At 37.5% G+C, this 72,089-nt stretch overlaps 2 gene segments (V, D, J or C); both read right to left on the bottom strand.

Annotated features, from left to right (window-relative positions):
• Positions 1 to 20,539: 20,539 nt before the first annotated feature.
• LOC132096991 (T cell receptor delta variable 3-like) lies at positions 20,540 to 36,011 on the bottom strand. The segment is given in 3 exon segments: positions 20,540 to 20,894; positions 23,578 to 23,653; positions 35,978 to 36,011. Coding segments are annotated over 3 exon segments (381 nt in total).
• Positions 36,012 to 48,447: 12,436 nt separating this feature from the next.
• LOC132096990 (T-cell receptor alpha chain V region RL-5-like) lies at positions 48,448 to 54,026 on the bottom strand. The segment is given in 4 exon segments: positions 48,448 to 48,463; positions 48,614 to 48,764; positions 52,750 to 53,097; positions 53,264 to 54,026. Coding segments are annotated over 4 exon segments (555 nt in total).
• Positions 54,027 to 72,089: the final 18,063 nt, after the last annotated feature.

Below are 72,089 nucleotides of genomic sequence, written 5' to 3'. Positions count from 1 at the left end.
TTGTTCTTTGAATGTTTTTATAATAATGTGGGTGTGGATTGTGATATTGTGAAGACCTGCCCCCTTTTTGGCAAACACATAGCAACATTTGTTTTTGATCTTGACTTTAACTGACCATTTATTCTATTTTAACATTAATTACACTGGTGAATTGAAAATATTAATACAGTTATGCAAATTAAGCTTTTGTACATATACATGTGTTACAATGAGTGAAGAAAAATGAATGAATGTATCACAAAATGGGGTTCAGCACTGATTTTAAGGTTTTCATGTAAGAGCTGAGTGTGTTTCAGTCACTGTGGACCTCAGAACACAGAAGTACACAGCAGAGTCAGACACAAGCACATCCTGGATTGGAGCTTGTTTCTTTGTTTGTGTTGTGACCATTTGCACTACCTGCTGTCAAACTCATGAAGATGTTTTCTTGATTTGCTGGTGCTTTTTCTATTTGCAAGTGTTTTCTGAAGTTGCAGCGCGTTGAGCTCTGTTGGCCACTGTATACTAATTTCATTGCCTTTGTTCAAAGAAATAAGAATTTTAATTTGAGTTTTTGTAAAGCTTCACAGGCATTTTATATCACTGGGTTATTATTACTCTTAGAGCACAACAATGTAATCTGACAAAGTTACACCATTAATAATGAGATCAGTGGGTAATTGAGATGCAGTCAGCATGGTCTGTTGTTTCCTCATTTGCACTGTGTGTTCGAGCAGCTTTGTATAGACGGTTTCAACGGCAACAACATAAACAAACGTTACTGCGCGTGCACGCTTTTGTGGACCTAACTTAACTTCCGGTAGACTTCCAAATAGAATCAATTACAACAGCCAAGTCCCTCTAGAGTAGATATATTTTGATAACAAACAAAATATGTTTGCTGCGTGGATCAGGCGGACTTAATGAAAATGCAAATTCATTCTTTGCCAGCAGGAGATGTTTTAAAGCATAAACATAAAGCGTGAGAAATAGAGGTTTCCCCAGTAACAGCTGTAAACAAAGCAGAGCTCGTACGCTCACACGCTGCTTTATCAGGCATATAACATGCAAGTCTTCCTTCAGAAATACAGCGATATAAAAACACCTGTGCCTCGTTTTGATATTTAAACATATAAATGTAAGGAATTATTATTATTAAACGTGCAGTACATAACGTTACACGTTTATTCAACGAAGCCTTTTTGAAAATCGATCAGTTTTAAAATTGTGATGAGCCTCCAAAAATAAATAAATGTATGGGAAACACATCCCGCAGCACAACCACCTGAGCCCAACTGCAGTCTACTCATCACCTTGACTTTAACTGCGTTTGTAGAAGGCACCGCAGCCAGACCGATATACACAACACAGACCGGAAGTTAACTTAGGTCCAGGCGCGTGCGCCCGATGAAACCGTCTATAGTAAATATTCTGGTTCTCTGTTTAGACTACCAGTAAAGAAAAACATAACTACTGCTTGTATCATAGGAAAAGCTCATTGTCACATACTCTTCTTCTCCACTGATCATATTGTATCTTTAACTGGACCAGTGCTGTCTGCTAATGCGCCTGCAATAAAATTTCATTATCATCATTTCTTTAGAATAGTAAATCTGAGGCGGTGCTGTGTAGATATCACCACCTTCAGACTAAAATATTTTAAAATCTGTGTCCCATCTGAGGCAGCTTCCAAAGTAATTGTAACATTTAAAAAAAGAGATATAGAATGAAATAAATTAAAATAGTGTTTAGAGAATTTTATAAAGATATAAGAAGAAATTATGTAAATAGCATTTGGCAAAGCAATTTTTAGCATTTGTGGCAATTTATTATAAATTTTTATTAAGTGAGATTTAGGCTGACATAGGCTTTATAACAGTGGAAGCAGTAGACACATCACATCAGAGGAAAAAAATTGTGCACACAGAGTTCTTGTCTGAGTGTTGAGTGTGTTTCAGTCACTGTGGGCCTCAGAGCACAGTAGTACACAGCAGAGTCAGACACACGCACATCCTGGATTGTCAGTGGAAATAATTTTGAAGTTGTGTCAAGACTGCTGCTAAATCTATCCTTGAACTGCTTGTCATCTGTACCGAATCTGTTCAGCATGTATTCAGGGAATCCGTTTACTTTTTGCTGGTACCAGAAGAGATATGGTGAGATATCAGTGGTTTCATATTGACAGCTGATTGTTACAGCTGCTCCTTCAACAGTTTGAACTGTTGTATTTTGTTCAACACTGTCCAGAGAATCACATCCTGTAATGTAATGCAAAACATCATTGATAAAAATCTCATTTTCTTTTAAAAGAATATTATGGAAATAATATATTTCTTACAGAATCTGACTTACCCCAGAAATAGTATGTGATGAAGACTATAACTCTTTGCCAGTTTGCCATCATAATGGTTGTTAAAATAATAATTAATATCCAGTGAACTGAAATCTACAGTAGACTGTTGTTTCAGATAAAGTTGCTGTAACACTGTCACATATTCAAAGACCTGCAGGAGGAGTCTGACTGCACAGTATCTGAACACACAGTGTGACTGTCTCCTCCTCCTGAAGAATTCTGGGTGTAATTTAATGACTTTTCAATGTTCTGATGTTTGTTTTATCAGTCTCTTCAAATACATTGATTCATGCATTCTTCTTTCTTCAGTTTGATGAACTAAACTAATTCTAGAAGACAGCAGAGCAATTGACATAATTAGAGGAAGCTGTAAAAAAATCAAGGACTGTCATTTTCAACTACTGTATTGCTTTTAATTACTATTTCACTGTGGGCTTTAGAGCACAGTAGAACACAGCAGAGTCAGACACATGCAGATTCTTGATCATCAGAGGAACTGTTCCTAATGTGGAGTCCAGTTTTACATTTACATTTAGCTGACGCTTTTATCCAAAGCGACTTACAATTGCTATATATGTCAGAGGTCTGGAGCAACTAGGGGTTAAGTGTCTTGCTCAGGGACACACTGGTGTCACACAGTGGATTCGAACCCGGGTCTCTCACGTCAGAGGCATGTGTCTTATCTACTGCGCCACCACCACCACCCAGTTTTACATTAAATCTCCTGAAATTCAGGCTCTGTAGTTTTCCTTCCCAATGGAAATGTCACCCAGGATGAATGTTGTTGAATGTTGGTGATCTGTTTTGCAGTTGTTTGCACCAGTAGAGATAAGCATTTGCAGAACTCATGAGGGTATATTTAAACAATAAAGTCACTTGATTTCCTTCAGCAGAAGTCTTTTCTCATTAAGGTTGCTCCTCACTGTCCTGTCCCCAGCATACTGGAAAGGATGGGACATAAATTATCAAACAAATATTACTTCATCAGACATTAAGTATATCAAGTGTAAAAGATAAAAGTCTCTTCTTATTAAAATCATGTGTTGTGAAAGTTAGACAGCTGATGTGAATCTCTCACAGCAGATCTCACTGTCCTTAGTAGCTTCTCATTTTCAGCAAATGAAGTCTCACACAAGAAATTAAGATATGCTTCCCCCTGGTGTTGATGTAACTGCATTAAACACCTCAGATTTTCAGAGTTTATTTGTAAACTTTGGAATCATTTGTGTTTATTTAATTATACAAACCATAAAGTGGCAGTGGAGAACTGGCCATAAGGAGAACAGGAGAACTCAAAGGAAGCCAATTTGGCTCGCTGCCCTACCATTTATTTATTTATAAAATTGTTTGTTATTGATTGTTGCCTGCCGAATGTACTAGTGATTATCTCTGAATTCGCCATTCAATAATAAAACAAAAAAAAATCATGAATCGGTTAGTGTTGACTGGTCTCACGATTCACCTCGCACACTCTCCACGCATCCACGTGTTCGTCAAAAAAAGATGAGAGGCTCGAGAATGGACTAGAAACGCACAGGTGCAGCAGTGAGGCAAAACTTCAAGTGCAGGTCAGTTACATCTGTAAATAGACTATTGTAGTTTTGTCTTTGCTTACTTAGATAAGAATCAAAACTACTAGCAAATGTTAGCAGTAGCAGTCAATTATTACAAAATTACCAAAAGGACATAATTACTATTGGAAATTTAGCAGATAAATATTCACATCGTTCTGGTTTAGAAGGCGCAGGCCATGGTTACTATACTTTTTACCATAGGTCTAATAAAATCATGGTTAATTTCCTTAGAACAAAACATGACCCATGATAATGCCAAAAAAAAAGGTTCAGTATTTCAGTATTAAGATTTTTCTATGAAGATTTGTTCAAGATGTACCTTTTATTGTGCTAATTTTGACATTTAGGCAAGATAAAACAGGAACACATGGTCCTAAAGTAATACTTAATTTTTTACTATGTTTAAACAAATTACAATAAGGTGGTTGTTTTGCAACGAGGTGAAGACATGTTGATGAAAAGATGACAGGTACAAGACAATTATTGAAAGAAGTAAAGACAGGGATAATTAAGAGGCAAAAATGGAAAATGGATAGTCTTTAATTATTTCGCGAGGCCCCAGCCTAGAGATTTAATTCATTTTATTTATTTATTTTTTTATGAATGATGTTGGCCATACAAAAAATATTGTTGTCTTTGGTTTCAAAATTTGTTGTGGGTGTATGGGATGGTCTGGATGAGAGTGAGATCCATCTTTATGTATCTGAATCGAGTGGGAGGTGACAGAATAATATGGTATTCAGTTAAACTTCTATTTTTTGTTGAAGTTTTAGAGAGTAAAACATCAGCTGAGCTTAAAGGGTTGGTTCACCCGAGAATGAAAATCCATCCGTCCATTTTCTACTCACCCTCGAAGCATCCTATAGGTGTATGTGACTTTCTTCCTTTAGAATATTCCAATTGGAGTTATATTAAAATTGTCCTTGCTCATCCAAGCCTTTCAATGAGGGTAAGCAGGTGTTTGTTGTCAACAGTTCAGAAGACGTGAAATAAAGTGCGCACATCTGTAATAAAACGTCTGAAAGAAGAAAGTCACATAAACCTAGAATGCTTCGAGCGGGAGTAGAAGATGGACGATTTTAATTCTCGGGTGAACAAACCCTTTAACAGTCTCTATACCTGTATGAGATTTATGACTTTAGTTTATCTTAAAATATTTTAGTCTTATTGTTTGTGATGCATGTCCACATCTATAAGGATTGGTGATATAATAACAGTCCAAAAATGCAACATGATATTGTGATATAACTTTTTAGTGTAATAGGGATGACAGTGGCTTCATAACAGTGGAAGCAGTAGTCACATCAAATCAGAGCTGCATCAGAGGTTGAACAACACAGGGTACACAGGGTTTTTGTGTGAATGTTGGGTTTGTTTCAGTCACTGGGCTGCAGAGCACAGTAGTACACAGCAGAGTCAGACACACGCACATCCAGGATAGTGAGTGGAAATGATTTTGAAGTTGTTTTGAGATCATGACGAATTTGCTTAGCATGTATCCTGGAACTCCATTTACTTTTTGCTGGTACCAACAGGGAACTGTCATTATATCAATGGTTTCATATTGACAGCTGATTGTTACAGCTGCTCCTACAACAGCAGTTTGAACTGTATTGAACAGTATTTTGTTCAACAGTGTCCAGAGAATCACATCCTGTAATGTAATGCAAATCAACACTTAACGAGGATCAGATTTGATCAGAGGATTTTTACAGAATTGTACTGACCCCAGAAATATGTGATGCAAAAGACTACAATTATTTGCCAGTTTGCCATTATAATAATTTCATACAGTATATAATCATTTAGATAAAATGAACTTGTTGAAATCTACAGTCGACTCTTATTTCAGATAAAGTTATTGTAATACTGTCACATATCCAAAGACCTGCAGGAGTCAGAAATAAAGTCAGTCTGGTTATTAATAAGTGCAGCTGGTGATGCTGTTTGTGGGGTTGTTTAATCAGATCTTGACAGATTTCATGTATTTTATTTCAGTTGATTTCATCTAAGGCTGTGTCTGAAGTCAGTTATAGTAGTTCTTGTGTTTCTCTTTTCTTCAGTGATTCTGTTTGTTAACAGCAGCTGTTCATCACTAATTCACAATCCAAGTAGACCCGGCTGCAGCCTGCAGATCAAGGCGGGGCTGCACTTGGGGCGGGGTTGCACGTGCAGCCCCGCCCCACACCTTCTCTGATTGGTTCAATCGTCTTTCATAGACTTACATGATAGGAAATGTGTGCGTAGTTAGTGTAGGATGGAGAATGCTGTTTAAAAAGCTAAAAACACTGTACAGTTTTACAAAGCCTTTACTATAATGCAGTTTTTTATTGTTAACTTGACTCACTATGTCTGATTTATTGAATCAAGAGATGTTAGCTGCTGCAAGTTTACTCTTCTTGACCAGATTAATTCACAAATGAATAATTTGGACATTCTAAATGCACGCTTAACGTGAAAGTACGTGGCTTTATTCATTAAAACAGTGTTTTAAAAAAGACCAAACTCAGTAAACAAATTATTAATAAAGCATTCTATTCACCGACAAGCAGATATGAGCACAGAACACGAACACAAAGCGTTTAATTTCCACCAATAACCTGCTTGTCTGTAAATAAAATGTGTTATTAAAAATGTTTACTGAGTTTGGTATTTTTAAAACACGTTTTAATGCATTACGCCACATTACGTGTTTTCCTTTTAGTCTAATGGTTTTCTATGGGAGGAAAACGCTTAACACGTAATTAAACACATTGTATTCTTATTCTGGACTCATCTGACTGTCAGTGAATAAGATGCTTTATTATTAATTTGTTTACTGAGTTTGGTCTTTTAAAAACACTGTTTTAATGCATTAAGCCACATTAAACGTAGAATGTCCCGAATCATTCTAGCTGATTGAAAAGAATCGGCTCAATGTTCACAAAATGGATATCGGAGAAGATACCAATTTAATATAAATAGATGATACTTTATAAAGTTTATCTCAATATTTGACAGTGGCTGTGAGACTGCACTAAAATAAGAGCACAATTATCATGAAATTGTGTTCGTTACTATAGCAACGGTTTACAGGTATGTCCTTTCAGAATCATCACTGGCCGATAGAAATAAAAGTTTATCGATTTCTTCACTTTCAAATAACGAGGAGCAGCATATTTTCCTGAAAGAAAGGGGAGAAAAAGTCTATGTTTTGCAATGTAGTAAAGAAAATTAAAAGTTTCATAAAAATTGAATTGACAGACACATAACTATTGCAGTGTCATTTATCAACTGCATGACGGATAATTATATGTAACAATAATAGTCTTGTCATGCTATATAAATTAAAACAGTAATGATACACCCCTTTTATTTCCCTTTCTCATACTCTAATGATATGAAATAATCATATTTTCTAAAATAATTTAATTCATAATTCATTCTTCTATCTGAAGACCTGGTCGTCTTACTGTGGATAATCAACCCAATTAATTTACTATATTCGTATGTTAGCCTAAAGATCAGCTAAATTTAACAAAACAATCATTTCAGGGACATGGCGAGTTACAGGCTAATGTTTTTTTTTTCTTCTTTTGTGCATTATGAAGGCTTTATAAAACTATACAGTGTTTTTAGCTTTTTAAACAGCATTCTCCATCCTACACCATCTACGCACACATTTCCTATCATGTAAGTCTATGAAAGACGATAGAACCAATCAGAGTAGGTGTGGGGCGGGGCTGCACGTGCAACCCTGCCCCAGGTGCAGCCCCGCCTCGATCTGCAGGCTGCAGCCGGGTGCTTCTCTCACAATCAGCACTTAGTTAATCACTTAATTACTTAATTGCAATGTACATATTCTTTCAGTGAACTCAACTGAATTAAGTTCAGAGTACTCATAACTGTAAGTTTTTTTCAACTTAAATGGTTTAAGGCAATCGGTTGCCTCAAATGGTTTGAGTTAACATAACTTGTCAGGTTTGAGTGAGGCTGTGTCTGAAGTCAGCTGTAGTTCCTTTCTCTCTTTTCTTCAGTAATTCTGTTTGTTAACAGCAGGTGTTCATCACTAAAGCTCAATTATCACTCAATTAATCACTTAATTACTTAATTGCAATGTACATCTTCTTTCAGTGAACTCAACTGAATTAAGTTCAGAGTACTTATAACCATAGACATGTATAGAAAGGCTAGATGGCTCAAGGCGGAGTCAGCTGTGTCGTCACTTGGCGGCCATCTTAGGTCAGGAGACTGCGCTGCTGCTCCCTGCTGCTGTGGACGGAAGGTGAGTGACATATGCCAACTAAAATGCTCGTAACTTGCTGAATTCTTGACGGATTTACAAACGGTTTGGTTTATTACAAACTTTATTAACGTGGCTATGATTTGTGTTGATGCCGATGTTTAAATTGTAGCTTCACGTTTTGAGAAACGCTTAACATTTTAGCGTAGCTGTGTGTTTCATGGCTGCCCTCTACTCTAAAGTGATACCACAGTCGACATTTTCAATTATTAACAGGTTTCCTGAGACCAACAACGTTTCTTGACAACCTAATCTTTTGTCTAAATGTCATTTTGTGGATGTGGTTGTATTTATTTGCTGGCTAGCAGTGAAGAGGTCGTAAGTGAGTCACCAAGCAATTGTAAATTGGTGGGAGAGGCAGGGTTAGTCTTTCGTTTCAACATAGCTTTGAGTTACACATGATTTCCAAGTGGTTTGGTTTCTTAAAAACATCTTTACATTTGGATTACTTTGTTGGTTTTTTGTTTACAGAACTTCTGATTACGCTTGTGGAAAATGCCTGATTTTTGTGCCGCCTACGGCTGCACCAACGCACGGAGCCTCCAAACCAGAACGCGTGGGATCACCTTTCACAAGTAAGAAAAGAAAATATTATGACTATTATTAGGATACTTAGTAATACAAGTTCTGCTAGGAATAGTGTAACTGAGACAACATTACAAGATTGGCTACATATATTTGCATACTTGCAGTACATAGAATCAAAATGATAATATATTTTATACTGTATTTTAGTCCATACCCTCAATGTTGTGTATGGGTATACCTAGTACTTTACCTGTCTAGTCTACTTAATATACTATTTTCTTAATAAACTCCGTGGCTATAATTTTTCACAAGTATGCAGTTAAATAGCCGCATCCCTGAAGTTTATGACACACCAAGCCGTTTGAAAATCGGTTGAAAATTGAGCAAAATATAGTTATTTCAGCACTACATGCACAATAGACTTTAATGTTATAACTGGACGAGCGGTCCTGTCCTAAGATGGCCGCCGTGTGACGTCGTCGGGTCCCATTGGCTCTCAGCGCCGGTAAGCTATCTAGCCTTTCTATACATGTCTATGCTTATAACTGTTAGTTTTTTCAACTTAAATGGTTTAAGGCAATCGGTTTCCTCAAACGGTTTGAGTTAACATAACTTAAAGATATCTGTTTACTCAAACCGTTTGAGTTAAGTTTAATTGTCGGGTTTTAAAGTCAAGGCAATCGGTTTACTCAAACGATTTAAGTTAACTTGTTGGCTTTTACAGTGCAGTGAGACTGTCTCCTCCTGAAGAATTCTGGGTGTAGCTTAACATCTGTTCAATGTTTGTTTAACCAGTGCCATACTGTACAATGGTTCAAGCACTGACCCTTTATTTCAGTTTGATAAATTAATGTAATTTTACATATAACTTTACATTATTTTTGAATTTGGGTATATTAAAAGAAAATGTTAAAAAAGAGAGAGAGAGACTTAATGTTAATGTTATTCGCAACTACTCTACCATATTATGTATAGTACATATTTTCATTCTGCCAGCAAAAGTCAGTTTTGTAAATTTATTTTTATTTAATATCTTATATATTTCGTATTTAATATATTATATATGATATATCCAGAACTATTACAATTGGTTTTGAATGTTTTGCACATTAATACTAATCCACAGAATCGTATTTTGATCTTTCAATTTTTTTTCTTTCTTTTCCCTTTATAATTTGAATAAATCTGCATCTAACCACACACAGGTGTTACCAAAATGTTCATTATATTGTAAGTATTATAGATTGTGGGTTTGATGTGGCTTGAGATCAAAGTGAAAAATAAATGTGAGTTTTTGTACAGCTTCACAAAGACTTTGTATCACTGGGCTCCAACTCTTAGAGCACAATAATAGAGAGCTGAATCTGACAGAGTTATGCGAGTAATAATGAGTTCAGTGGATGTTTCTGATGTAGTCGACTGAAAGCGAGGTTCAGCTGGGGTCCCAGTGCTTCTCCATTCCCGAGCCTCTTTCCACATTAAATACTGAGGTTCTCCATTAGGATACTGTCTGTACCAGTAAAGTCTAACATATCTGCTGCTTGTATCATATGTGCAGCTGAGGGTCACAGTCTCGCCTTCCTTCATGACACTAGTTTCTTTATTTGGCCTAATCTGGTCTGCAGTCATCACACCTAAAACAAGAAATAAGACAATTACTGAGTCAAGCTGCACAAAATAATATCTTACACTGTTTTTCTACTGTACATCAAAGGGAGGCATACTGCACCTGGAGTCAGAATTAAAATCAGAAACATGCATTTGACCATGTTTACTATGGTAAGATCAGTTTATTAATGTTCTCTGTGCTCCAGTTCTAATGAATGAGTTCAGTCCTCACAGAAGAGGTGTGTCTTCAGACTTCTTTCTTTTTAACCTTTGATGGTTTCAGTTGCAGGTGATTGGTTGGATGTGACTATATTTTAAACACAAGCACAAGAGAAAAAAGAAATCAGAAAGTATGTGATCAGACTCTTTTGGACTGGTTACACATTCTGGGTCATAGTACTGCCAAAAATAAAAAAATAAAACCTTGGAAATACTGTAGATCTATGCTCTGCTTGAGCTTCCCAGCTTCAGGACTTCAACTTCTAAATGGCTTGATTCTTTGGTTCCCTATAGAGCACTTTAGTGTTTATTACTTATATGATTCTAACTTAATAACTTATAAATTATTTTTATAATGTTATAGCTGGTTTATAGTGTTATGTTGGCAAAGTTGGAGTTTTTATTTATTTTGTATGCTTTTGTGTGAGTGTTGAGGGTGTTTCAGTCACTGTGGGCCTCAGAGCACAGTAGTACACAGCAGAGTCAGACACACGCACATCCTGGATCATCAGAGGAACTGTTCTTGATGTTGTATCCAGCGTCGCAGAAAATCTCTTCTTAAAATCAGACTCAGTTATTCCTTCACTGAATGAATATTTATTCAGAATGAATGCTGGTGATTTGTTTGATAGTTGTTTGTACCAGAATAGATAAAAATCTGCATTTGTAGCTTTGGTAGTGTAGTTACACATTAAAATAATTTGATCTGCTTCTTTTGCAGTCAGTTCTCTTGAAGGCTGTTCAACACTGTCCTGTGCCCAGCACACTGGAAAATAGATTTAACTTAATATTTTACATATATTAAGTAACTCACATAAAGAAATAAAAAAAATGTTAACTATGAACTTTCTTACCAAAGTCCTGTGCTGTGAAGAAAAGTGTAATTATTACCAATTTTTCCATTGTTGAGAGAAAGAGATTCATATTTTAATGTGTATTATTTTATGTCTCTCTGTCTGGTCTGATTGTAGCTCTTGGTTTCCTCCGTGTTGCTCATCTCTTGATATTTGAAGTCTTCAGGTCTGGAGGCATGTCTCCTTAAAGACACATTGAGGGATGCTGCCTCCCTGTGGTGAATTTATGTATTTCTAACCAACATTTTTGTTTATCAAAAGGAACTCATAAATGTGAAACACGATCAGACTTAATGCAATCAGACACCAAAGCAGTAACACAATCCATATAATGTTTCAGATTTCTGCAAATACCAGAGTAGTCTTGTAGACCTCCAAAGATTAGGACATTAGTAATGACACTTTTTGAATTTAACTGAATTCAAATCAGTTTTTTTTATTAATAATGTTTATAAATGCAAAATGATTGGTCTTGTTTTCCAGATTTGTAATGTAAATAACTTATAACAAATGTTTTTCAAGAGAAATAAAAAAGACATTTTAAGTTTAATTATTAAGTTCAGTCATATTAATATGATTTAGAAAAATAACACTAATTAAAATGTTACCATAAAAAAGACAAAATTATAAGCTAAATTTGTTAATATTTCCAGACTTGTGAATGCTCACACATAGTTCTTGTATGAGTGATGTGTGTTTCAGTCACTGTGGGCTTCAGAGCACAGTAGTACACAGCAGAGTCAGACACACGCACATCCTGGATTGTCAGAGGAGCTGATTTTGTTAATTTATTTAGATGTGCATTAAATCTCTTCTTGAACTCATCCTTGTCATTTCCATAATTCGACAGCATGTACTTTGGGAATCCATTTACTTTTTGCTGGTACCAGAAGAGAGTTGGCAATGGATCAGTGGTTGTATATGAACAATTGATTATTACAGCTGCACCTTCATCTGCTGTTTGAACTCTCATATTCTGGTGGACGGCATCCTCAGATTTACATCCTGGAATTTAGAAAAACATTTACCAGTTGAATCCATTTAATTAGTAATTCATTCTTAAATTAAAATGGAAGGAATCCACTTACCCAAGAAATATGAGATAAACAGATAAACATATTTTTTCCAGTGTGTCATCATCAGAATATTGTAAATGTTGAAGTTGAAGTTGAAATATCTTTAATGTCCCCAAGGGGCAATTTGGTTCACAACAAGTAGCCAACACAAGTGCTGCATGTGCTAAATTAGATAGAATCGAATGAACACATATAGAAGTGCAGTTCTAAACCACTTGTTGTTTCAGTCTCTTGAACACTCTTACAAACACCTGGAGGAGGAGCCTGACTATACCACAGTATATACCTGTAGATCGCTTGATCGAAGGGTTTTATTATTTATTTTGACACTTAAATAACATAGTATTACAGAATAATTTGCTTTAAGTTTGAAAGAATATGACATTTTAATATTCTCTCATTTTTGGCAATATGTAAAACTGCATATTAATAATATAAATAAATTAAAATAAGATAAAAAGTTATCATATTAGTTTTGTCATAACACTAGACAAACCACATGCAATATATTTAATGAAACATGAAGGTAGTTAATACTTTGCTTGTTATATTGTTTATTTCTATTAATAACTTTATTAATAAAAAATAAATGTATATTTTCTCTTCATCTAATCACCCTCACATCATTGTATGACCTTTGTGATTTTCTTTCTTCTGTAGAAAATCTCTTTTCTGTCCATACAGTGGAAGTCATCCCTTGGTTGGAAGTCAATCTTTGGTTACCAAGTATTTTATTTTGTGTTCAGTAGAAAAAAAAGTCATAAGGGTAAGATAACATGAGGATGAGTAAACAGTGGCAAAATAGTATTTTTGGCAAACTCTCACTTTAAGATCATGGTTATACAGTGTTTGTGAATATATTTGATGCCGGGGTGGTTTTTGGTAGATTTCAGAGTTTTTGTGTGAGTGTTGAGTGTGTTTCAGTCACTGTGGGCTGCAGAGCACAGTAGTACACAGCAGAGTCAGACACACACAGATTCTTGATTGTGAGTGGAACTGTTGTTGATTTGGAGTCCAGTGTTGCAGAAAATCTGTCTTTGTATTCATCCTCAATTTTTCCTTTACCAACTGTAAATTCACTCAGAATGAATGTTGGTGCTATGTTTGGTAGCTGTTTGTACCAGAAGAGATAAGCGTTAGGAAAACTGGTGGAGTAATTGCACAGCAGAGTAACTTGAGCTGCTTCATCTGCAGTCATTTGTCTTGAAGCTTGCTCGACTTTGTCTTGTCCCCAGCAAACTGGAAAAAAGATTTACCCATTCTTCATGTACTGACACTGAGTATCTTAAACAGATACCATGTAAATGATTAAATAATGTTCTTACCAAACTCATGAGCAGTGAAGAGAAATGTAATAATCACCCACATTGCCATTGTCACTTAAAGGTGAAAAGGGAGAATATCAGAACTTTCCAGAAGTGTTTTCTTCGTGCTGTATAGTCTCTGTTTGTCTTTATGTTTCAGATTCATGAGGTTCAGCTTTATATAAGAATTTAGGAATGGTGCCTCCTTGTGGTGAGTTTGAATAGATTTTGCTGATCTGGACTATGTATATTTAATTGTACTATATTCTGACATGATTCAGAGCAGTGTAACTGATGTCAGAAGCAATTTATTTAGAATAAATGTAAAGAAAATATTACATTTTTTGACATGATTGCACAATATGACAAATTTGACTTTTTTGTGAAAAAACCTTCCATTAAGGCAGACTTTACAAGACACCATGCAGAGGAAATATTAAAAGATGATGTGATATTTAGTCAAATCTACATGATTGTGATGTACTCTAATTCAGGATCTTTGTTCACTCTTCTTCCACTCTCTTCCAAAGTTTGGTAACTGTTCTTAGCCATAACTTTGTCGCCAAGGATTTTCCAGAGATTTCCACTCAGTTTAGATGAGGACTCTTTCTTTTTCTTTTTTTCTTAAAAAATTGCCATTCTACTCATGTTAGGATAACTTCAAATAGGACTAAGTAGGAACCTTGAAGTCTATAGGAAATTATACATTAGGTTGTTCTTTAGATTTGATCTCCACTTTAAATCCACAACTACTACAATTGCTTTACATGTTTTGTATATTAATAGCAATCCACAAATGTTATTGGTTTGCACAAGTATAATTATATTTTGTGAATTATAGATTGTGGGTTTCAATGAGTCCAGATGAAACCTGGGAGTTATATTAGACAACAACTGTCTTTTGAAAACCATATTTCCCATATTGCAAAAACAGCATTCTTCCATCTTAGAAACATTGCCAAGCTACGAAACATGTTACCTGTTCTGATGCAGAAAAGCTAGTTCATGGATTCATGACCTCTAGACTGGACTATTGTAATGCACTTCTAGGTGGTTTTCCTGCATCTTCAATAAACAAGCTACAGGTAGTCCAAAATGCAGCGGCTAGAGTCCTTACCAAGTCAAGAAAATATGATCATATTACCCCAATTTTACAGTCTCTGCACTGGCTACCTATAAACTCCCGTATCAGTTACAAAATATAATTATTTACATATAAGGCCCTAAATGGTTTAGCTCCTGCGTTACCTGCCTGCCCTGGATTCAAACCCATGATCTCTGAAACTCAGAACCAGCGGCTTAACAGACTGCACCACTGAGTCACTTCTACAACGCTACAATCCATCACGCTCACTAAGGTCACAAAATGCTGGACCTTTGGTAATACCTAGGATAGCAAAGTCCACTAAAGGAGGTAGAGCTATTTTGCATTTGGCTTCCAAACTCTGGAATAGCCTTCCTGATAATCTTTGATATTCAGACACACTCTCTTTAATTCTAGATTAAAAACAAATCTCTTTTGCCAAGCATTCAAATAATGCAACTCATAAATGAACATATATGGATTTTATATCTAAACAAATGTGCATTATTATTCTTTAGCTTGGGTAAAACTGATCAATTTTAATTAACAGCAGCTATAATTATCACTCTATACACAAGTTACACAAGACTTTGTTCAAGCTCCAGTCTGGATCCAGAACACCTGAGAAGAGATGATGCTGACCCCTCAGAGGACCTCTGATGATGCTAACCCTGAATCAACAAACAGAACTAACAAGTATTGCTACAAGTGTGATTGCATCATATAATAATTGCTGTTAATATTGTTCATTAGCTGTTTGACTACGTCTTTTATTAATTTTTCTGAAACGTTCTGCCATATGCACATAAACTGACAGTCACCACTGATAAGCTATAATTAAATATTGTAGAAACTTAATTTTCTGTAAAGTAGCTTTGCAATGATTTGAATCGTAAAAAGCGCTATACAAATAAACTTGAATTGAATTGAGATCAAAGTAAAAATTACATTTGAATTTTTGTATGACTTCATGTAGACTTTGTATCACTGGGCTGCTACTCTTAGAGCACAATAATAGAGAGCTGAATCTGACAGAAATAGATCAGTAATAATGAGTTCAGTGGATATTTCTGATGTAGTCGACTGAAACAACGATCAGCAGGCCTCACTTTTGCAGTAGCTGATTGGGCTGATCTAAATATAAAATACTGTGGTTCTCCATCAGGATACTGTCTGTACCAGTAAAGTCTAACATATCTGCTGCTTGTATCATATATGCAGCTGTCTTCCTTCATGACACTAGTTTCTTTATTTGGCCTAATCTGGTCTGCAGTATTCACACCTTAGACATGCATTTGACCTTGTTTACTATAGTAAGATCAGTTTATTAATGTTCTCTGTTCTCCAATTCTAATATATGCATTCAGTCTTTTTTTCTTTTTTTTTCTTTCTTTGTTTTAAACGTATGGTTTCACATGCAAGTGATTGGTTGGAAGTGACAGTTTTGAACACAAGCACAAGTGTCTTGAAAAAAGAAATCAGAAAGTGTGTGATCAGGTTCTGTTGGTCTGTTTACTCATTCTGGGTCACTGTACTGCAAACACTGTTTAAAAAAAGTGATAAAAATAATGAAACAATGGAAGTACTATAGATCCTCTCTCCTTTAGTTGAACTTCACAACTTCATGACTGTAGATTCTTCTGTAGGTTCATCTTGAACCTTTAAATGGCTTAATGCTTTGGTTACCCACAAAGGGCACTTTACTGTTTACTACTGATGATTCTGTCTTGATAGCTTATGAATTATGATACATTTTATAATGATTTTACTTGGTTTATAATGTTGCATTGGCAAAGTTGGATCTTTATTTTTATTTAAATTTTGTATGTTTTTGTATGAGTGTTGAGTGTGTTTCAGTCACTGTGGGCTGCAGAGCACAGTAGTACACAGCAGAGTCAGACACACGCACATCCTGGATTGTGAGTGGAACTGATTTTGATGTTGTATCCAGCGTCGCAGAAAATCTCTTCTTAAAATCAGACTCAGTTGTTCCTTCACTGAATGGAATTTTATTCAGAATGAATGCTGGTGATTTGTTTGATAGTTGTTTGTACCAGAAGAGATAAACATTTGTAGTTTTGGTTGTGTAATTGCATGTCAAAGTTATTTGATCGGCTTCATTTGCAGTCATTTCTCCTGGAGGCTGTTCAACTCTGTCTTGCCCCCAGCACACTGGGAAATAGATTTAACTATTAATCTTTCAAACATATGAAGTAACTCACATATAAAAAATAATAAAGTTAAAATAAGACCTTTCTTACCAAAGAAAGCTGTGCAGTGAAGAAAAACAATAATCACCCATTTGTCCATTGTTGAGAGAAAGAGATTCATATTTTAATGTGTATTCTTTAGAGTATGTCTCTCTCTGTCTGGTGTGATCGTAGCTTTTGTTTTCTTCTGTGTTGCTCATCTCTTGATATTTAAAGTCTTCATGTCTGGAGGCATGTCTCCTTAAAGAAACCTTAAGGGATGCTGCCTCCCAGTGGTGAATTTATGTATTTCTAACCAATACAATCAGATACCAAAGAAGCCAGTAACAACAATACACTTAATGCTATCAGATTTCTGCAAACACAGGAGTACTACCTTGTAGGCATGCTTCCAGAGAAGGTGTCTTGTTTTGGACATTGCAGTAATTTGAGATTGAAAGATTAGGATATTATTAACAAACCTACTTATAAATCCAAAATGTATTTGTCTCTGTCTTGTTTGCCAGCTTTGTAATTCAAATTCTGTATAAGAAATGCCAAGATAAAGACACTCTGTATACACAGATTTATGGTTTGTCAAAATAAATAGAAAGACATTTTAAGTTTAATTGTATTGATAATAACACTAATTAAAATATGTGACAATAAGAAGACAAAATGAAAAACTAAACATTGTAATATTTCCAAACTTGTGAATGGTCATACAGTTTTTGTCTGAGTGTTGGATGTGTTTCAGTCACTGTGGGCTGCAGAGCACAGTAGTACACAGCAGAGTCAGACACACGCAGATTCTTGATTGTCAGTGGAACTGATTTGGTTTTTGTGTTCAGGCTTGCATCAAATCTTTTCTTGAACTCTTCCTCAATATTTCCATAAGTAGCAACTCTGTTCAGATTGTACTTTGGGAATCCATTTACTTTTTGCTGATACCAGAAGAGAGTTGGGCTTGGATCAGTGGTTGTATATGAACAATCAATTATTACAGCTGCACCTTCATCTGCTGTTTGAACTCTCATATTCTGGTGGATAGCATCCTCAGATTTACATCCTGGAATTTAGAAAACCATTTGCCAGTTTAATTCATTCAATTATTAATTCATTTAATTCACAAGGAATTATGTTTAAGAAACAACTTACCCAAGAAATATGAAATAATCAACACTAAATATTTTTTCCAATGTGTCATCATCAGAATAAGTATGCTGTGGTAAATCAAATCAAACTGAATGAACACACAAGCAGTTCTGACTCCTTGTTAAATCAGTCTCTCTTTGCTAAAGTTACACTGAACACATTTACAAACACCTGGAGGAGGAGTCTGACTATACCAGTGTAGAGATAGCTTGACTGAAGGGTTTTATTCATTTGGAAACTTAGGGCTCATAGCATTGTAGAGTAATTTGCTTTAACTTTGAAAGAATATGATATTTTAGTATTCTCTCCTTTTTGTTGTAAGCAAAAATGCATAGTAATACAGGTATTAGAAAATCAGGTATAAAGTTAGTAAATTGGTTTTGTCATACATAACTCTTGACAAACCCTGTGCAGTTTCTTTAATGCAACATGAAATGCTTGTTATATTGCCAATTTCTGTTAATTACTTTATTAATAAAAATAATTTATTGTCTGTCATCATCTACTCACCCTTACATCATTGTTTCTAACTTCTGTAAAAAATGAAAGTATTTTGAGAAATCTCTGTGTTTTTTGTCTATACAGTGGAATTAATTTTTTGGTTGTAAGTCAATCTTTGGTTACCAGCTTTTTTCTAACTACTTTGTGTTCTAGATAAGAAAGTAATACGGCTAGGATAAGATGAGGGTGAGTAAATTATTGCAGATTTTTTATTCTTTTTTTATTGTATGTGGTGTTTGTGATTATATTATGATGACAGGAGTGGATTGTGGTAGATACACTTTTTGTATGAGTGTTGAGTGTGTTTCAGTCACTGTGGGCTACAGAGCACAGTAGTACACAGCAGAGTCAGACACATGCACATCCTGGATTGTCAGAGGAACTGTTTTTGATTTGGAGTCCAGTGTCGCAGAAAATCTGTCCTTAAATTCATCCTCAGTATTTCCTTTACCAAAACTAAATTCACTCAGCATGAATGTTGGTGATCTGTTTGGTAGCTGTTTGTACCAGTAAATATATACATTTGTAGCACTGGTAGAATAATTGCACTGTAGAGTGACTGGATCTCCTTCATCAGCAGTCATTTCTCCAGAAGGCTGTTCAACTTTGTCTTGCCCCCAGCACACTGGAAAATAGATTTAACAATTTATATTTGAAATAACTTAAACAGATGCTAAAGTATAGAGTAATTAATCTTTCTTACCAAAGTCCTGTGCTGAGAAGAATAGCATAATAATCATCACCTTTTCCATGGTTGAAATGAAATTAATATTTTGGTGTGTGCTCTAATGAACGTGTCTCGCTGTCTTTACTGTAGCGCTCTCTTTCCTCTCTGCAGATATACTCTCTTGATATTTCAAGTCTTCAAGTAGGTCTAAATCCTCACTGTTGACTTGACTTGACTTCATAGCTCTTTTTGGTTTTGCCCTCCAGTGGTGAATTTATGTATTTCTAACACACATAGGCAAATAAGGTTTTCATTCTGTAGCAGTGGACATACAGAGGACACACTTCTTGACAAAAAGGTTTATTTTTTATGAACGCCTTCACCATCCAGAAACGTTTTAGAGTTTATCTACGTTGACTTGTTTGATCAGAATTCTGCAGCCTTCATTCAGTTCTCGACATTTGCAGCTATTTTAATATTAATTTAAAATAGATCCTGGCAACTTGTGGCCACATTTGCTGATTCACATTGTGAAATTAATTTGTTATAAATATTGATGATATCTGAAACATTTGCATATTAGCCTAAAAACCTAAAATGATGTTTTTGTTGTTGTTGTTGTTTTCAAGAAGGAGCTAATGATCCTGTAATGAGGCTTGATAATATGAATCTGGGTGTATACTTCCATCTTAGTCGCCGGGATTTTGGCAAGTACGACATGTTCCTGGATCAACATCTTTTGTTGATCCTGGATCAACATTATTATTAAAAATATAGATTTAACACAATCCCTACCCCTTAACCTAACCCTACCCATAATTTATTCCTAAAATCAGTGGGAAATTATAGCTGATTAACAAGAGTGTAGAAGCACCTAATCCTGATTTAAAGCCTAAAACAGATATTTCCTGAAAAGTTATATCTGAAATCTGATTAGTTGATTGGAATATTGTTCCAGGATCAACAAGGATGTTGATCCAGGAACATGTTGTACTTGGTGAAATCACGCTCACCCTTCCATCTTATGTTAAAATCAAGTTTCATTTTGTAATAGTTTTCTAATTAGCTAGTTTGTTTGTTTTAATATATGTATTGATCTATTAATAAAGTTAACTTGAGAAATAAAGTCTGATGAAAACAGTGTCTGTAACATTTCATTCAGTGTCTGAGTTGGAAATGTTATTCTCTTTATTGTTTTGTGATTCAAAATGTAACAAGATCATATACAGTAGGATGAATGTGCATAAGTATCATATAGCTGAGCACTTCCTCTGTTCTTGTCTGAGTGTTGAGTGTGTTTCTGTCACTGTGGGCCTCAGAGCACAGTAGTACAGAGCAGAGTCAGACACATGTAGGTTCTTGATCATCAGTGGAAATGATGTAGAGTTCAATGTTGCAGAAAATCTCTTCTTAAAATCCAGCTCAGTGCTGTATTGACCCAGAATTAATGTTGGTGATCTGTTTGGTAGTTGTTTGTACCAGAAAAGGTTTATGTTTTTATCAGTGGTAAAATAATTACACCTTACAATAACTTGCTCTCTTTCATCTATATTAATTTCTCCTGAAGACTGTTCAACCCTGTCCTGTCCCAACGACACTGGAAAATTTTAGTAAAAAAGTAAATCATTAACATTAATTATAAGAGTAAGTAAGTGTAAACATTTAGTAACCTATACAGTACTTAAGTAAACCATTTTCTGTTTAAACAAAGAAACAAAAATGTGCTTACCATCATAATGTGCTATGACGCATAGAGAAATCAAAGCCCATCTAAACATAGTTGATCTATATGGTAAAAGAACAGAAAATTTACTTGACTCTTCTCTCAAAAGCTCTGTGATTATCACATAAAGCTCTTCTTTAAATGTTTGTATCATGTCACATGATATATTCATACATGCAGAGAGCAAGGCTGACACCTTGTGGAGGAAGTTTGAAATTGCTAAACATTGTTATTTTTCAAACCTTGAGCAATTATGTTTGGTATAAATAGTGTTTTTGACCAAATGCTTGATCATCACTATTCTTATGTTTTATATCTGAATGTTTTAAAGCTGCAGTAGGTAATTTTTGTAAAAAATTATTTTTTACACGTTTGTTAAACCTGTCATTATGTCCTGAGAGTAGAATATGAGACAGATAATCTGTGAAAAAATCAAGCTCCTCTGGCTCGTCAAAATTATACGGAATTAAAGTTTATTCTGTAATAGCTAGTCAAAATTACAACAGATTAAGTACAGTTGTCAGCTCTATGGTGCAGATGGCAAAACGTGTGTTGTTCACAATTTGATGCAATCGATCTGGGTCCGAATCTGCCTTTTGACCGTTTTTTCTCCCTTTTCAAATTTCAAATCACATCAGAAAAGCATTTATTTTAAATAAAAACGAAGGAAATTATCAAAAAGTTGTGAGGGAGGGCTTTATTGTCCTATGGTGGCATCCATTTAATAATTTGAATTACAATTATAATTTACACTGAGTAATTATTGCATACTGTTTTATAATGTACTACAATACTGAGGTGCAGATAATATGCCACTATTTGCAATAAGTAATATAAATAGCAGAAAATCCTGCTATTTTAACATAGTATAAATAGAATCCATAGCCATTTGCATTTAGTGTAAATAGCCACTGCTTTTCTTATTTTAATCTTTCCTTTGCTGTGGTTCTTGTTTATCTATTTATTAACTATACATTTGGACATTTTACTTTTGCTTTGGCAATTCTGCATGTGAAACATTTAAGCCAATAAAGTAGTTTTAAGTTCAGTTGACTACATGTATATTTTCAGTGTCTGCATCCAATTATATGCATGTCTGCTGTCAACTATATGCAATCTGTTGTGTTTTTGTACAGTGTTCTGGTGTTTCCTGTCACTGTGGGCCTCAGAGCACAGTAGTACAGAGCAGAGTCTGATACAGCAGCAGAGGAGATGATCAGATCCACACGTTTGATATCTTTTGTTGCTTGTTTTTCTTTTCTGAGCTTAGTAGAGAACCTGGGATCTATATCAGATGTCCTAGTCTCTTTCACACTCTCCATTATGAGCACAAGAAATTGAGGAGCTGATCCGGGAGACTGACGGTACCATTGAAGTGATTGTGCAGAGGAATAACTGCAGGATAAAGTAACAGTTGAACCCACTGCAGCAGATTCCTCAGTGCTGTCTGGTGTTATTTCATCTCCAAAACTCACCCCTGGAAAAGAGCAAAAGAATAACTTATTTTTCAGATAGTGTTTTAAATTATTAAATTGTATCCTGACAAATAAATCAATTAGATAATGATTATATTAAATGCTGCTACATTGTCATCATGGTATTAAAAATACAGTACTTTTTAAAAATATAATAAGCTCATTTAGCAATTTAAATGTAAAAATGATGTATAATACTGGTAAATATTCTCGATCTGATCTTTTTCTAAATGCACATGCAAAACATACAGAAATGCACTTACATGTCGAAGAAGAAAGCAAAATGATGAAATTAAGTATCATTTTGTGTGTGAGTGTGTGTGTGTGTGTGTCACAGCAACAGGACTGAGGTTTGTGACAGTCTAGCAAATTCAACAACATCATCTCAGATCGATTTGCCAAACTCCTCCTCTCTTATCCATATTTTATGGCGAAAAATGTTTTTTCAAATCTATATATTCTAAACCCAGCCTGTACTTATGTAGTAACATGAGCTTTTCTCACGCAGGAAATTTTTAAAATATATACTGTATTATATTATATCAAATTATATGTTATAATAGTGGTAGAGAAATCATGTAGATTTGCATGCTATATAATTGAGCTCTTGAAGTGACCGTATGATTTAACTATCGTTTTTCACAGTATCAGGATCAATTTATACACCCAATGAATCAGTCTCTATGGATTATGTTACAAATGTGATTCAAAGATGTGTTTGTACTTGATGGCACACGTTCCAGTAGTATTTTTTTGTACAGTGTTGTTGTGTTTCCTCTGACTGTGGGCCTCAGAGCACAGTATACACAGCAGAGTCAAACACATGTAGGTTCTTGATCAGTGGAACTGTTTTTGATGTTGAATTCAGGGTTGCAGAAAATCTCTTAAAATCAGACTCTGTAGTTCCTTCACCAAAAGTTAATTTAGACTGAATGTTGGTGATTTGTTTGGTAGCTGTTGGTACCAGAAGAGGTATGGGTTTGTATCAGTGGTAATATATTTACACCATACAATAACTTGAGCTCCTTCACTCGCAGTCATTTCTTCTGAAGACTGTTCAACTCTGTCCTGTCCAGAAGACACTGGGGAACAATAGACAGAGAAAGTAAATCATTAAGATGAATTTTTATGAAAAACAAGTGAAAACATTTAGTAGCCTATACCATATGAACAAAAATAAACCCTTTTTGTTAAAAATACAGAAACAAAATGTGCTTACCATCACAATGAGCTATGAAGCACAGAGAAATTAAAGCCCATCTAAACATAGTTGATCTTTGAACAAACATTCACTCAACTCTGCTCTTTAAAGCTGTGTCGAAAAGCTTTTTAAATATTTGTATCGTGTAACATGATATACTCATGGAGAGAGCAATGCTAACCCCTTGTGGAGGAAGTTTGAAATTGATAAACATAACCTTATGTGGCGCCCTCTAATTCTACAACTGACTACGCCACCCCTTGAGTTTTAGCTGGTATCTAGTGTCAGAGCAAGGAGAACTCTGCCCCAATAAAAAGGTACAAACACAGGTTCGTAGAAAAGTATAAAAATACAATCTTTATTAATAAATAGTTGGTGTTGGTTGGCCTAAAATGTAAACAAAAATAAATAAGTTAAACAAAATAAATATAACAAAAAAAAAGTCAACAAATCATCAGCATGGGAGCCAGTAGAGCGGTTTGAGAAAGCACTAAGAGAAGGCCAAGTTCTCACTACCACCAGTGGACAGAGGCACAGAGCCTTATAAGTAGTACACACTAGAGCTCAACGTCTACACACCGCAAACTCACAGCACTAATAAGTATGGTTAAGAGACATTAAGGTTCACACTACACAGCACTGCAAATGTCTTAAGAAAAAAAAAAAAAATAAATATAAAAATATAAAAAATAAAAAAAAAAAAAAAAAAAAAAAGAATTGGGAAAAAATGAAAAAAATAAAAAAAGTAAATAAAACCACTCTAGCCTGTGACATACAATAACATAATCGCCAAAAGGCTACAAAAAAAAAAAAAAAAAAAAAAAAAAAAAAGCAAAAGAAATGAAAATAGAATATATACTATAAGCCGCACCACACAATATGGAGAACAGCAGCCAGCAACTCAGGTGTAGCTGTACAGGTCTGTAAGCACAACCACACCATTAAGAATATTTGTTTGATCATGATTCACATTCATTACAACTCACGTTTTAGATGTAATCTTCACACATTACATGATAAAATAGCCTCAAACAAAGGTGGTCAATATTGCATTGAACTGTCTTCATATACCAAGCATATAAAACAAATACCCTCCTATATACATATATGTTAAAACAACGAAGGGAAATTAAACATACCTGTCGTAGCATTAACAGTGAAATAGAAAGCACTAAATTGGATGTAAACATCCCACTGTAATCATGGTATCCAGTCGACACTTGTTAACCACGGAAGTCGTTTGGCATTACTTTGCCATAGTTCGCTCGCCCATTCACGGTCTCACAGGGAAACAATGTTGCACCGCAGCTCAGTCAGCGTCGGCTCATCCGCTCACTGAACACTCAAACATAGCCCTTGAATCACCGGTTCACCACACCAGAACCAGCAGTAAATTGACACGGTTCCAGTCTAAGGACCCCAGGTGTCTATATATAAGCCGGCTTCAATCACATTAAGTGGTTTACTAAATACCTACTCCACCCCCAAATTAGTGATGTAATTAAACATGAAAGTAAAGCGTCAGGGAAAGAGAGTGAACTAAAGCAGTGGTTCCCAAACTTTTCCATTCTACGACCCACCTAGACAAGTGTAATCTATTTCACGACCCACCAAAATATATATATATAAAAAAAAATAAGAAAACGATTGACATTACTTTAAGCCTAATCTTAAAAGTTTGATGACAGAAATTAAGTATTTAATAAAAATAAAAAATTTTCACTACTAATATTTCAGTTTTAATTTTTGTTTACAGACGTTAAAATATGTAGTGTCCATAAAAACGTGAAGCAGGCTCACTCTAGTGAACTGTAATCTGCGCTGCTGTGTTTTGTTGCAGAAAATACATTCATGATCTTCCGTTTGTGTCGGCGAGAACGGAGCACAATCCAACACTTATTTAGAAAAGCATGAGAAGCAAAGCAGAGCTATCTAACACAGTTTTGAGATTAAAATAATTGTGAAATTGGTAAAAAATTATAATAAACAGATGTGTCTCATTTTAAATAATAATAAAAAAAATATATTTATTTTTGTGATGGTTAAATAAATGTTCAGCAATATCTTCAAAAGACTTCTGAACTTTGGCAAATTTTTTTCTAAACAGAGATGATACATCAAGGAAATATTGCAAACTTTTGTACATTTTGTTACGTGGAAATGTTTAAATCTTGTAGTGTTACAATTAATCCTGCATTTGTGCCCTGCTTATGGAATTACATTTGTTTCAATAATAATGAACGAAACTTTATAAAACTGAACGTAACTTTTTCAGAAACTATCAAAAATATGCCATTACAAAAGAAGAAAAACACTATGAAAATGAAAAAAAATTAACTCAGTCGCACAAATTTAACAGGCTCTTCAAATATGCTTCATTCTTTGTTAATGTTTTTCAAAGATTCGTTTTCGCTAATCGTGGATTCTGAATTCATTGCTACAGATTTCGCTTACGTTTCGCAGTTTTTCGTTTGGTGTTTTGACACAAACATCTCATGGGGGTGGTGTTAACAGTGATCTACTCTGATTGGATAGTGAGCTTTTGATGGACAGGTGCTCTCTGACCGGGAAGTACAGACGCCACCCAGTGGCCTCTCTCGTCCTTCACTGTCGTCGCTCCTCTTTTGTATACTTCCTATCTCCTCCGGGGTTCTCGAGACCGGTGAGTGTTGCAGGTGTCGCTCATTTCCCAATCACTCCACGGCTCTCGGCCCCGCCCCACTCGTCACATTCGTGCAGCCCTAGACTGAACTGTGTGAGTGTGTGTGTGTGTTTTTATTGAAACGCAAATTTAGCTGCAGCCAAGTGACTTTGTGTGACCCACCTTGTTCCATTCTGTGACCCACAAGTGGGTCGCGACCCACAGTTTGAAAACCCCTGAACTAAAGGATCCCAATCCTAACCCAGCCCACAGGCTACACTTATCTTGCAAACCCTGAACAAGTCTTTATAAAGGTATGATTGATATAAACGGTGTTTTTAAACAAATGCTTGATCACCACTTTACTAATGTTATATATATGAATGTCTGAAAGCTATTTACTCACTTATTTCTAGAATAACTGAATAAAGTATCCATTTATGTACTACATGCTAACAGTCTGAGTTTAAACAAACTTATGACTCAGTCTCTGTCAGGTTCTTGTAAATACTCTCAGATATAAACTACTCTTTCCTCACCACCTGGGAAAAAAGCAAGTTTTATCATCTTTTTTTAAACATGGTTGCTTTATAAAATGTTATGAAGACTCAGAAACGAGTCTTTTAAGTGAATCTTTGTATGTCTCCTTTTCTGTTATAACATTTTATGTTGTGAATGATAAAGGTTTTTGCTGATTAGAAGAGTGTTTCCTTGTTTTAACTAGCAGATATGGAGGTTGGATATGTGTCATGGTTATGCAACAGTGTGTATCATGTTTTTGAAAATAGGGACATGTGGCTGCTGTATGTAGAGGCAAAAAAAGATGTGCAAGATGAAAAGGCGATCATGAGTATGGTAAATGCAGACAAGGTAAAACCCCAAAATGCTATAATTGTGGGGGCGAGCACAGTGCAGCTTATGGAGGTTGTGTAGTAAGGAAAGATGCAATTAAGGTTCAAAATGTGAGAATGGAAGAAGGAATATCATATGCTGAAGCACTTAAAGTAAAACAAACCCCCAAAGTAAGCATAGTAGAGGAGGCCCCTGTTAGGATACAACCACAACCAAGTAAAATAATTGAACTGATTGAAGACAAAGTTTCATTCATAGCTTTTTTGGCAGAAGTGGTGAATTGTTCAGCACAGACTGAAAGTAGATCTGAAAGGATTAAGATAATCATTAGAGCTGAAGAAAAATATTTGGAACTGAAGAACATATCAGTTGACATGATAAATGAAAGGCTCTTGATACAAGCAACAAACAGTCAGACATCATGTGTGGGGGCTCATAATGGCTTTTGCAATCTTGCAGTGGAATGCAAGAAGTTTAATTGCAAATAGGCAAGAATTTAAGCATTTTATAGCAAATTATGATGTGTTCCCAGATATTATTTGTGTTCAGGAAACGTGGCTTAAACCACAGTTAAATTTTCTGATTAGTTGGTATGAGACAATTAGGAAAGACAGGAATAAAGGAAATGGAGGTGGAGTAGCAACTTTTATTGAACAAGGTATAGGGTTTAGGAAAGTTGAAGATTGTAATGAGTATGAGGTATGGAAAGGAAATCAGAGTATTAGGATTATTAATTTTTATAATCCATTTGACAAGCTAACTAAGGATATAATGGAAAATATTGGAGGAATTGGGGATTTTAAAATAGTGTGGTGTGGTGATTTTAATGCAAACAGTAATCTATGGGGGAGTTCTACTGATTATAATGGATTGATTATGGAAGATATGCTGGACTGGGGAGAGCTAGTATGCATTAATGACGGAATCTACACAAGAGTTAATCTTTCTCAATGCAAATATTCTGTGTTAGATTTGACAATAGTGTCAGAAAGTTTAGCTCAAAGATGTGATTGGAAAGTATTGAATGAAAGTACTATTAGTAGTGATCATTTTCCTGTTTGCAGTACAATTGGAGTAGACTTAATAAAAACAGGAAAGAATTCCTAGGTGGAATTCGAGATATGCCATAACAAAATGGCTCAAATTAATGATGATGTTGTGGAAGATATTGATGTTTTAAATTAAAAAATCAGTGAGGTTCTTAGGAGCACAGCAGAAGATGTATTTGGTAGAAAGAAGGCATGTAGGAGGAAAATTGTTCCATGGTGGAATAAAGAATGCAATTGAGGCAATTAAAGAAAGAAACTAAATACTTAAAAAAGTAAGAGGATGTTTTAGCTATGATGACTTTATTGTTTATAAAAAAGCTCAGGCAATTGTGCGGAGGGTTATCAGGACAGCAAAAATAAATTATTGGAGAGAGTACTGCAATAATATTGGGGAAAACATTGAAATCAACGAGATTTGGAATATGATTAGAAAGATGGGAGGAAAACAAAGAAATTATAGTATTCCAACGATAATTAATAAGGAAGTAGTTGTGTCTGATAGCAGGAAGGCAGAGATACTAGCACAAACATTTGTGAAAGTAATGAAAATATATCAAATGACATGATGAAGATCAGGGAACAGAGTGTGAGGAAGAATCCACATATATTGGAAGTTGAGGAGTCAACTGGAGATCCATTGGATTATGAACTAACTTTGTATAAGTTAAAAAGAGCAACTGGTGGGACCAAACAAACTTCTCCAAGTAGGGATGAGATATACTATGAAATGATTACGCATTTATCAGATCCTTCATTAAATGTCATTTTAAATCTTTATAATAAGGTATGGAATTCAGGAAAGCTTCTAATGGAATGGAAACATGGAGTAATTATCCCAGTAGCAAAACCAGGAAAAGATCATACGCAACCCATTAATTATAGGCCTATGAATCTAACCTCAAATATATGCAAGATTATGGAACGTATGGTAATGAGCAGGCTGGTTTATGTTATCGAGAGGAGGAATATCTTCTCCCCTTACCAAAGTGGCTTCAGAAAAGGGAGGAAAAATTATGGATTCTGTGCTGTGTTTGGAAGCTGACATAAGACATTGATGTTGAAAAGGCATATCATATGGATATGATGGGAATAAAAGGTAAAATGTATAACTGGGTTATGAACTTTCTGTTAAATAGAACTATTCAAGTCAGAGTGGGATGTGCGTATTCTCGGATTTGTTTAATCGAGAATGGATCTCTTCAAGGAAGTGTCAGCAGTCCTATTTTAGAAACTTAATGATCAATGACATCTTTTCTCAGATAGAACCTGGGATAGGGAAATCCTTATATGCTGATGATGCTGCAATATAGAAAAAAGGTAGGAATGTTAAGTTTGTACAGGAAAAGGTTCAAAATGCTGTCAATTTGATAGAAAACTGGGCAAATAAATGGGGCTTTGCTCTCCATGGCAAAAACACAAGCAGTTTGTTTTTCAAAAAAGAAGACGAACCCTACTATAAATATTAAACTGTATAGAGAAACATTGGAGCATCAGTTAGGTTTTTAGGAGTATGGATGGACTCAAAATTTAATTTGAGAGTACATATACAGAAAATAATAGATAAATTAAAAAAGTAATAAATGAGATGTCTAGCTGGAGCTAAATGGAGAGCATATCAGAAATTGCTCAAAAGTATTTATGTGGCACTAAAATGGAGCAACTATAGATTATGGTAGCATGGTGTATAGTTCTGCCTCAAAAACTCAGCTTGCTAAGACTGAGGCAATTTAGAATCAAGCATTAAGGATATGTTGTGGACCAATAAAATCATCACCAGTGTCATCACTTAATGTTGAGACTGGAGTAATGCCACTAGGAATGAGAACGATTAATTTAAGAATGAGATACTGGGCAAACATAAAAGGTCAGTCGGAAAATCATCCAGTTAAGAATGTTTTAAGTGACTGTTGGGAATATAACCATAAAAAACTAACAAGTTTTGGATGCTTTATTTAAGAGGAGACAAGAGACATGGGGATTAGTGACGTTAATATTGCCACCTGTGTGGTTCTGCCAGCAATTCCTCCTTGGTTTTTCCCCATCCCTTTTATTGATATCCAGTTACACAAAGACAAACATAATGAGGATAATATCATGGATAGCGTAACAGTACAAGATTACATAGATCATGTATATTATAGTGCCATCCAGATATATACTGATGGCTCAAAAGATCTAGATTCTGGTACAACATCTGCAGCAGTATTTATACCTCAATTTAAAGTAAACATTTTGAAAAGAACATCAGATCACATTTCAGTATTTAAATCAGAATTAATAGCAATTATATTAGCATTACAGTGGCTTGAAGAAGTTCAGCCAATCAGATCAGTTATATGCACAGACTCTCTATCTGCAATTGAAAGTCTAGAAAGTGGTATTTCTACAGCTAGACAGGACTTAATTTATGAAATATTACAAAGTCTTTTTAGAACCAGACAACTGGGAATCAGTAATCATTTTCTTTGAATACCAGCTCATATGGGGGTGGCAGGAAATTAAGAGGTGGATAGTTTAGCCAAACAGGCCATACAATTTCCAGAAGTTGATATTAAAATTGCTTCGAAAAATTATAATAGCAAAGAAAATTAGGAAGAAATTGCAGAAGGAGGGGGAGAGTGGAAATAAGGGTCGACATTTATACAACATTCAAGGAACAGTTGGTTTAGAAAGAAGAAACACTGGAAATAGGAGGAAGGGTGTTTTAATTTCAAGAATGCGCATTGGCCATTGTCTACTAAATCAAAGTATGGTCAGGATTGGGAAACACCAGACTGGATTATTGTGACAAATGTAGTTCGGAAAATATGGAAACAGTAGTACATGTATTATTAAAATGTGAGGCTTATGCAAGAGAAAGATTTGAATTATTTCAAGCAGTAAGAGAAATGGAAGTTTTTTTCTATCCAAGCTTTATTAGGTAATGGCCCAAAGCAATTTAAAATATATGAAGAAGTATTTAATTTCTAAAAAGACACTCATTTAATTAACAGGATTTCAATCGATGGTCAATATTTATTTATTTATTTATTAGGATCCCCATTAGCTGATGCAACAAATGCATCCGCTACTCTTCCTGGGGTCCACACACAACATATAACACGAATAAAAAACACACTACATAATCAATACACAAATGAACATATTACCAACATACACAACCAATGCTCAATCATCCACTGAAACAACAAATTCTCATAAAATACATATATACATACATACACACATATATGTACATATACACTTACACATACACATATACATACACACAAACACATACAATGTACTCTATCTACTAATATAAGCTAACATAAAAAATTCCTTTATTTGTTTTTTAAAACCAATATTATTTTGAGTTTTAACAATATGACCGGGAAGAGAGTTCCATTCAACCATAGCTCTATACAACACTGTACGTTGTTTTGAGTTTGTTCTGGATTTTGGAATAATATATTTACCAATGACGGCATGCCTCGTGGGATAGGTATGTACATTAGAACTCAGAGTAAGTTGCCTATACAGACAGTCAGGAGTCTTCCATACATTAATTTTATTTATAAAGCCAAGAAGTGATGCTTTTAACCTCCCATCAACCGTTAACCAGAAGAGTTTGCCGTGCATTTTGTTAACATTAGCCCTTATTGTACAACAAAGGGCTAAACGAGCAGCTCTATTCTGAACCCTCTGTAGTTTCCCTAAATTCTTCTTTGTAGTTCCTGACCAAACCACAGAGCAATAATCTAAGTGTGATAACACTAGGGTCTGCAAAACATGTTTAGTTAAATATGGATTTAAAAACGAATAACACCTTTTAACTACAGATATATTTCTCCCCATCTTTTTCACCACTTCTTCTATATGTCTTGACCACGACAAAGTACAGTCTAAGGTTACCCCAAGAAGCTTTACTTCATGTACCTGCTCAACCGCAACATTATTTAGTGCTAAATCCAACATGGGCCTTGTTTTTAATGAACATTTAGTTCCAAATAAAATACTTTTAGTCTTAGCTAAATTTAAAACAAGTTTATTATCAGTAACCCAATTAAATACCATCTGCAACTCATTGTTGAGAGCTGCAGTAATATTTTCTAAAGCTGGTGCAGGCATATAAAGCGTTACATCATCCGCATACATAGACACAGAAGCTCTTTTACAGACCAGTGGGAGATCATTCGTAAAGATAGAAAAAAGCAATGGTCCTAATGAAGACCATTGTGGAATCCCACATGCTACAGACCTCACCTCAGAGAAGCTTCCATTGAAATACACCTTCTGTGTTCTATCTGTCAAGTAGCTCTCTACCCATGCTAATGCAGATGGTGTAAAACCATAACATTTGAGTTTCCCTAATAACAAACTATGGTCGATTATGTCAAAAGCAGCACTAAAATCTAATAATACTGCTCCGACAATATTTTGGTGATCAATATAATGTAACCAATCATCTGTCATTTGTGCAAGAGCTGTACAAGTTGAATGTCCTTCTCTATAAGCATGCTGGTATTTGCTTAACAATTCATTCATAGTGAAATAACCTTGTATCTGGTTAAATACAATTTTTTCTAAAAGTTTACTTATAACAGGTAACAAACTAATTGGTCGACTATTAGAGCCAGAAAAAACAGCACGAGCATTTTTCGCTAAGGGGATTACCTTTGCTTCTTTCCACACTTGTGGGCACACTTTCCTCTCAAGACTCAAATTAAAAATATAGTGTATGGGAGTAGCAATATGGTCTGCTACCATCCTCAATAGCTTTCCATCCAGGTTGTCCGTACCGGGTGGCTTGTCATTATTAATAGACAATAATAGTTGTTTTACTTCTTCTCTTGTCACTTCTCGAAATTTAAATGAACAATTCTTATCATTCATTATTTCTTCTGATATACATAAATAAGTTGACTCACAGTATGATGTTGGCATTTTCTGCCTTAATTTACAAACTTTATCAATGAAGTAATCATTAAAATAATTTGCAATGTCTACAGGTTTAGTTATAAACGATCCTTCCACTTCAATCCATGATGGGATCAAATTACTCTTCCTACTCATGATATTATTTAAGGTGCTCCAGAGCTTTTTCCCATCATATTTTATACAATTAATCCTGGATTCATAGTACAGTTTCTTCTTCTTTCTATTCAGGTTGGTAACATAATTCCTCAATTTACAATATATTTGCCAATCATATAATAATCCAGACTTCTTTGCCACTTCTCTTGCATTTTCTCTTTGACCCATGTATCCTTTTAATTCCTCATCAACCCAAGGAGCCCCAGTAGCTCTAACAGTCAGCCTCCTAACAGGTGCATGCTTATCCATAACTGGGGCCAACAATTTCATGAATACATTAAGTGCAGTATCTGGGTCTTTCTGTTGAATGACATCAGACCAACAGATATTTCCAACATCTTCCACATATGAATCACAGTCAAAACCCTAATGTTATCCACACTCCAATCCAGTAGGTGGCGGGAAAGCAACATTTAAGTTTGGTTTGCCAACCGCCATTATACTTGAAAAGAAGAAGAAGCCTTTCTAGTAGAAATTGCACTGAAGCTTCCATTTCCATCATATTTACAAATAAGGTAGATGTTTTTCCCTTCAAATTTTCCCTCAAATGTTTCTGTGTTTTACAGTGGTGTTATTGACTGTGCAAATGTGTCCCTTGTAGATAAACTATTAATACAGCATTTAAAGGTGCCAACTGTCATGTCTGCCAAAAAAATCAAGTCATACTCCACATTCCATACCAGATGGGGGCAGTATGCCTCAATAAAGTGAATTGGTCTACTCTAGAGTAACAAACGGCATAGTCTCTATGCTCCGCCCCTACCTTCACAACAACCCTACAGCCATAGCCGAAGCCTAAGAGGACGTTTTGCCTCCAGAGGAACGTTGGGTGATGTCAAGTGATTTTGAAACATGACATCTTCAAGCTACTCCCCTTCACCTTTACCAGTGAATATGTTCATATTCGTTTTGTTCATATTACATTTTGAGTTTTATATACACATTATTTGAATTAAATTAATTTTACAGACAGCATTCTGTCAACATCATTGGTCAACATCAGACACCTGATGTTGACCAAGCTAGCGCCAACCAACGTAACCAGAGCTGCCAACTCTCAAGCATTCACCGTGAGACACACGCAATTGACTCTTTTCACACGCTTTCACGCCACACATCAATTTTCTCACGTACAGAAAAACCACGAAGCAAAGAGGACACGGAGACCAACAGACTAGTCAGAGCAGGTTAATTATGATATAAAAAAATGGGTAAGTTATAGCTAGCTAATTATCAAACGCAGCTACGGTTAGCCATCGCTAACATTAGCACGTTTATCGAACAGCCTTCGATACATTTCTATGTTATAACTTCCCGAAAAAAAATACACAAACATATAAAACAAACTTCTAGCGAAATACTAACACATCTAACTTACCAATCCAAAAGAAATGTTGCAAGTTCGGTGTCGAACCTCATTTCTTTCAGGTCCATCAGTTGTCTCCAGCGATTGAAAGCAGTGCCGATGTTTACTCTGGTTCGGCTCCTTTTCTTATCGGATTTGATTTGTGATTCCGAGCGCGGTTGTTTCCCTGTAGCGGGTGGTGGTCTCTTGCCAAGGGCTTCAGTCATCCTTCCGCTCTCTTCCCTGAACTGAAATGAAGTAGTGGGCTGTACTTTCCACACGATTGACATCAGGTTCAGGTACGCCCACAAGCCGTGCGAGTTATTCGTGTATTGCAGGTTGGCTGGTGGTTATGTTGCCCGCATACCGCCTCCCATGGCCGAAACTGGTATTATGACACCTGTCGGGCCGGGGCTAGTAATGCTAATGCTAATTAAGGTTGATATCTTTGCAGCACTATAACTTGACATTTTTTTAATGACATCATCGCCCTTATTTCTTCTCATTCTTTTGATGCGTGTAGGTCATTTTTTGGATATTTTTATTTTAAAATATTAAAATAAATCTTAAATCCGGACTACCACATGATAGGAGAAAATTCCAAGAATTACGAAATAAAGTAGTAAAAGATCTAAGGCAGGCTAAAGCTGATTACTTTATTAAATTAATCAATGACTCTAAGGGAAATAGTAAATTTATTTGGGAAAATATTAATAGCATTACGAAGAAGGAGCGTAAATCCGTTCAAAACTGGGTAATAAACGAACAATCAAAAGTGATAGAAGATAAAGGAGAAATAGCTACAATCTTTAATTCATTATTTGTAGATTCAGTACAGTGTCTAGCCAGAAATTTTGGTCTAAGACCAAGAGTACTTGCAACGGCTAATAATGATTTCCCTGTTTTCACAATCAAAAATGTCTCAGAATATACAGTAATGAAAACACTTGATTGTTTGAAAGGGTCCAAGTCTAAGGATGTTTTTGATTTTGATGCAAAATTCTTGAAAAATTATAAATTAATACTATGTAAGCCTTTAACTCATTTGATAAATTTGTCAATAACAAAATCTTATTTTCCTTCATCCTGGAAGGCCACAGTAGTGACTCCAATCTTAAAAACAGGTGATAGAACTCTTACATCAAATTATAGACCCATTAGTATACTTCCAATAGTTTCTAAAATTACAGAAAAGGTTGTTTATGATCAGCTAGTCTCTCATCTAAATGAAGGTAAATTTACCTTGCACCCGATGCAGTTTGGCCTCCGAAAGCATCACTCGACAGAAACAGCAAATTGTTTTTTTGTGGAACGAATCAAAAGTCTACTTGATAAAGGCGGTGTCGTTGGAGCTGTGTTTTGAGATTTTAAGAAGGCATTTGATACCGTTAATCACAACGTTTTATTATCGAAACTTTCTAAATTTAATTTATCCGTTAATACCATGACCTGGATGGAATCCTATTTGAATAACATAAAACAATGTAAAAGAGTGGGTGATAAGTGTTCCTCATTTGCAAACTGTATTTCAGGGGTCCCTCAAGGGTCTATTTTAGGACCTCTTTTATTTTGTATATATATAAATGACCTCCCTCAAACATGTCCAGATGTTAACATCCAGATGTATGCTGATGACACTGTGATTTTTTACCCATGCAAGATCTAAAGAACACGCTGCAGCCAAACTGACAGCTTCGATGAGTAAGGTGTCGGATTGGCTGACAAATTCATGTTTGACCCTTAATCTAAGTAAAACAGTTTGCATGTATTTTACAGCGAGGATTAATAACTCAGTTAATCCTGATATTTTAATTAACGGTGAAGTCATTACATCTGTGACACATGTTAAATATTTAGGCATCATAATTGACAAATTTGACCTTCAAAAAACAAGTTAGTAAGGTCATCAAGACTGTTAAGTTTAATCTAAACAATTTTAAGAGTATAAGACATAATTTGTCACTGTCTGCTGCAAACCGTTTTGTACACACAATGATTTTTCCCCATTTGTCTTACTGTATAACAACCTGGTCAAAGGCAGGAGCAACTACGCTCAAGCCTATTTATTCACTCTATAAACAAATTTTAAAAGTATTAGACAAAAAACCTAAGGATTATCATCATTGTAATATTCTGAAAAAATATAATCTTCTCAATTTTGATAATTTCTTATTTTATTCGGATGTATGTCTAATGTTTAAAGTTATTCATGAGCTTTCACCCCCTCCTCTTAGAGGATGCATAGTTTTATCTGGCAGTGGCAGTGCCAGTAGAACTAGAGCATAAACTAGGGGTGATTTGGTACCGCATTTTAGAAAGACAACCTTTGGTCAATCCGTCTTCTCTGTTAAAGTAGTGGAGAAGTGGAATTCAATACCCACAAACATTAGAAACTCAGGAAGTTTTGCAGTATTAAAAGCCAGCCTCAAAATTGGGCTAAAATCAGCACAAGAGTGTCACCACTAATGATTGCATTGTATTTTCTGTATTTTGGTGTATATATCAAACCGTTTTTATCAATTTTGAATTGATGGATATGTATTTTTGTAAATTTATGTAGTGTATTTGTTGTTTAGTGGTTGTTTTAAGTTTTTTTGTTTTGTTTTGTCTACCTGCCCAGGGACAACAGATGCAAAGCTATTAGCTAACTCTGGTGCAATTGTCTAAATTGTGCACTGTCCCTGCCAAATAAACAAAATAAAATAAAATAAATAAATAAATAAATGCTACTTGCTAGTTGTTGTACCAGAAAAAAAAAAGTATTCATTTGTAGCTGTGGTAAAATAATTGCACAGTAGAATAGCTAGATCTCCTTTATTTGCAGTCTTTTCTCCAGAAGGCTGTCCAACTCTATCTTGATCCCAGAACACTCTGATTTATGCTTTTCATTCTTTAGTACTAAAGATCTTTCTGCTCTTCATGAAATACTGTGCGAGTCTTCTGCTTTGATTTGCTTCTTCAGATTTCTGCATTGTTAACCAAAAAGTTAACAATGCTTTAAGTAAATGAATTCATTATTGTTTTAAAGACCCTTCCAATACTAGAATTTATGAAAAATTAACAATTCTGTAATCATTTATCAATCTGTTTCATATAGAAAAATACTATCATTAGGCTATTACTTTGATCAAATTCTCTAAAGTCATTAATATTGTGTCCACCTAAAAATGACAATTTTGTCAATGTCACTAATTGTTTAGTTCAGTTTATACAAAATAATTACTGTACGTGGATTAGAATAAAAAAAATCAATGAGCAATTGACAATTGAATTAATCATTTACTACAGCATTTAGGGCAATTTGACATATATTTTGCTGGTTGTGATAAAAATACTTTTAATAATTGCAGATAAATAATTGTAACATACTAACAATAGAATATAAATAAATAAATCGATCAATAAATCTTTAAATTATATATATATATATATATATATATATATATAATATATATATATATATATATATATAATATATATATATATATATATATATATGTCACACCCAGGGGCTGGCTATGCTTTAACGAAGCCACACCCCTTCTCAACTTCCACCTCGAGGAGGTCCCCAAACCCGACCCAATGGCCAAACAACACGAGAACAAGTAAGTGATAAAACAATCTTTATTTAAATATTTAAAAATAGCTTGGGGAATAGGGAAAGGGCAATTAAAACTAAGCTCTGACTCGGCCCTCCAGATGGGCTATAGCCGGGAAGAGGTCAGGGAGCAAGGGGGCCACGGGGATCCGGGGCGTGGGGCTCGGGCCCCGGCCTGAGTCTTAGGTATCCGTAGCGCCCTCCTTCTTCCTCCTCTTCGCTGAATACAGCTCACGGTAAGTACTGGTTCACACAGTTCGTTCTCGAGGTGCCCACTCTCTTTCTCTTCCTCCACAGGCAACGGCTCTTCGCTGATTACAGCTCGCAGTAAGTACTGATTCACCCAGTTCGTTCCTTGGGTGCTCACGCTCTTTCTCTTTCTCCACAGGCAACGGCTGGGACACACAGGCACAGTTAGTTCAGCTTGGTTTTGCTCTCACCTCTTCGCTGATTACAGCTCACAGTAAGTACTGGTTCACACAGTTCGTTCCTTGGGTGCTCACTCGCTTTCTCTTTCTCCACAGGCAGCGGCTGGGACACACAGGCACAGTTAGTTCAGCTTGGTTTTGCTCTCACCTCTTCGCTGATTACAGCTCACAGTAAGTACTGGTTCACACAGTTCGTTCCTTGGGTGCTCACTCGCTTTCTCTTTCTCCACAGGCAGCGGCGTAAGTACAGGTTTCCTCAGTCTCTCCTCGTGTTACCCACTCTCTCTCCTTTTCTCTCCACAGGTATCAACTTGGGCACAATAGCACAGTTAGTTTGCTTTGAATGGCTCTCACCTCTGGGCTGGACACAGCGTACTGTAAGTACAGGGTTCGCTCTATTCCTCCTCGTGTTATTCACTCTCTCTCTCCTTTCCTCTCCACAGGTATCAACTTGGGCACAATAGCACAGTTAGTTTGCTTTGAATGGCTCTCACCTCTGGGCTGGACACAGCGTACTGTAAGTACAGGGTTCGCTCTATTCCTCCTCGTGTTATTCACTCTCTCTCCTTTTCTCTCCACAGGTATCAACTTGGGCACAATAGCACAGTTAGTTTGCTTTGAATGGCTCTCACCTCTGGGCTGGACACAGCGTACTGTAAGTACAGGGTTCGCTCTATTCCTCCTCGTGTTATTCCCTCTCTCTCCTTTTCTCTCCACAGATATCAACTTGGGCACAATAGCACCGTTAGTTTGCTTTGAATGGCTCTCACCTCTGGGCTGAACACAGCGCACTGTAAGTACAGGTTTCCTCTGTTTCTCCTTGTGTTACTCACTCTCTTTCCTTTCCTCTCCACAGGTATCAACTTAGACACAAAACACAGTTACTCTGCTTTGGATGGCTTTCACCTCTGGGCTGGACACAGCGTACTGTAAGTACAGGGTTCGCTCTATTCCTCCTCGTGTTATTCACTCTCTCTCTCCTTTTCTCTCCACAGGTATCAACTTGGGCACAATAGCACAGTTAGTTTGCTTTGAATGGCTCTCACCTCTGGGCTGGACACAGCGTACTGTAAGTACAGGGTTCGCTCTATTCCTCCTCGTGTTATTCACTCTCTCTCTCCTTTTCTCTCCACCACACTATATTAGGGGTAGGGCCACCCTCCTCCTCCTGGAGAGATCTACACAACGCCAGGTCAATATACAGGGCACTTTCGACTGGCTCTTAGTACTCACATCAATGCCACTTCCAATCCCCTTTTTCACGTCGTCTCAGTTCGCCGTATAATCTGTTCACTTCTCGACCTTTAAGGTTCGCGATGTCTTCACAATCATACAATTCCAGCCTGAGGGAGAGAGAGAGTTAGACAGCTACCAGCAGCGTACCAAGACGGGCACAACCCAGTGCTTCACACACACCAAAGAGAGCTTCCAGACTGTGAAATAACTTGGCCTTAAGTACTGCCTTGTCCAGCGTATCCTCCAATCACCAACCGCTGTCCCTAACTAGGCACAGGTGCATCGAATTCCCTGATTTTCCTTCTTACGGCGCTACCGGAAGTTCCGGTGTTCTGTTTTTCCGGTCCGGGCGGAAACACTTCCGGGCGGAACCAAACTTCCCGAATTTTGGTTCCGCCCTTAAAGATCGTCACCTTGTGACATCCTCCCCCGCCAATCCGTTCTAGTCCCTAGAACGTCCTCGGGCTGTCCACTCCCCATAGCGGGCAGGGGGTCGGCCTCGGTTCTCTCGCTGGGATCGTCTCACTGGTGAATCGGGCTCAGCTTGTTCAGGGGCTGCTTCTGGTTCTCTCGGGGCGATCGGGGGTGGTGCCACCACGGGTCTCCCTGGTACCACAGCCCAACCTTCAATCCAGGGGGCCGCTGGTACAGGTTCCGTGGGGACTTCTTCCACGGCTTCAGGGTAGTTAGGGCATGGGCGAATCATGTTCCGGTGCACCACACGGTCGGGGCCTGACTTCCCTTCTGGCCGGATGGTATAGACCGGCTGCCCCGGCCTCTGCTGCCGGCAGACTACATAAGGGGTGGCCTCCCAACGGTCACTCAGTTTCCCCTTCCCCTGCCGCCGATTATCTCTCACCAACACCCTCTCTCCTGGCAGTAGAGGGGCTTCTCTAGCAGTCCGATCATACAACCGCTTACTTTTCTCTCCTGCCGTCTGTATCCTTTTCGACACCTGCTCGTAGGCGAAATGCAAGCGCTGGTGATGGCGCCCCACCCACTCCGTTACACTTGCTTCCTCTTGGTCGGCTATCACTCCTAGGACCAGGTCAGTAGGCATTCGTATGTGTCTGCCAAACATCAGGTAAGTGGGAGCGTAACCCGTAGTACTATGTATACTGTTGTTATAGGCCTGTAGGAGGTTTGGCAAGGCACTCACCCAATCGTCCTGCCGTTGTTGGTCCAAGGTCCCCAGCAGCCCCAATAGGGTCTGATTGAATCTCTCACAGCCGCCGTTCCCCTGAGGATGATACGAAGTGGTGTGAGTTTTCGTGCAACCGTACAACTGGCATAGTTCTCTAATTACCCTGGACTCAAAGTTGGCTCCTTGATCGGAGTGCAGAAACTCCGGGCATCCGAACGTCTGGAAGACGGCCCGCCATAAAACTGTAGCGGTGGTGGTTGCAGTCTGGTCGAGGGTGGGGATAGCCCAAGCGTACTTTGTGAACAAATCCGTTATTACCAAGATGTTCTGGTAGCGATCTCGTGGTCGGCCCAGTGTCAAGAAGTCCATAGCCATGATATGAAGGGGGGCCTTCGCATGGATGGGTACCATTGGCGCTCGGACCTCCCGTCTGGACTTAAACAATATGCATCTCGGGCAAGCTTGAATTAGGGCGTGCACCGATGCCTCTAGCCCGGGCCAAAAGAAGAATCTCCTAAGCAGGGACACGGTCCTCTCCTGTCCCTGATGCCCCAACTGGTTGTGGTACGCCGAAACTAAAGCCGTTACCTCATCTGCGGGTACCACGATCTGGCGTACTTCTTCGCCCAACTTCGGGTCACTGACCCTTCTGCACAAAACGCCATCTCTCAGCTCCAGCCTGTCCCATTGCCCCAGCAGCCTCCTCCCAGTATCCGTCTGGGCTAACCTCTCCGCTGGCGTCAGCCGTCGGCCCTGTTCCAGCCATTCTCTTACCAGCCGCACATCTTGATCCCTGGCCTGTCTCTCCCTCCACCGACGGGGATCCCATCCCCAGTTCTCAGGCACGGCCTCTTGTCTGCTGCCTGGTGCCTCTACTGCTCCTACCATATAGCCCTCCTCCGGGCTGGCCCCTCCGGGGCTTTCCGCTTCGGGCAGCCTTGAGAGGACGTCCGCGTTCATGTGTTCACGCCCTGGTCGGTACTGTAGTTGATAGTCAAAGTTGGCCAGTTGGGCCACCCACCGCTGCTCCACGGCTCCCAGCTTCGCCGTCTGTAAGTGTACTAATGGGTTATTGTCTGTAATGATCGTCACCTTGGCACCCCAGAGGTAGTCTTTAAATTTCTCACTTAGGGCCCACTTCAACGCCAGCAGCTCCAATTTGAAAGAACTATAGTTCGCATCGTTCCTCTCGGCTGGGTGGAGGCTCCGGCTGGCGTACGCGATGACCCTCTCAACTCCGTCCTGCCGTTGAGCCAACACCGCTCCCAGCCCGAGATTGCTGGCATCTGTATACAAAAGGAATGGTTTTGTGAAATCTGCGTATGCCAAGATAGGGGCCTGTAGCAGCTCCTGCTTCAATGTCTGGAACGCCGACTCACAATTTGCATCCCAGTCTACGTTGGGCGACCCCCGGCCCCGGTTACGACCTGTGCCAACCAGCAACTGATTAAGGGGTTTAGCAATTTTTGAAAAGTCCTTTATGAAACGCCTATAGTATCCCACAAATCCTAAAAAGGATCGCACTTGCCTCACTGTCCTCGGGGCCTTCCAGTCCTTCACGGCCGATACCTTTCCAGGATCTACGGACACTCCAGCCGCACTGACCACGTGGCCCAGAAAGTTGACTTCTCTCCGTAGTAAGTGACACTTATTGGGCTGTAGTTTCAATCCGTACTTCTCCATGGCCCGAAAGACTTCCTCGAGGTGCCTCAGGTGTGAATCAAAATCTGGGGAGTAGACAATCACATCATCCAGGTAAACTAATACTGACTCCATTAACTGACCTCCCAAGCACCGCTGCATCAGCCGCTGGAAGGTGGCCGGAGCGTTACAGAGCCCGAAAGGCATCCGGTCCCATTCAAATAGTCCAAACGGGGTTGTAAAGGCAGTCTTCTCCCGGTCTGCTTCGGCCACCTGCACCTGCCAGTAGCCACTGGCCAAATCTAGGGTAGAGTACCATGCCGACTGCGTGAGGCTGGCAAGCGAATCTTCGATCCGTGGCAAAGGGAAAGCGTCTTTCTTAGTCACGAGGTTCAGCTTACGGTAGTCCACGCAGAATCTCCAAGCCCCCGTCTTCTTTTGCACCAGCACTATGGGGGCCGCCCACGGGCTGCTGCTTTCCCTAACAACTCCTTGCTTCAGCATGCCTTGCAGGAGTGTACGTACCTCGGTATACAAAGTGGGCGGAATTGGGCGATACCTCTCCCGGCTGGGCCCTGCATCCCCGGTAGGTATATGATGTTGTACCACCTGGGTGCATCCGTAGTCTTCATCGTGGGTGGCGAACACATGCTGCCATCTCCGAAGGAGGGCCTGTAACTTCTGTGTCTGTGCCTGCTCTAAATCCTCCCCTTGTAACGACTCACCCGCCAGGTGGCTCGGCACACTCCTCTCCATACCACCCCATGGGGTGTCTACTTGTGTCAGGGCCACCTCGATGACAGTGGGGCACACCTGACGAAAACTAATATCCCTCTCTTCCCTTACTTGGTGGGATGTAACCGTTGTCAGACGGGCTAATCGTTGGTGCCGATGTAGTTGCACCGCGTATGGATGTACATTCCGTATCCTCACGGGGACTCTCCCCCGCCGGACCGTCGATAGTCCTCGTGCCACTTCCACTTGTGGACAATCCACATGGGGCTCCACCAGCACCCACTCTTCTGGGCCCGCTCTTCGGGGCGGTACTCGCGCCCACACAACAGCCTCGCTTTTTGCGGGGACAGACAAAGCAAAACGACACATCACTCTTCCTACCTCTTCCTGTTCCCTGCGGACTTGGCTCATTTGCACCCTTCGACAGTCAGCTACCACACACTCCCACTTGGGCCTCTCTGCAGGTGGTATCTTCGATACGGGCCTAGCCCGAAATAGCTCTTCCCAGCAATCAGCGAGGACATTCATGCCCAACAGGGCTCGATGTGCACCCAGACAATGGTCTTGCACGATAATCACACCTTTCTGGGGGACCATCACTCCGTGAACCTCTAGGTCCGTCAATCGGTAGCCAATATATGGGATGTCGAGGCCGTTTGCGCCCTTCAGAGTAAGCCAGGGGGCCTCCGCCCCTGGTGCCCCTTGTTTCCCAAACACTTCTTCGGATAAACTCTCAGCAAACAACGTCACTTGGGAGCCTGTGTCTACCAGGCATTGAATCTCCTTGCCGCACACTCTCACCTTCGCCACGGGGCTACGCCCAATCATCTGGCTCCTAGAGCCATATCCTCTTCCAGGGTCTTCTCGAGGGGTCCCGGCCACACGACCCACAGTGGCCGGCCGACCTAAAAACCCCCTTCTGACGCCCTGCGGGGCCCACACTGGCGGCTATAGTGACCTGGTTTGCCACAGCGGTTGCAGATGGGTCGCCCTTGCTCGTCCCATTCGAAACGGGGCCGGTTAAAGTGGTTCGGGCGCCTGAACGGCTCTCGGCCTCCCTCTGAGTACACTCGGTCTCGGGGCGCCGGCCGTGGTTCCTCCCGCGCCCGTCCTTGGCGCAATTCTCCTACGAGGGCTTTAGACAGTTCAGACATCTGATCGCGGACATCTTTCAAAAGTTCAGCCTTCAGTGCTTGCTTCCAGTCAGGGCCTCCGGGTTGTGCTGGTGCTACTTCACTGACAACCGCACACACTGGGGAACCACTCACCTCAGTCTCATCACCTTCCAGGGCCAGTGCCTCTTTCTTCAGATCTTCGAACGTAAGACCCGGGTCCCTTCGAAACTGGATACGTAGGCTCTGTCTCACCGGACCCTCCTTCAACCCCAGAAGAAACTGGTCCCGCAATAGAGTCTCTCCATCTCCCAACCCGTGGTCCCGACGGGTCTGTAGTCGGGCGAATTGCTCTCGCAACCTCAGGGCGAAAGCTCTAATCGGTTGGCGGGGGCCCTGCTTACAATTGAAGAACTGGGAGCGAAGGACAGCTACGGGGGTGTGGTCACCATACTGTTCAGTGAGGAACTGGAACACGGTTTGGGCGTTGGCTCTGACGGCTTCGGGGGCGGCATGCACCTCTCGCCGCGCTTCTCCATCCAGGGAGTTTAACACAAATTGAAGCCGCTGGGCTGCACTAAGGCCCTGTAGGTCGGCCAAGTACTCTAGTTGAGCCTTCCATTCAGACAATCGTACCTCGGATTCTGTCCCCCCATATTTTTGAATCCAGGGGCTCCCCATAAAAACGGGCATGGCACGGGGTTGGGCTGAAAGCCCCGCGTTGTCGGTCATTGGACGACCTTGGTTACTCAACTCGAGGTGGAAATCCTGCCGACTACGCCAAATCTGTCACACCCAGGGGCTGGCTATGCTTTAACGAAGCCACACCCCTTCTCAACTTCCACCTCGAGGAGGTCCCCAAACCCGACCCAATGGCCAAACAACACGAGAACAAGTAAGTGATAAAACAATCTTTATTTAAATATTTAAAAATAGCTTGGGGAATAGGGAAAGGGCAATTAAAACTAAGCTCTGACTCGGCCCTCCAGATGGGCTATAGCCGGGAAGAGGTCAGGGAGCAAGGGGGCCACGGGGATCCGGGGCGTGGGGCTCGGGCCCCGGCCTGAGTCTTAGGTATCCGTAGCGCCCTCCTTCTTCCTCCTCTTCGCTGAATACAGCTCACGGTAAGTACTGGTTCACACAGTTCGTTCTCGAGGTGCCCACTCTCTTTCTCTTCCTCCACAGGCAACGGCTCTTCGCTGATTACAGCTCGCAGTAAGTACTGATTCACCCAGTTCGTTCCTTGGGTGCTCACGCTCTTTCTCTTTCTCCACAGGCAACGGCTGGGACACACAGGCACAGTTAGTTCAGCTTGGTTTTGCTCTCACCTCTTCGCTGATTACAGCTCACAGTAAGTACTGGTTCACACAGTTCGTTCCTTGGGTGCTCACTCGCTTTCTCTTTCTCCACAGGCAGCGGCTGGGACACACAGGCACAGTTAGTTCAGCTTGGTTTTGCTCTCACCTCTTCGCTGATTACAGCTCACAGTAAGTACTGGTTCACACAGTTCGTTCCTTGGGTGCTCACTCGCTTTCTCTTTCTCCACAGGCAGCGGCGTAAGTACAGGTTTCCTCAGTCTCTCCTCGTGTTACCCACTCTCTCTCCTTTTCTCTCCACAGGTATCAACTTGGGCACAATAGCACAGTTAGTTTGCTTTGAATGGCTCTCACCTCTGGGCTGGACACAGCGTACTGTAAGTACAGGGTTCGCTCTATTCCTCCTCGTGTTATTCACTCTCTCTCTCCTTTCCTCTCCACAGGTATCAACTTGGGCACAATAGCACAGTTAGTTTGCTTTGAATGGCTCTCACCTCTGGGCTGGACACAGCGTACTGTAAGTACAGGGTTCGCTCTATTCCTCCTCGTGTTATTCACTCTCTCTCTCCTTTTCTCTCCACAGGTATCAACTTGGGCACAATAGCACAGTTAGTTTGCTTTGAATGGCTCTCACCTCTGGGCTGGACACAGCGTACTGTAAGTACAGGGTTCGCTCTATTCCTCCTCGTGTTATTCACTCTCTCTCTCCTTTTCTCTCCACCACACTATATTAGGGGTAGGGCCACCCTCCTCCTCCTGGAGAGATCTACACAACGCCAGGTCAATATACAGGGCACTTTCGACTGGCTCTTAGTACTCACATCAATGCCACTTCCAATCCCCTTTTTCACGTCGTCTCAGTTCGCCGTATAATCTGTTCACTTCTCGACCTTTAAGGTTCGCGATGTCTTCACAATCATACAATTCCAGCCTGAGGGAGAGAGAGAGTTAGACAGCTACCAGCAGCGTACCAAGACGGGCACAACCCAGTGCTTCACACACACCAAAGAGAGCTTCCAGACTGTGAAATAACTTGGCCTTAAGTACTGCCTTGTCCAGCGTATCCTCCAATCACCAACCGCTGTCCCTAACTAGGCACAGGTGCATCGAATTCCCTGATTTTCCTTCTTACGGCGCTACCGGAAGTTCCGGTGTTCTGTTTTTCCGGTCCGGGCGGAAACACTTCCGGGCGGAACCAAACTTCCCGAATTTTGGTTCCGCCCTTAAAGATCGTCACCTTGTGACATATATATATTAGGGGTGCACCGAAATTTCGGCCGCCGAAAATTTTCGGCCGAAATGGCATTATCGGTTTCGGGCCGAAATAAAAAAAACAGCCGAAAACGTAAACCGAAAATGAATGTCACCCGCCCCTCCCATCCGTGAGCAAGCGCTTAGGTTTCACTCACGGTCGAGCTGTTATCACGCGTCTGCCTATCAAAGATTAAGCATGTCAAAGGGCTGGCACAATCAAAAAAAGCTTGTCACAGAAGCTGCACAATCGATCGGACCAACCAACACAAGTTTCGAAAACGAAAACAGGGAATCGTTTTTAACGGCCTTCTCTCGGAGCGCGTCCAGCTCGTCACTATACGCTCGCAGCGAACGCGCGTCACACAGCAACTGCAGGTTCTGACACACACACACACACACAGCGAGAGCCTATTAGTGCATAATATCAATGTAGCCTTCAGTAATGTTTTTCATTGATGTTATGGCAGTCTACATTGCTGACTTGTGCGCGTCTCAAGCGCCCTCTTTACGTTCGCCCTAATGCCTGTTTAGTTGTCGGTGGATTTGCCTATATTTGGCGTTGAAAAACGGATCAACGCCAAATATAGGCAATTTACTAACGATTCAATGAACACTTTGCCTATGTCTCTAAAATCGAACAGGATTTTTTTTTCACAAAAGTGACAGCCCTATACGAGAGGACACCAAAGTTGCAATATGTAACATTTGTTCTGCAAAAATCTCCAAAATTGTGGATTTTTTTGCACAATTTTTAAAAAACAATTTTATTTGATGGAACATAAAACTTGAAGAATAATTATTATTTATATTTATTGTAAAAAATATTTTATGTTTTGTTATGTAACTGTTAATAAAAGTTTGATTATTATATTGTGATTTTTCAATTCAGATCCATTAAATCCAAGCAATATATATATACGTTTTTAAAAGAAGCCATTTTCGGCTTCAGTTTCGGTTTTCGGCCAAGTGCATCCTAAATTTTCGGTTTCGGGGCAGAATTTTCATTTCGGTGCATCACTAATATATATATATAAGTAAGTGTCAAAATGCTTATCTTCTTTTGTGTATTGCCTCACTTCTACCTCTTTTCTAACACAACATATACTCAAATTATGAATCACACTCTCACACAGGTGTTTCCACTAGTGTGATTATATTGTGTGTATTATAGATTGTGGTTTTGATGTGGTTTGAGATCAAAGGGAAAAATGAATTTGAGTTTTTGTACGGGTTCACAAAGACTTTGTATCACTGGGCTCCAACTCTTAGAGCACAATAATAGAGAGCAGAATCTGACAGAGTTACACCAGTAATAATGAGTTCAGTGGATGTTTCTGATGTAGTCGTCTGAAAGCGAGATTCAGCTGGCCTCCCAGTATCACTATATGCCCGAGCTTCTTTCCACATTAAATACTTAGGTTCTCCATTAGGATGCAGTCTGTACCAGTAAAGTCTAACATATCTGCTGCTTGTATCATAGGAGCAGCTCAGTGTCACAGACTCTCCTTCTGTACTGAGGACATTTTCACCCTTGTTTGGCCCAATCTGGTCTGCAGCCATCACACCTGCAAACATAAACATAAATATTTGCTTATATAAAAAAATCAAGTCAGTTAATTTCAGATTTCACATCACACTTAATAATCTATTGTCCTTAGCAGTGGCATCAAAAGGTATTTTACCTGAAATCATGATTAATATCAGTACCAAGTGTCTGTCCATGTTTTCTAAGTCAGATCAGTTCTGTTGATGTTCTTCTATTCTGTGGGTTGTGATGATTGTGATGCTCTGAGTTTCTTCAGGAACTGAGTCATACAATCAATCTGGGACTTCCTGCTGTCTGCGGAGATGATGCTCATTTTGGTAAATGAATGAAAGAGATAGAGAAGCAGATCTGTAAAAAAACATGTTATTTATTAAATAAAAAGGAGCTAATGATCCTGTAATGAGGCTTGATAATATGAATTTGTGGTGTATATTTCCATCTTATGGTAAAAGCATTACAAAATGAAAATCAAGTTAAATTTCATTATAGTTTCCTAATTAGCTAGTTTGTTTGTTTTAATGTATGTATTAATGTATTAATAAAATTATTTTGAGAAATAAAGTCTGATGAAAACATTCAGTGTCTGAGTTGGAAATGTTTCTTCTATTCTCATCTAATATGTAACAAGATCATATACAGTAGGATGAATGTGCATCAGTGGATTTGTACCTTATCATATAACTGAGCACTTCCTCTGTTCTTGTCTGAGTGTTGAGTGTGTTTCTGTTACTGTGGGCCTCAGAGCACAGTAGTACACAGCAGAGTCAGACACATGTAGGTTCTTGATCATCAGTGGAAATGTTCTAGATGTAGAGTTCATTGTTGCAGAAAATCTCTTCTTGAAACTGTGCTCAGTGCTTTATTGACCCAGAATGAATGTTGGTGATCTGTTTGGTAGTTGTTTGTACCAGAAAAGGTTTGTGTTTAATTCAGTGGTAAAATAATTACAAATCGAAAAAACACCAGCAAATGAAGAAAACATCTTCATCAGTTTGACAACACAAGTGTTGCAAATCATCACAACACATGTATATAACAAAACACGCTGCAAATCCTCACAAATGTGTGTTCGCCCGAGTGTCTGTGAGAAAGAGAGAGAGAGAGACCAGTCACTCGCATCACAGTGGCGTCTTAACGTCAGTGGCTTGTGTACTGCAAACACATACAAGCTTCATCACTGTGTCTGTCAGGCCACTCTGTTCCTCTTTCAGGCTTGAACTGATGGCACAACTAAGTACATTATTAACTTTTAAGTTATACATTATAATATTATAATATTATATACATTATACATTATAAAAATTAAGTCTTTATTTTGAAAGAAGATGCTCACCATTATGAAAAGGGGCATTACATTTCCGATAGTGATGTGTCATTCTTGAATGATACGTTCATTTTGAACAAATCTTTAATGTGACTCGGGAAGAACGAGTCGTCTTGGGAGATGATTCATGATTCATTCATTATTCTATGTTCTGTTCCGCTAGTAGTAATTCACCTGTGTCAGTCAATGCAGCCTGAGCCGGAAAGAGAATTGATTAGTTCTTAGTTCGGGTGTATCAGGTTTTTGACTCGTTCCTTAATCACATGACAGACACATAAGTTTAACCAATGCAGCCTGACCCGGAAAGAGAATTGATTAGTTCATAGTTCGGGTCTATTCATAGACAGTAAAAGAAATGGACACAGCGACCCCATTGGATTCAACGGAGAAAAGTGAAGTCAATTAGAAGCACACACTTCTTGGGGGTCGGGCATACTGCACAGACTCAAACTGAGTTTGATGACGTAGATGTCATGTGAGCAACCTGTAAGTCTTCTAATCGCTGTGCCAAGAGAAATCTGAATCACTCACCGAATCTTGCAGATGTTGTTGAACAATTTTGTCCTGTTGCTTTTATGGACTCTCTATGGGCTTCTCTCTTGACTTTATGTCTCCACGTCCCCCGATAGCCTCATAGACAGTAAAAGATTACCTGCGAGCTTCTCCTCCTGTCCATACGGTAATTTCTCAACTGTGCGACAGAGAGTCGCAGGTTATGATGCAATTGTTAGCCTATTTTTACAAAAACTGCTTCTACGGGACCATAACATAAGATATAAGGTAATGGTGCCTTTTATACATTTTCGTGTTTCTTTAGAAATAATTAGTGGACAAATGGAGTCTTCAAACGCCTCAGATGTAAAGTTATTCACTGTCAAAGTGACGCCAAAATGAATGGGAGTCAATGGAATACTAACAGCAGGTGGGGGTCCGCTAGCCAATGGCGGCGCCCAGGGCTGCTTCAATAACATATGAAACCCTGCCCCCCTGGGTCTATCGGGTTTTTGACTCGTTCCTTAATCACGTGACAGCCCCATACACTAAAACCAATGAAGTATTGAGCCGGAAAGAGAATTGATTAGTTCATCTTTCGGGTCTTCGGGTTGTTCGTTCTTTTGTCACGTGACGTGACAACATTGGCTAGAGTAATTCATTAATTTACAACCTTCCTTACAAATGGGTGCATTGTACTTATTATTATTTTTTATAATAATTATTGGTTATGCTTTAAATGTTGTCCATATGATGGTGAAATCACTTTGATAAAGAAGAGATTTATCTTTTTTTTTTTTACAGTGGATTCTAATCTTCAAAAATGACCTTGCTGATGATTTATCTTTTGAGAGTTCACCCTTCATATTAGATTAGAACTGTAGTGTTACTTGTTTTAGATTCAAAATGTTATTTGTTTTTAATTTGTCATTATGTCCTTTTTGAGCAATCTTCTTGTACATATATTAGACCAAAATGTCAAGTTTGCCTAGGAAGATCAATTATTATACCAGCAAACTCAATATTAGATAAAAAATTAGGCTATAAATACTTTGTATTGTAGGCTTGGATTATTATATTATTATATAACCTGGTGTTTTTTTACTGATAGACAGTCAAAAAGACAAATTCATCAATATTTTATTTATAACAGGGTTTTATTTATTTATAAAATAATAACACCACAGATCCTGAAGGAACAGTAACAAAAACACAGTGACAGAAATGTCAGAAATGGCATATGGGGCTGTCACGTGATTAAGGAATGACTCGACCCAAAAGACTCATGAGATGAACTAATCAATTCTCTTTCCGGCTCTGACTGCATTGGTTTAGCGTATGGGGCTGTCACGTGATTAAGGAATGAGTCAAAAACCTGAAGACTTGTCAGACAAGAGGTGAGGTGAGCTAATCACAGACTGAAGACGCAGGTAAAAAAAATGTATTAATCTTTTCTGTATCTTATAGCATTTGAGTTTTGTATTGTTTGTAGTGTGATCAACGTTTGCATAAGTATTAGATATGTTGGGGAAGTAAAATGTAACACTTTTATTACATTTTGCTAAAATGAACGAAATGACTCGAAAAAAGGATTCAAAAGTCAGAGTCGGTAAAATGATCCGAACTTCCCATCACTAATTTCCGACGAGTGCTTGCGGTGTTCGGCCAATCACAATGCACTAGGTCAGTTGCCTAATCAGAGCAGACATTTTTTGGAAAGAGGGACTTGGTAGAAAATGAGGAGTTTGAGAGAGGCGGGACATAGTACACAGTATTTGAAAAATAAGGTGTTTTTTTAAAGCATGTCAGCATATTCTGTTACACCAAATACACAAAATAATTATCTTTAAAAAAACATAATATGGCCCCTTTAAATGATCTTATGACTCTCTGTCAGGTTCAGCAAAATACCCTCAGATATAAACCCCTCTTTACTCACGCAAATGCATATAAATATGATTTTATCACCTCTTTGAACATGGTTGCTGTATAAATTGTGAATATCTGTATATGAAGCATCTTTTAACATATTTGAATCTTTTAAATCTTTGTGTTTAATCCTTAAAGTTTTATCTTTTTTATGTTGTGATTGTGAATGACAATCTGTACTGTTTTTACTGAATAGAGGGGAGTTCCCTTGTGTTACCTATAGCAGATAAGGAGCTTGGATATGTGTGATGTAGATTACTGTGAAACAAGTTTTTGTACAGTGTTCTTGTGTTTTCTGTCACTGTGGGCTCCAGAGCACAGTAGTACAGAGCAGAATCTGATATAGATGCAGAGGAGATCTCCAGATCCACATGGCTGTCTTTGTCTTTGGTGACTTTGGCAGTGAATCTGGAATCTACAATAGACTCCTGATCTTGTTTTGATCCATCTGAGATGAACACAATGAACTGAGGAGCTGATCCAGGATACTGACGGTACCAGTAGAGAGTTAATGCAGATGAATAACTGTAGGATAATTTAACACTTGAATCCTCTTCAGCAAACTCCAAAGTTTTGGTTGGTTTAATTTCATTTCCATATGCTGCATCTGCAAGAGGAGATCATATTTTTTAAGAACAATTTATCAGTATAGAATGCAATGTAGCTACAACATAAAGATAAACACTAGTTAAATTAACACAACTTTATTTTGAGAAGAAATTAGTCATTCTGGCTGTTCAAAGTACTGGGATGCAAAACACATCAATACTTACATGTAAAGGCAAAAAGCACAATTACAGAATTGAGAATCATTGTGTGTGTTTCTTATTCTCTCTCTAACAGACTTGCAGTTTTTCAAGATCACATCAGATATCAATGTTTTAAACCCCACCTCCCAGCTTCATTGGTTTGAATGAGTCTACGATGTACTTAAGTTTACAAAGCTTTCGGGAAATGCAGCTCAAATCTGTTTCATACACAACTTTCATATGATTACTAGTCACGTCCTATAGTGCATAGCGCCCTCTTGTGGTTACTAACTAACGCTATTGTATGATAAAGAATTTTTCAATATAATCTGTATTAATTCTTCATTCTTTTGGTTTTTGTTATAGCACTTTTTATAATCTCTGTTTAGATGTGCATATCCACACAGAAAAAAAATTAGGGATAATGTTTATTTTGGTGGTAAAAGCATATTCACTTGGCGTGCCTATACTGTACATACTGTAATCAAGCTGAATTGTTTTTAAATCAACATTTGGTCGCGGACTTACAGAGTATACTGTAAATAAATAACAATAATAGTATTCATATACAATAGTATTGATGTGCATTCATAATCTATCTATAATTCATATAATTGGTTGTGTTTTTGTACAGTGTTCTGGTGTTTCCTGTCACTGTGGGCCTCAGAGCACAGTAGTACAGAGCAGAGTCTGATACAGCAGCAGAGGAGATCTTCAGATCCACACGTTTGATATCTTTTTTTGCTTGTTTTTCTTTTCTGAGCTTAGTAGAGAACCTGGGATCTACACCAGATGTCCTAGTCTCTTTAACACTCTCCATTATGAGCACAAGAAATTGAGGAACTGATCCGGGAGACTGACGGTACCATTGAAGTGATTGTGTTTGTGCAAAGGAATAACTGCAGGATAAAGTAACAGTTGAACCCACTGCAGCAGATTCCTCAGTGCTGTCTGGTGTGATTTCATCTCCAAAACTCACCCCTGGAAAAGAGAAAATGAATAACTTTTTCAAATAGTGTTTTAAATTGTGAAATTGTATACCGTACTTACAATAAAACCATACTGGTTAACAATTATATTAAATGTTGCTGCTACATTGTCATCATGGTATTAAAAATACAGTACTTTTAAAAAATATAACAAGCTCATTTAGCATTTGAAATGTAACAATTATGTACAATACTGTATATATTCTCTATCTGATCTTTTTCGAAATGCACATGCATGCAAAACATACACGAATGCACCTACATGTCAGAAAAGAGAGCAGAATGGCAAAATAAAATATCATTGTGTGTGTGAGTGTGTCACAGCAACAGGACTGAGTTTTGTGACAGTCTAGCAAATTCAACAAGATCATCTCAGATCTATGTGCCAAACTCCTCCTCTTTTATCCTTTTTTTTATAGCAAAAAAAGTTTTTTTCAAATTGATATATTCTAAACCCAGCCATTACATATGTAGAAACATGAGATTTTCTCATGCAGTTAATTTTTTTTTTAATTATATATTAATACTATATAATTATATAAAATTATAGGATATAGTAGTGGTAGAGAAATTATATAGATTTGCATATCATATAATTGAGCTCTTGAAGTGACTGTATGATTAAACTATCTTTTTTTCACAGTATCAGGATCAATTTATGCACCCAATGAATCAGTCTCTTTATGGATTATGTTATAAATGTGATTTAAATATGTGTTTGTACTTGATGTATGTCACAGGTTCCAGTAGCATTTTTTGTACAGTGTTCCTGTAGCTCAATTGGTAGCGCACTGCAAGGTTGGGGGTTTGAATCCCCGGGAACACATGATAGGTAAAAATTGATAGCCTGAATGCACTGAAAGTCGCTTTGGATAAAAGTGTCTGCTGAATGCATAAATTTAATTTTAATTTAATTTGTACACATGTAGGTTCTTGTTCTTGATCATCAGTGGAACTGTTTTTGATGTTGAATTCAGTGTTGCCGAAAATCTCTTCTTAAAATCAGACTCAGTAGTTCACTCACCGAAAGTTAATTTATTTAGAATGAATGTTGGTGATTTGTTTGGTAGCTGTTGGTACCAGAAGAGGTATGGGTCTGTATCAGTGGTAATATATTTACACCATACAATAACTTGAGCTCCTTCCCTCGCAGTCATTTCTTCTGAAGACTGTTCAACTCTGTCCTGTCCAGAAGACACTGGGGAACAACAGACAGAGATAGTAAATCATTAAGATGAATCATTAGGAAAAACAAGTGAACACATTTAGTATTGTATATGAAAAATAGTAAACACTTTTTGTTAAAAATACAGAAACAAAAATGTGCTTACGATCACAATGAGCTATGAAGCACAGAGAAATCAAAACCCATCTAAACATAGTTGATCTTTGAACAAACATTCACTCAACTCTGCTCTCAAAAGCTCTGTGTCAAAGAGCTCTTCTTTAAATATTTGTATCGTGTCACATGATATACTCATACATGGAGGGAGCAATGCTAACCCCTTGTGGAGGAAGTTTGAAATTGATAAAAATAACCTTATCTTGCAAACCCTGAACAAGTCTTTATAAAGGTATTATTGATATAAATAGTGTTTTTAAACAAATGCTTGATCACCACTTTACTTATGTTATATATCTGAATGTTTTAAAGCTATTTACTAATTTCTAGAATAACTGAATAAAGTATCAGTGTATGTACTTCATGCTTACATGAAGTTTAAACAATATTATGACTCAGTCTCTGTCAGGTTCTGGTAAATAATCTCAGATATAAACCACTCTTTCATCACCACCTTGGAAATCTTCTTTTTTCTTCTTCTCATCTTTTTTAAACATGGTTGCTTTATAAAATGTTATGAAATCCAAGATAAGTGTATTTTAAGTGATTATTTGTGTCTCCTTTTCTGTTATAACATTTTATGTTGTGAATGATACTGCTTTTTGCTGATTAGAAGATTAGATGCTGATTTAGTTTCCTAGTGTTACCTATAGCATGGAGCTTGGATATGTGTGATGTAGATGCAATACTGTGAACCAGGTTTTTGTACAGTGTTCGTGTGTTTCCTGTCACTGTGGGCTCCAGAGCACAGTAGTACAGAGCAGAGTCTGATATCGATGCAGAGGAGATCTCCAGATCCACATGGTTTTCTTTGTCTTTGGTGACTTTGGCAGTGAATCTGGAATCTACATTAGACTCCTTAGATTGTTTTGATCCATCTGAGATGAACACAATGAACTCAGGAGCTGATCCGGGATACTGACGGTACCAGTACAGAGTATATGCAGATGAATAACTGCATGATAATTTAACACTTGAACCCTCATCAGCAAACTCCAAAGTTTTGGTTGGTTTAATTTCATTTCCATATGCTGCATCTGCAAAATAAATAAAATATTTTAAGAAGCGCTGTTTATATTAAATCTTTAGTCAGTTAATTATTAGCCTTTCTGGCTGCTCATAATATTTAGTTTCAAAACACAAACACTTCAATACTTACATGCAAAAACAGAAAACATAATGACAGAATGGATCATCATTGTGTGTGTTTCTTATTCTCTCTGTAACAGACTTGAAGTTAAAGATCACATCAGGTATCAGTGCTTTAAACCCCACCTCTTCCTGAGAGCTCTTTGAGAGAGAAGATCAGTATAGATTTGATTCATGCACTATTGAGTCATTTACTATTCATATCCTATTGTAACATCTTGTGGTTACTTATGACATAAATCTTCAGAACACAAGAATGCTAGATTATTCCTCATACTTTAATTGGCACAGTACTTTAGATCTCATAAGGTTTATGACATACACTATGTAATTTATAATGTTTACATTATTTTTTATTTTTTTATCCATGTTATTGTTGTGGGACAGAGGTAAATAGCATGTGTATTTGCACTTCATCATATAATTAAACACTTCCTCTGTTTTGTATGAGTGTGTTTCAGTCACTGTGTGCTTCAGAGCACAGTAGTACACAGCAGAGTCAGACACACGCAGATTCTTGATTGTCAGTGGAACTGAATCTGAACACCATTATCTTTTGCTCCAAATTTGTTTCTCCACAGAATGTGTTTTGGAAAATCATTTGCTCTCTGAATGTACCAGAAGAGTTCTGGTTGTAATGAAGTTGTTTTATATTTGCATTTTAATGTTATTGATTTTCCTTCAAATTTAGTGATGTGTTGTTTAGATCTGGCTGATCAGCACGCTCTTCTCCATGACACTCTTTTAAAAGACTTTAAAAACATGGAAACAAAAAAAACTTTTAACATTTTAACCTAAGGGTATAAAACTCTTTGAAGCAATAAAAAACAACTTTTGAGTTATCATTTTGTGTTGACTGTAACAGGAGAAAAAGATCAATCAGACATGTAAGTAAGAAGCTGGATAGTTTATAGCAGGGGACGAGAGTTTAAACATAAAACAGGAAATAAAAATAGGATTTTAAGTTGTGCCTCTGCATACTGCCCTCTTCAGGATATTATTGTAAAAAGATTTTTATAAACATGTTTTATGTTTGTTTGTTTAATTCATTGTTCCTTTAGCATTTGACAGAGCAAAGTCTTACTATTTTACAGCGACTATGTTTCCAGTGTCTTCATTTAAGTTATTGATAATTTGACCCTTTTGCCACTAAAACATGCATGATTATACCTTACATTTTTACATTCTGTACATTTGTAAAATGCAAAGAGACAGGAATATTGTTAAATCATCCCTTATTATAGTATGTATCAGAATTAACATATAGGTAGGAATAGAAAATGTAGATTTACACAAGTCAGATTTAAATTTATTAAAATATGTGAAAGATGCATTTTTGCTTAATGTGTTTGATTTACAGATATTACAGCACAGAATCTGTTATTTTAGCAGGAAAGACCTCCAGGCTCACAATATCAGGCTATTATGAATAGGTAAAATACAAAGAAATAGAGAAATAGAGGTGCATTGAGCCTCCTTGTGGTTAAATAAGAAACAGGAGCTCTGGATCCCAGATACTGACTACGCCAGGGCATGTTAATCATAGTTCCATCATGTTTAGAGATGAGGTAGATGTTTTATTTATTTATTTACTTATTTATTGATATACAACTGTAATTCAGGAAGTATGTGTTTCAATTTTATTACCCTACCCTTTCAGTAACCACACACAGGTGTTTCCACAAGTATAATTATATTGTGTGAATTATAGATTGTGGGTCTGACAATGCTTGACATCAAAGGGAAAAATCATTTGAGTTTTTGTACAGCTTCACATAGACTTTGTATCACTGGGCTGCTACTCTTAGAGCACAATAATAGAGAGCTGAATCTGACAGAGTTACACCAGTAATAGTGAGTTTAGTGGATGATTGTGGTGTAGTCGACTGAAAGCGGGGATCATCGGGGCTCCCACCTCCACCTCTTGGATTCTTATATATTAAATAGTGAAGCTCTCCATTAGGATACTGTCTGTACCAATAAAGTCTAACATAACTGCTGCTTGTATCATATGTGCAGCTGAGGGTCACAGTCTCATCTTCCTTCTTCATGACATTAGTTTCTTGATTTGGTCTAATCTGGTCTGCAGTCATCACACCTAAAACAAGCAAACAAAATAAGAGTCAAGTTACACAAAACTATCCAATTGGATTTGTCTGGATACACCTGTAATTATTAAAAGAGTCATATTGTACCTGAAATCATAATTAAAATCAGCAGCAGGTGTTTTTCCATGATGACTGTCAGATCAGGTGTGTGTTAATGTTGTCTGTGCTCTGAGCTGTAGATCTGTGAGTCTCTGCAGGTTCACTCTCAAACACACTGGAACTTCCTGCTTCCTGTTTGATGATATCATCTGCTGCTTCTCATGTTTTTGCTTAGAGGAAGGCTTTTGCAACTGCAAGAAATTATACATTTATTTATTTAGCAGATGATTTTGAAGAAACATACAGACATGAATGACTTTTGTTGTGATGGTTTTAGGCTCATGTGATTTGAGTTTGGAAGTTCTGCCAAGTACATTGAGTGTGAAAGTTGTTTTAAGTGTCTTTCTGTGATTATGACTACAGAGGATTGATGCTGATCCAGGAGCAGTATTGAACAGTTATGATTTTCTTCATGTTATATGAGTGTGTTTTAGTCGCAGTGTTTTAGAGCCCAGTAGTACACAGCAAAATCTAACATATATGCACATTCTGGATTGTCAGTGGAACTTTTCTTCTTGTGAAGATCAAAAAAATCTCTCTTTAAAATCAGGCTCGGTAGATCCTACACAAAAAGTAAATACACTCTGAATAAATGCTAGTGCTACTTGCTAGTTGTTTGTACCAGAAGAAATAGAAATCTTCATTTGTAGATGTGGTAAAATAATTGATCCAGAAGGCTGTCCATCACTGTCTTGATCCCAGCACACTGAGATTGCCTGCTTTTCAGTCTTTAGCACTAAAGATCTTTCTGCTCTTTATGAAATACTGTGCACATGAGTCTTTATCTGCTTTGATGATTTGTTTCTTCAGATTTCTGCAGCCTCCCTTCCAATACTAGAATTTATGAAAAATTAGCAATTCTGTAATCATTTATCAATCTGTTTTGTATAGAAAAATACTATCATTAGGCTATTACTTTGATCAAATTCTCTAAAGTCATTATTATTGTGTCCACCTAAAAATGACAATTTTGTCAATGTCAGAAATTTTTTGTTCAATTTCTACAAAATATTTACTGTACGTTGATTAGATTTAAAAAAAACAATGAGCAAGATATATTGACAATTGAATTAACTCAATTCAAGTCACCTTTATTTATATAGCGCTTTTAAAAAAATACATTGCGTCAAAGCAACTGAACAACATTCATTAGGAAAACAGTGTGTCAATATTGCAAAATGATAGTTAAAGGCAGTTCATCATTGAATTCAATGATGTCATCTCTGTTCAGTTTAAATAGTGTCTGTGCATTTACTTGCAATCAAGTCAACGAAATCGCTGTAGATGAAATGACCCCAGTGACCCCAACTAAGCAAGCCAGAGGCGACAGTGGCAAAGAACCAGATCTCTTTCGGTGACAGAATGGAGAAAAAAACCTTGAGAGAAACCAGGCTCAGTTGGGGGGCCAGTTCTCCTCTGACCAGACGAAACCAGTAGTTCAATTCCAGGCTGCAGCAAAGTCAGATTGTGCAGAAGAATCATCTGTTTCCTGAGGTCTTGTCCTGGTGGTCCTCTGAGACAAGGTCTTTACAGGCGATCTGTATCTGGGGCTCTAGTTGTCCTGGTTTCCGCTGTCTTTCAGGGATGTAGAGGTCCTCTCTAGGTGCTGATCCACCATCTGGTCTGGATACGTACTGGATCCGGGTGACTGCAGTGACCCTCTGATCTGGATACAGACTGGATCTGGTGGCTACGGTGACCTCGGAATAAGAGAGAAACAGACTAATATTACCGTAGATGCCATTCTTCTAATGATGTAGCAAGTACCTCGGGTGTTATGGGAAGTGTTCCCGGTTCCGGTTTACTTAATTAATGCAGCATAAAAATCCTTTAACGGATTTGGATAATAAAAGCATATTAGTATGTTATGTGTAAGACAGGTTAAAGAGATGGGTCTTTAATCTAGATTTAAACTGCAAGAGTGTGTCTGCCTCCCGAACAATGTTAGGTAGGTTATTCCAGAGTTTAGGCGCCAAATAGGAAAAGGATCTGCCGCCTGCAGTTGATTTTGATATTAATCATTTACTACAGCATTTAGGGCAATATGACATCTATTTTGCTGGTTGTGATAAAAATACTTTTAATAATTATACATATATATATATATATATATATATTTTTTTTTAGCAGACACTTTTATCCAAAGCAACTTACAGTCAATTTTTACATATCATGTGTTCCCGGGGAATGAAACCCTCAACCTTGCGCTTGATAGCACAGTGCTCTACCAATTGAGCTACAGGAACACACACACACACAAACACACAAACACACACACACACACACACACACACACACACACACACACACACACACACACACACACACACACACACACACACACACACACACACACACACACACACACACACACACACACACACACACACATTATCTGAAATGACCTGAATTTATTAAGTAGTCTGTAAGTGTCAAAATGCTTATCTTCTTTTGTGTATTGCTTCACTTCTATCTCTTTTTTAACACAACATATACTGAAATTATGAATCACACTCTCACACAGGTGTTTCCACTAGTGTAATTATATTGTGTGTATTATAGATTGTGGTTTTGATGTGGTTTGAGATCAAAGGGAAAAATGAATTTGAGTTTTTGTACGGGTTCACAAAGACTTTGTATCACTGGGCTCCAACTCTTAGAGCACAGTAATAGAGAGCTGAATCTGACAGAGTTACTCCAGTAATAGTGAGTTCAGTGGAAGTTTCTGATGTAGTCGCCTGAAAGCGAGATTCAGCTGGACTCCCAGTTTCACTCCATCCCCGAGCATCTTTCCACATTAAATACTTAGGTTCTCCATTAGGATGCAGTCTGTACCAGTAAAGTGTAACAGATCTGCTGCTTGTATCATAGGAGCAGCTCAGTGTCACAGACTCTCCTTCTGTACTGAGGACATTTTCACCCTTGTTTGGCCCAATCTGGTCTGCAGCCATCACACCTGTAAACATAAACATAAATATTTGCTTATATTAAAAAATCAAGTCAGTTAATTTCAGATTTCAAGTCAAGTCACTTAATTATCTATTGCCCTTAGCAATGGCATCAAAAGGTATTTTACCTGAAATCATGATTAATATCAGTACCAAGTGTCTGTCCATGTTTTCTAAGTCAGATCAGTTCTGTTGATGTTCTTCTGTTCTGTGGGTTGTGATGATTGTGATGCTCTGAGTTTCTTCAGGAACTGAGTCATAAACTCAATCTGGGACTTCCTGCTGTCTGCGGAGATGATGCATTTTGGTAAATGAATGAAAGAGATAGAGAAGCAGATCTGTAAATAACATGTTATTTATTAAATAAAAAGTAGCTAATGATCCTGTTATGAGGCTGGATAATATGAATTTGTGGTGTATATTTCCATTTTAGGCACAACAAAAAAAAGTCAAGTTTATTTTGCAATAGTTTCCTAATTAGCAAGTTTTGTTTGTTTTAATGTATGTATTAATGTGTTGATAAAATTAATTTGAGCACTTCATTTGATTCAGTCTAGAAAATGTAACAAGATCATATACAGTAGGATGAATGTGCATCAGTATCATGTGGATTTGCACCTCTTCATATAGCTGAGCACTTCCTCTGTTCTTGTGTGACTGTTGAGTGTGTTCCAGTTACTGCAGAGCTCTTTGTGTTTAATCCTTTATGTTATATCTTTTTAATGTTGTGATTGTGAATGACAATCTGTACTGTTTTTACTGAACAGAGGGGAGTTCCCTTGTGTTACCTAAAGCAGATATGGAGCTTTTGGTTGAACCAGGTTTTTGTACAGGTTTCTTGTGTTTCCTGTCACTGTGGGCCTCAGAGCGCAGTAGTACAGAGCAGAATCTGATATAGATGCAGAGGAGATCTCCAGATCCACATGGTTTTCTTTGTCTTTGGTGACTTTGGCAGTGAATCTGGAATCTACATTAGACTCCTTAGATTGTTTTGATCCATCTGAGATGAACACAATGAATTGAGGAGCTGATCCGGGATACTGACGGTACCAGTACAGAGTTAATGCAGATGAATAACTGCAGGATAATTTAACACTTGAACCCTCATTACCAAACTCCAAAGTTTTGGTTGGTTTAATTTCATTTCCATATGTTAGATCTGCAAGAGGAGATTAAATCTTTTAAGAACAGCTGTTTAAATTGATTGTATATTCAATTTAGATTCTCAGTATTGAATGTAATTTACAACATGAAGATCAACTCTAATTAAATTAACACAATTTTAAGAAGAAATTAGTAATTCTGGCTGCTCAAAGTAGGATGCAAAACACTTCAATACTTACATGCAAAGGCAAAAAGCAGAATTACAGAATTGAAAATCATTGTGTGTTTCTTATTCTCTCTCTAACAGACTTGAAGTTTTACAAGATCACATCAGATATCAATGTTTTAAACCCCACCTTCCAGCTTCATTGATTTGTGACAGTCTAGCAAATTCAACAAGATCATCTCAGATCTATGTGCCAGACTCCTCCTCTTTTATCCTTTTTCATTTTGATGGCAATTTTTTTGTCACCCCGGCCCCTCGGTGGGCCCCCTACATTTACGTCACTATTACAATTAATTCACGTACTATTACAATTAAATCCTAATCTAATCATGACAAACTATATATTGTTGGAAAGGTCTAAGACTCCTAAATATCTATTTTACCAATCTTTTTTGTTAAAAATTATGTAGGAAAAGTAACAGATTAATTTATGGTAAAAGTGCACTTCAAAAATCTACATCATAACAGGAATTCTGACTTTAGGAATCATCAGAAATTATATATCACTTGAAAACTTAAAATCTCAAAATTCATCCTTTGAAACCAATTTCAATATATATATTTTTTTAATTCAAACATTGCATTGCCATGAAAATGGTACATCAAAATCATGTTACAAAATGTTTTCAGTCATGAATTATAAAAAATTAGGTTTGTATCATGCACTTTCAAGTCTATGTTCAAAAATGTTTGTGACGGTTAAGAGGATATTCTAAAACCAGCCATTAAATGTGTAGAAACAAGAGATTTGCTCATGCAGGTCAAATATTTATTATATATTAATACTATATATTATATAAAATTATATGTTATAGTAGTGGTAGAGAAATCATATAGATTCGCATGTCATTTAATTGAGCTCTTGAAGTGACCGTATGATTAAACTATCTTTTTACACAGTATCGGGATCAATTATAATGGATCAGTCTATATGAATTGTGTTACAAGTGTGATTCAAAGATGTGTTTGTACTTGATGCATTGCACAGGTTCCAGTAGTATTTTTTGTACATTGTTGTTGTGTTTCCTCTGACTGTGGGCCTCAGAGCACAGTAGTACACAGCAGAGTCAGACACATGTAGGTTCTTGATCATCAGTGGAACTGTTTTTGATGTTGAATTCAGTGTTGCAGAAAATCTCTTCTTAAAATCAGGCTCAGTAGTTCCCTCACCATAAGTTAATTTATTTAGAATGAATGTTGGTGATCTGTTTGGTAGCTGTTGGTACCAGAAGAGGTATGGGTTTGTATCAGTGGTAATATATTTACACCATACAATAACTTGAGCTCCTTCACTCCCAGTCATTTCTTCTGAAGACTGTTCAACTTTGTCCTGTCCAGAAGACACTGGGGAACAATAGACAGAGAAAGTAAATCATTAATATGGATTATTAGGAATGTAAGTGTAAACATTTAGTAACCTATATTTATGTAAACCTTTTTGCTGTTAAAGGATACAGAAACAAACAATTGCTTACCATCATAATGTGCTATTAAGCACAGATACATTAAAGCCCATCTAAACATAGTTGATCTAAAATTCACTTAACTCTGCTTTCAAAAACTTTGGGCTCATCTCACAGAGCTCTTGCTTAAATGTTTGTAACGTCACATGATATACTCATACATGGAGAGAGCAAGGCTGACCCCTTGAGGATGAAGTTAGAATTGGCTAAAAATGATGTTATTTTGCAAACACAGAAAAATTCTTTGTAAATGATTGATATAGTGTTTTTGAACAAATGCTTGATCACTACTATATTTATTACACTTCTGTATGTTTTAAAGCTATTTACTCATTCATTTTAGGAATAACTGAATAAAGTAAGTATAAAGTAACTGAATAAATGCATCTAAAGTAGAATGTTATGATTTTACGAGTTAGATCTCTTTAAATATGGTTGCTTTATAAAATGTTATAAAGACATAAAGAAGCATCTTTTAAGTGTGTCTCCCTTCCTGTTATTAAAACTTTTTATGTTGTGAGTGACAATCCTGCTTTTCTTTGTCTTTAGTGGCTTTGTAAGTGAATCTGGAATCTACTATATAAGACTTTTTTATATCCATCTGTGACGAGAACAAAGAACTGAGGAGCTGATCCAGAATACTGATGATACCAGTAGAGAGTTAGTACAGATGAATAACTGCAGGATAATTTAACACTTGAACCCTCATCAGCAAACTGTTTTGTTTCATTTCCATATATTGTATCGACAAAAGTAGATCAAATCTTTCATAAACTTGTGTTTATATTGAGTCAATTAATATTCAGCAGATATTGGCCAGATTCAGCAGATTTGGCTGCTTATGATATGAATATATTCAAATGTAGAGAACAGAATGACAGAATAGAGCATTGTGTGTGTTTCTTATGCTCTTTCTAACAGACTTGAAGTTTAAGAAGACCAAATCAGTTATCAGTGCTTTAACTAGTACTATTGTACTAGTAGCTCAATCGGTAGCACATTGCGCTATCAAGCGCAATGTTGGGAATACCCTGGGAATACATGATAGGTAAAAATTGCTAAATGCATAAATTTTAAACTCCACCTCTTCCAGAGAACTCTTTGAGTCTAATTCTGTCTAACTCTGTTATATAATATAAATTCTCAGAATGCAACAAATAGAATATGATCCAGATTATAATCCAGAAAATGTATATATATATATATATATATATATATATATATATATATATATATATATATATATATATTATTTGTATGCTTGTTATTGTAGTGTGACAGAAGTAAATAGTGGATTTAGACTTCAAACTTTGTTTTTGTGTGAGTGTTGAGTGTGTTTCAGTCACTGTGTGCTTCAGAGCAAAGCAGTACACAGCAGAGTCAGACACACGCGGATTCTTGATTGTCAGTGGAACTCACAATCAAGTTGTGAAACTCGTGTGTTGAATTCAGTGCACACAGACTGAAGTAGTTTAAGTCTTTGGTTCTTTTAATTGTGATGATTTTGGCTCACATTTAACAAAAACCCACCAATTCACTCAACATCTCAACAAATTAGAATATGGTGACATGCTAATCAACTCAAAACACCTGCAAAGGTTTCCTGAGCCTTCAAAACGATCAGTTTGGTTCACTAGGCTACACAATCATGGGGAAGACTGCTGGTCTGACAGTTGTCCAGAAGACAATCATTGACACCCTTCACAAGGAGGGCAAGCCACAAACATTCATTACCAAAGAAGCTGGCTGTTCACAGAGTGCTGTATCCAAACATGTCAACAGAAAGTTGAGTGGAAGGAAAAGGTGTGGAAGGAAAAAGATTCACAACCAACTGAGAGAACCGCAGCCTTATTAGGATTGTCAAGCTAAATTGATTCAAGAATTTGAGTGAACTTCACAAGAAATGGACTGAGACTGGGATCAAGGCATCAAGAGCCACCACACACAGACGTGTCAAGGAATTTGCTGAAACACAGACAATGCCAGAAGCGTCTCACCTGGGCGAAGAAGAACTGGACTGTTGCCCAGTGGTGGTCCAAAGTCCTCTTTCAGATGAGAGCAAGTTTTGTATTTCATTTGGAAACCAAGGTCATAAAGTCTGGAGGAAGGGTGGAGAAGCTCATAGCCCACATTGCTTGAAGTCCAGTGTTAACTTTCCAAAACCAAAGTCACTGCACCCGTTTACCAAGAAATTTTGGAGCACTTCGTTCTTCCTTCTGCTGACCAGCTTTTTGAAGATGCTGATTTAATTTTCCAGCAGTATTTGGCACCTGCCCACACTGCCAAAAGCAGCAAAAGTTGGTTAAATGACCATGGTGTTGGTGTGCTTGACTGGCCAGCAAACTCACCAGACCTGAACCCCATAGAGAATCTGTGGGGTATTATCAAGAGGAAAATGAGAACGAAGAGACCAAAAAATGCAGATGAGCTGAAGGCCACTTTCAAAGAAACCTGGGATCCATACCACCTCAGCAGTGCCACAAACTGATGACCTCCATGCCACGCTGAGTTGAGGCAGTAATTAAAGCAAAAGGAGCCCCTACCAAGTATTGAGTACATGTACAGTAATTGAACATACTTCCCAGAAGGCCAACAATTCACAATTTTTTTTTCATTGGTCTTATGAAATATTCTAATTTTTGAGATTGTGTTGAGAATTGTTGGGTTTTTGTTAAATGTGAGCCAAAATCATCACAATTAAAAGAACCAAAGTCTTAAACTACTTCAGTCTGTGTGCATCAAATTTATTTAATACACAAGTTTCACAATTTGAGTTGAATTACTCAAATAAATTAACTTTTCCATAACATTCTAATTTATTGAGATGCACCTGTAATACATAACCCTGGTTTTATTTTTATTTTATTTTTTTATTTGTGATGTAGAACTGTAGTTCAGAAAGAAATGTGGATGTTCATTTCCGATACCCTTTCAGTAACCACACACAGGTGTTTCCACAAGTATAACTGTGTGAATTATAGATTGTGTGTTTGATGTGGCTCAAGATCAATGTGAAAAATAAATGTGAGATTTTGTACGGCTTCACACAGACTTTGTATCACTGGGCTCCAACTCTTAGAGCACAATAATAGAGAGCTGAATCTGAGTTACATGAGTAACAGTGAGTTCAGTGGAGGTTTATGATGTAGTCATAGTAATTGAATATTTTTTAAAAGACCCTTTCAAATTTAGAATTGATAAAAAATGGACAATTCAACCATTATTTATTTATTTATTTGTTTCTTTCAGAAATATCCTATCATTACACTATCAATCTTATCTCTAAAATCATTGTGATTGTGTCCACCTAAAAATTTTCAGTTTGTTCAGTTTTTACTAAATATTTACTGTACGTTAATTAGAATCGTTAAAATCAATGAGCCAAATAAATTTACTGAACTTAATTAATGAATAGACACTAAAATTATAGCACATCCACAGGATTTTGGGTAATAAGACATCTGTCTTGCTGGCTGTGATAAATACTTAAACAGATAATTGTAACACAATAAAATAAAATAAAAAATAAATAAACAACATTTTTAAAAACAATAAAAACTTAGCAATCTTAAAAATATAATACAATGACGATGCTATTATCTGAAATTACCTAATTTATTAAATTGTCTATAAGTATGAAAATGCTTACATATTTGTGCCATCTGTTGAGTATAGTTTCACCTCTTTTTTCAACATTACATATTCAAAAAATATATATATTATCCAACTTTTACATAGGTGTTTCCACAACTGTAATACAATTGAATGAATTATAGATTGTGGGTTTGATAGGCTTGAAAAGGATTTTTTTTTTTGTACAGCTTCACATAGACTGTATCACTGGGCTCCAACTCTTAGAGCACAATAATAGAGAGCAGAATCTGACAGAGTTACACCAGTAATAATGAGTTCAGTGGATGTTTCTGATGTAGTCGATTGAAAGCGAGATTCATCTGGGTTCCCAGTATCACTCAATTCCTGAGCATATTTCAATGTTAAATACTTAGGTTCTCCATTAGGATGCAGTCTGTACCAGTAAAGTGTAACAGATCTGCTGCTTGTATCATAGGAGCAGCTCAGTGTCACAGACTCTCCTTCTGAACTGAGGACATTTTCACCCTTGTTTGGCCCAATCTGGTCTGCAGCCATCACACCTGCAAACATAAACATAAATATTTGCTTACATTTTAAAAATCATGTGAGTTAAATTCAGTCACATTACACTCAATTCTCTATTTTCCTTAGCAATGGCATCAAAAGGTATTTTACCTGAAATCATGATTAATATCAGTACCAAGTGTCTGTCCATGTTTTCTAAGTCAGATCAGTTCTGTTGATGTTCTTCTGTTCTGTGGGTTGTGATGATTTTGATGAGTTTTGCAGGAAATGAGTCATAAACTCAATCTGGGACTTCCTGCTGTCTGCGGAGATGATGCTCATTTTGGTAAATGAATGAAAGAGGTAGAGAAGCAGATCTTTAAAAGACATGTTATTTATTAAATAAAAATGAGGAGCTATTGATCCTGTTATGAGGTTTGATAATATGAATCTGTGGATCTGTGGCGTATATTGCCATCTAATGACAAAATAATTTCAATATGAAAATTAAGTTTTAATTTCTTAATTAGTAAGTTTGTTTTAATGTATTAATAAAATTAATGAGAAGTCTGATTCAAACATTCAGTGTCTGAGTTGGGAATCTTATTCTCTTCATTGTTTTGTGATTCAGTCTAGAAAATGTAACAAGATCATATACAGTAGGATGAATGTGCATCAGTATCATGTGGATTTGCACCTCTTCATATAACTGAGCACTTCCTCTGTTCTTGTGTGACTGTTGAGTGTGTTTCTCTCACTGTGGGCCTCAGAGCACAGTAGTACAGAGCAGAGTCAGACACATGTAGGTTCTTGATCATCAGTGGAAATGATGTAGAGTTTAATGTTGCAGAAAATCTCTTCTTGAAATCCAACTCAGTGGTGTATTGACCCAGAATTAATGTTGGTGATCTATTTTGTAGTTGTTTGTACCAGAAAAGGTTTATGTTTGTACCAGTGGTAAAATAATTACACCTTACAATAACTTGAGCTCTTTCACTTGCAGTCATTTCTCTTAAGGACTGTTCAACCCTGTCCTGTCCTAAAGAGACTGAAAAAAATACACAGAAAAAGTAAATTATTAGCATTATTAGAAAACTAAGTGTAAATATTGTATGCAGAAACAGAAAAATATACTTACCATCATAATGTGCTATGAAGCACAGAGAAATCAAAGCCCATCTAAACATAGTTGATCTATAAGGCAATAGAACAGAAAGATCACTCAGCTTTCAAAAGCTCTTGTTTAAATGTCTGTCTCATGTCACATGATATACTCATATATGAAGAGAGCAAGGCTGACCCCTTGTGGATGAAGATTGTAATTGCTAAACATGAACAGAATCTTTTTGTCACCCTTCCTTTTATATTGTTTTATGTTGTGAATGATAATCTATAATGCTGTTTTTACTGAACAGAATGGTGTCACCTACAGCATAGCAGATATGGAGGTAGGATATGTGTGATGTAGATGCAATAGTGTGTATCAGGTTTTTGTACAGTGTTCGTGTGTTTCCTGTCACTGTGGGCTCCAGAGCACAGTAGTACAGAGCAGAGTCTGTTATAGATACAGAGGAGATCTTCAGATCAACATGGTTTTCTTTGTCTTTGGTGACTTTGGCAGTGAATCTGGAATCTACAATAGACTCCTGAGCTTGTGTTGATCTGTCTGAGATGAACACAATGACTTGAGGAGCTGATCCGGGATACTGACGGTACCAGTGAAGATTGTATGCAGATGAATAACTGCAGGATAATGTAACACTTGAACCCTCCTCAGCAAACTCCAGTGTTTTGGTTGGTTTGATTTCATTTCCATGCGTTGCACCTGCAAAAATAGATCAAATCTTAAAGAATGTGTTTAAACTGCATCTATATTCAATTTAAATGTATCAGTATAGAAAGCGATATACTACACAAAGAACACTTTATACTTAATTTTTTAAGAAGAGTTAGCAGTTCTGGCTGCTCAGAGTATACTGTGATGCAAGACACAAAGCATTTCAATACTTACATGCAAATGCAGAAATTAGAAGGACAGAATGGATCATCATTGTGTGTGTTTCTTATTCTCTCTCTAACAGACTTGAAGTTAAAGATCACATCAAGTATCAGTGCTTTAAACCCCACCTCTTCCAGACAGCTCTTTGAGAAGGAAGATCAGATCTGTTTCATACACCACTAGATCATTTGAATACTATTAATATCATATTGTACCCTCTTGTGGTAACTTACTACTGTAACTCATATAATATAGTCTACATAACGTAAATCTTCAGAACACAACAAACAGAATATGAACTACACTGTTCCTCATACTTTGGTTGTTATAATACTTCAGATTTCATAAAAGTTGATGACATTAATTTTGCACAGCACTAACTAAATAATTTGATTTTGTTAAATTATATGCATATTATTGGGACATAATTAAATACAGTAGCATGTGGATTTGCACCTTATCATATAACTGAGCACTTCCTCTGTTCTTGTCTGAGTGTTGAGTGTGTTTCTGTGACTGTGGGCCTCAGAGCACAGTAGTACACAGCAGAGTCAGACACACGCAGATTCTTGATCGTCAATGGAAATGTTCTTGATGAAGAGTTCAATGTTGCTGAAAATCTCTTCTTAAAATCAGGCTCTGTGTTGTATTGACTCAGAATTAATGTTGGTGATCTGTTTGGAAACTGTTTGTACCAGAAAAGATATGGAGTTCCAGAAGTAGTATAAGTACACATTAAAATAACTTGAGCGCCTTCATTTGCAGGCATTTCTCTTGAAGACTGTTCAACACTGTCCTGTCCTGAGCACACTGAAAAAAACAAAAACAATATAAGTAATTTACATAAATGATTAGTATTCAATTTAAACATTTAGTAACATGGATGAAAGTAAAGCATTTTCTTTTAAAGTATACAGAAACTGAAAAAAATTGCTTACCATAATAATGTGCTGTGAAACACAGAGAAATCAAAGCCCATCTAAACATAGTAGATCTATGTGGTAAAAGAACAGAAGATTCACTCAACTCTGCTCTCAAAAAATCTGTGATTATCACACAGAACTCTTCTTTAATTAAAGGTATGAATGTCACATGTACCAATAAATGAAGAGAGCAGTGCTGACCCCTTGTGGACGAAGTTGGAAATTGATAAACATTGGCTGCATCCGAAATCACTTACTTCCCAACTTTATAGTAGGCAAAAGACAGTGTGTGGCAAATAAATTATGTCAGAATTCACAGTACTAATAAAAGAGTATGCAAAATGTACTCTGATGCCCTTCTATTTCTGCCATTTTAATATCCCATGAAGGGAGTGGTTTTAT

The sequence above is a fragment of the Carassius carassius genome, chromosome 20, assembly GCF_963082965.1.
Source record: "Carassius carassius chromosome 20, fCarCar2.1, whole genome shotgun sequence".
Classification (NCBI taxonomy): domain Eukaryota; kingdom Metazoa; phylum Chordata; class Actinopteri; order Cypriniformes; family Cyprinidae; genus Carassius; species Carassius carassius.
Note: the sequence above shows the minus strand (reverse complement) of the source record. Positions and strands in the feature narration are given on the sequence as shown.